The 70,562-nt window shown below is 47.4% G+C and overlaps 2 protein-coding genes and 1 non-coding gene across 5 annotated transcripts; 2 read left to right on the top strand and 1 right to left on the bottom strand.

Moving 5' to 3' along the window:
- The first annotated feature begins 6,083 nt into the window (after nucleotides 1-6,083).
- Nucleotides 6,084-6,190, top strand: LOC123454876. Its single transcript, XR_006633532.1, has one exon. It is a non-coding gene; the product is annotated as a U6 spliceosomal RNA (small nuclear RNA).
- Nucleotides 6,191-29,466: 23,276 nt separating this feature from the next.
- On the top strand, nucleotides 29,467-42,278 carry Spaca6 (sperm acrosome associated 6). 2 transcript variants are annotated; one of them, XM_012951957.2, is made up of 9 exons: nucleotides 29,467-29,671; nucleotides 30,214-30,297; nucleotides 39,319-39,387; nucleotides 39,947-39,970; nucleotides 40,812-40,889; nucleotides 40,977-41,083; nucleotides 41,441-41,597; nucleotides 41,665-41,875; nucleotides 42,188-42,278. In XM_012951957.2, exons 1-9 carry the CDS (start codon nucleotides 29,467-29,469, stop codon nucleotides 42,219-42,221), a joined length of 969 nt encoding a protein of 322 aa, XP_012807411.2. In that variant the 3' UTR covers nucleotides 42,222-42,278. The 2 variants fall into 2 exon arrangements, 1 of the variants encoding a protein (XP_012807411.2); XR_006633527.1 differs by lacking the exons at nucleotides 29,467-29,671; nucleotides 30,214-30,297; nucleotides 39,319-39,387; ... (1 more) ...; nucleotides 41,665-41,875; nucleotides 42,188-42,278 and having other exon boundaries at nucleotides 40,521-41,081; nucleotides 41,441-41,573.
- A 7,232-nt stretch (nucleotides 42,279-49,510) lies between these two features.
- Nucleotides 49,511-62,187, bottom strand: Has1 (hyaluronan synthase 1). Of its 2 annotated transcripts, XM_045134184.1 has the most exons (6): nucleotides 62,173-62,187; nucleotides 61,584-61,654; nucleotides 57,150-57,857; nucleotides 54,643-54,868; nucleotides 53,985-54,117; nucleotides 49,511-50,489 (listed from the first exon to the last, which is right to left on the bottom strand). In XM_045134184.1, the coding sequence occupies exons 2-6, from the start codon at nucleotides 61,590-61,592 to the stop codon at nucleotides 49,814-49,816; spliced, it is 1,752 nt and encodes a 583-aa protein (XP_044990119.1). In that variant the 5' UTR covers nucleotides 61,593-61,654; nucleotides 62,173-62,187; the 3' UTR covers nucleotides 49,511-49,813. The 2 variants fall into 2 exon arrangements, with proteins under 2 accessions (XP_044990119.1, XP_012807418.2); XM_012951964.2 differs by lacking the exon at nucleotides 62,173-62,187 and having other exon boundaries at nucleotides 57,150-57,860; nucleotides 61,584-61,773.
- Nucleotides 62,188-70,562: the final 8,375 nt, after the last annotated feature.

The following is a 70,562-nucleotide window of genomic DNA, read 5'->3' as shown; positions in this document are numbered from 1 at the left end:
TGGCCTTTCACACTCACACCTAGTTTCCTCTCTCTGTTTCATCACAAAGGTAATTGGAAACAGTCTCTGAAAGCAGCATGACACTGGGATGTGACAGTATCATTGAACTGTGCTGAATCATATGTGCTTGTACTTTCAGTGAGAATGGCCAGTGGGTATACATGCACCGTGATGCCACAGCAAGTGAGGATGTAAAGGAACTCAAAGAAATCTGCTCGATGAAGGAGGCAGGGCAGCTGAACCCCACAAAGAGCTCGTTAGGCTGAGGCTGTAGGTTCTCCACTGGAGGTGCTCAGCTCACTCTGGCCTGAAGCCTGACTGCAGTGCAGGATGTGGAGACTTCGACTAGACCATGAAGTGTCACAGAAAGCATGAGGAGAGTACTGAACACGCCAGAGATCTTCACCATGGCTGCGATCTCAGCCCCGGGGCCCACAGAAAGCACAAATCCCATCTTAACTTTTTAAGTCTGATGAATTGAAACTTTTATCATTGTGCCATATTCCCTTTTATATCTGGTAAAGTCTTTTACTTTAGAATCTATGTAGCTAAGATTTCTTTGGATTAGTAATTTCTTATAATGTATATCTGCTTCACATCTGACACTTATGATTCTTTTTTTGTGGCTCAGTTGGCATTTATTAAAAGAGATGGCTTAGTGTTAAGGCACCTGCCTGCAAAGCAAAAGGACCTCAGTTAAAAAAAAAGGGGGGGGGGGGCCTGGAGAGATGACTTAGTGGTTAAGTGCTTGCCTGTGAAGCCAAGGACTCCGGTTCAAGGCTTGATTCCCCAGGACCCACGTTAGCCAGATGCACAAGGTGGCACATACATCTGGAGTTTGTTTGCAGTTGGTGGAGGCCCTGGCACACCCATTCTCTGTCTCTCTCTCTCTCTGCCTCTTTCTCTGTCTGTTGCTGTCAAATAATTAAAAATAAAAATAAACTAAAAAAAATTTTAAAAAGGACCTCAGTTGAATTCTCCAGGACCCACGTAAGCCAGATGCTCAAAGTGGCACATACATCTGGAATTTGTTTGCAGTTGGTGGAGGCCCTGGCACACCCATTCTCCCTCTCTCCTTTTCTCTTTCTCAAATATCTAGATCCCTATCTATCTATCTATCTATCTATCTATCTATCTATGCATATATATTATATATATAGGGAGAAAGAGTGGGGAGGAGGTATTAGTAACATAGATTTAATCATGGGGGTTAAGAGATAGTTACTTTAGAGAAAGACTAAGACACACTGAGAGTGTAGGGCATGGACTTCTCCAGTGAGAATCATGCCTAAGAGTCCTGGTATACATACAATTTTGGTGGCTCTTGTGTTACATCTGCAAGAGCTGTGTGATGGTTTACTTCTATATCAACTTGACTGGTTCAAGAATCAAGCAGGAGAGAAGCCTTTTGGGTGGATCTGTGAGGGCATTTCCAGGAAGGAGTGCTGAGAGCCAGGGTTAGACTCTTGCCCAGAGTGGGCAGCCTTTCCAGTGGCAGTGCTTTCTGGCTGCCCACTTCCGCCTCTTGGTAGTTAAGTGCGTCTACCCTGTTTTTTCCATTTTCCCTGCCATGTGGAACCTGGCTTCTTCTGCCTTCCAGCGTGGGCTGAATAGGAATGGCTTCGCAGGAATGACATGGGGCCTTCAGGGCCATATGGCACTGCCGAGGATCCAGTGTTGTGGGTTGAGTAGCTGCCAGGTTCTCAGCCTCTCCAACCTGCAGACAGCATTGTTGGGCGACTCAACTCATAGTGTGTAAGCCAGCCTAATAAATCCCTTTGAAATTAAAAATCAATGTATCGGTTCAGTTACTCTAGTGACTTATTCCCACTTCCATCTATAGGGTCCTTTCTTCTGAGCAGATCTCTTAGCCAATCAGAAAGCCATTGGTTACCCACCAAGGCTGGGTGCCACCATTGCAAGGCTGGGTCCATCTTGTCAGCCTGGTTGATTGTGAAAAACAGTGTTCCCTGCTTGCTTACAATGTAACTGGCCACTTTCCCCCAACAGCTCATGTAGCGGTTTCCAGCACTATAAGGGCTAACTGTCTGGAAACTGGCTTCCTTCCGGATTCCAGCAGAATCTCTCACCGCTCTGTGCCAGCAGCATGGGGTGTCCTCAGCAATAGGGCTTTGCCTTTCTCTCAGACAGCTAAAGGGCTTTGACAGAAACCTGTCTTATTTTGGGGACCTCAAAGTTTCTCTTATCAGTAGCTTAATGTGGGTAGCAATCAATTTCTGGTACTGGGAGTTATAGGTGACAGCCAAATGCTTTAAGGTTAGGCTTCATCCCTCACTTTCCAAGGTCCTTCTTACAAGAGAATACCCCCCCCCCATAATACTGTTGGGGGTTATGCTGTCCAGGAGAAAAGTTTCTATGGTACCAATTCATTTTGGGTTTAATTTTGTGTGTATCTCCTCCCACCCTCCCATTCCCCGTCCCCACAAACCTGTTCATCCTAATGTCTGTCTCTGGAATTGCCTACTTCTGATTCTTTATGATTTAGATGTGTATTATAAAAATCTTACAGTTGGGGCTGGAGAGATGGCTTAGCGGTTAAGCGCTTGCCTGTGAAGCCTAAGGACCCCGGTTCGAGGCTCGGTTCCCCAGGTCCCACGTTAGCCAGATGCACAAGGGGGCGCACGCGTCTGGAGTTCGTTTGCAGAGGCTGGAAGCCCTGGCGCGCCCATTCTCTCTCTCTCCCTCTATCTGTCTTTCTCTCTGTGTCTGTCGCTCTCAAATAAATAAATAAATAAATAAATAAATAAATAAATAAATAAATAAATAAATAAATATCTTACAGTTGGGGCCTGAGGATTTGGCTCAGCAAGTAAGAGTCCTTGCCACAAACATGAAGCCCAATGAAGGCCCGAGACGACCTGAGTTCCATTCCTCAGGACCACAGCTCCATATTCAGAGAGAGACTCTGTATCAGGGAAATACCAGGATGAGTGGTAGGGAAGAATACTCAGTGTTGTCTGGCCTCGATGCACACAAAGGCATGCATCTACACATAGATCATCACACATGTGCAATCACTGTACCCCTCTGCACACCACACCACATACACACATAACTAACAATTTTATTCAGTCTGGTATACGGATTATTTTTATCTCTTCTTTTTTGAAAATTTTTCAAGGTAAGGTCTCACTGTAGCTCAGGCTGACCTGGAATTCACTGTGTAGTCTCAGGCTGGCCTCTAACTTATTGTGATCCTCCTACTTCTGCCTCGAGAGTGCTGGAATTAAAGGCATGTGCCATCACGCCAGCAGACAGACACACAGAATGGGTTTGCAAAGGCCTCTAGCCATTGCAAATGAACTCCAGATGTATGAGCCACTCTGTGCATCTGGCTTTACATGGGTACTGGGGAATTGAACCCTGGTTGTTAAGCACTGCTGGCAAGTACCTTAATTGCTGAGCCATCTCTCCAGCCCTCTTTTTTTTTTTTTTTTTTTTTTTGAAATAGGGTCTCACTAAGTTGCCCAGGTATGTCTTGAAATTTCCACCTCAGCTTCTGGAGTGGCTGGGATCATAGGCCTGTGCTCAGTTGGTAAACTGACTTTAAAAAAAATTATTTAAGAGAAACAGACTATGGGTGCTCCACATTCTTCTGCCACTGACAATGAACTCCAAATGAGTGTACCACTTTGTGCATCTGGCTTTACCTGGTTACTGGGGAATTGAGCCTGGGCCATCAGGCTTTGCAAGCAAGCACCTTTAATCACTGAGCCATCTCTCCAGCTCTGGAAAACTGACTTAAAAATATCTATCTATTTAGTTAGTTAGTTAGTTAGTTAGAGAAGGTACACCACGTCTTCCAGACACTACAAGCAAACCAACTTGTGCATCTGGCTTTTCATGAGTACTGGGGAATCAAACCTGAGTCCTTTGGTTTTGCTGGTGAGTGCCTTACTTGCTAAGCCATCTCTTCAGCCCAAGGAAAATTGAAGCCTTTCAACTACATTAAATGTAATTACTAACATATTGGGGTTTAAATAAATCATGTGTATGTGCTTTCTTTGTGTTCTCTCTGTTTTATGATTTTTAAAAACTTTTTTCTGGCTCATGCTTGGACTGTTGGGGTAAATTTTTCCCTTCCTGATTCATTTATCTTCTATCCCTTTGGAATTTTTACACTTCAAAGTTTATTCATTTTCCTAAATGTCATAATCTGCACATTTAACCTAAGCCTTAGGCTTCCTCAAGGTAAGATAGTAGAACACTTTAGCTTCATTTATTTGCCCTACAATATTGTTTCTTTTATTTTATTCCTGCCTTGCTTTTAAGCCTCCTAGTCATTTTTATTATTTTACAGTCAAATTATTACAAATGGCAGAATATGATGGAGGGCATGTGGAGGGCAGAGTGCTGGAAGATTAAGTGGCACTTAGTCACCTTGGTGACAAAGGCCACGATGAAGCCTGTGTGGTAAGCACGCTGCCTCTGTCTGACTTCAAGACCAAACAAAAAGGAAAAGATAAGCCCAGGCTCTGCATTCCCAACTCCAGCCACATGTTGGAAATACCAGAAAGTATTGATGGCTACCTGAAAAGATCCTTCATCCTTGTCACCGGGCCAGCTCAATGCACAACCCTCTTAGGTCCTGTATGTCAAGCAGGGAAGGAAGTGAAATTGTGGCTTAATGAGGCAGAAACAGACAGCAGGATGCCCTCACAGCAGGCTCCGGTGTGGTGCTATGTGGCAGGGAACAGTTGATGGGACTGGATGTTGTTTGAAACCATTGCCCAATATATGGCACTATTTTCCCCAGGGCTAGAGGGTTCAGTGTAAAGACCCAGAATTCAGGGAGTGATACTTGAGTTGCTTAACCCACCTGCTAGGTCAAATGGTAGGAAGCCATTGGTTTGGACTGAGCTTTTGCACCTGGCCCAGCAGACCAAACCAATATGGAGAGAGAGAGAAAGAGAAGAGGAGAGAAGAGGAGAGGAAGAGGGAGGGAGAGGAGGGGGAAGGGAGAGGAGAGAGAAGCCATGTTTCCAAACAGGACTGCTAGCTTACTATAATAACGAAGTCTCTTCTGCTTTAGCCTTGACAATGAAAGTAGGTTTTGTTGCTGTCTGGTTGGTTGGTTTGAGGGTCTTCTTTTAGGCGGAGCATTATTTAGCTAAGTTTTGTTTAGTTGTGAGTCCGTTTCTGAGACGGTCTCATGTTAGCCCACGCTGGCCTCCAACTCACTATGTAGCTGAGGATGACCTTGAACTGTTGATCCTCCTGCCTCCACCTCTAGAGTCCTGGGGTGAAAGTGTGCATAGCAAATCTGCTTTTTTTTTTTCCTTTTTTTGAGGTAGGGTCTCACTGTAGCTCAGACTTAACTGGAATTCACTATTCACTATGTAGTCTCAGGGTGGCCTTGAACTCAAAGCAATCCTCCTACCTCTGCCTCCTGAGTGCTGGGATTAAAGGCATGAACCACCACACCTGGCTTGCAAATCTGCTTTTTTATGAAAGAGAGAGAAAACGAGAATTGGCGCATTAAGACCTCCAGCCGCTTCAGTTGAACTCCAGATGCATGTCCCACCTTGTGCACATGTGCAACCTTGCAGTTGCATCACCTTATGCATCTGGCTTACATGGGATCTGGAGAGTTGAACACGCGTGCTTAGGTTTCGTGGGCAAGCACCTTAACTGCTAAACCATCTCTCCAGCTGCAAATCCAACTTCTGCCTCCTGCTTCTGCTTTCTCAGTTGTTTTCTGCCTTAGCCATCCTCTTCTGCATGCTCACTGGAGCACTCTTAAGGGACAATGTGTTTCCTGATTCTAGCTCTGCAAATAAGGCTAACTGAGATCTTTATATCTGTGGTCCATTTATTTTTGGACATGCCTAATCACATACCTATGTCACTTTTGCTTCCAAAACTTCCAAGCTTGGGTGATGGGTTTGGTAGTCCTGTTGCTGGAAGGGGAAAATTTTCTATCATAGGACATGATCCTGGTTCTATTGAAGGGGGAGCAGAGATGCCTTCTGGCCATTCTCAGCAAGTCATGATGCTAACCCTACAGGCACAAAAAGGGGTTCCATTACTAAAATGATCCAATTATCAAGAATTGGGTTCCCGTGCTCGCTTCGGCAGCACATATACTAAAATTGGAACTATACAGAGAAGATTAGCATGGCCCCTGCGCAAGGATGACACGCAGATTTGTGAAGCGTTCCATATTTAAAAAAAAAAAAAAAAGAATTGGGTTTCTACTATGTAATGGGACTAGAGAGGATCAGAAGTGGAACCCAGAATATTTGCTAGGGAATCCATCCATTCCACATGTCTACAATAATGTCAGTGGGATACACAGCAAGGAAACACAAATGATTGGGACCATTTGGATCACCATGCCAGCCAAAAGAGACCCCAGCCAAGCAGAGTGCCAGAATATAAGGGGTGCATAAAGTGATTATCAACTTCGACTCACACACAGGTATGGAAGCCTGAGCTGTACCTGATACATTGCAGATGAGCCATGTGCTTGTTTTCACCTTCATTTTACCCTGGTGTGTGGAAAGCATTGCTGGTGGGTGTAATGGCCTTGTAGGGTTCAGCTGGAGGATGGCAGGAACAGAATTATTCTGCAATGACTATAGAGCCACCAGGCTTCTCTGTGCTAGGAACGTGAGCTTGCTCATCTAGGCATAGGACAATAATGGATGCTAAGTGTCAGGAGGAATGGACATGCCCTCCAGATCCATCATTCACTCTGCTCATCTGTGTGCACTGGAAGGCTGTCCTCCCAGGACGCCATCGTCGGCTGCCTCTTGCCCTTTGGGATTATCTCTAGGAGACGCTGGGAGGATGCTGAAAGGTGGAAGGAAGACGTTTTAGGGATCTATTCCATCCATCTGTTCCCTCTCCACAATTCTGGCAGTAGCTGCATTCCTCCATGATCACAAATCTTATGGAGTGGCTCATCTTCCAAGGCGATAGTTTTCACTGAATTCAGGTGGTAATAACTTCCCACCTTTCTTGTCTGTGTTTCCATCCCTTTTTAAAAGAATTCTGTCTTTTGCATGTGTGTGGATTCACATGTGTATGCATGGATGTGGAAGCCAGAGATCGATGTCAAGCGTCTTCCTCAGTTGCTTTCCACCTTATTTTTGTCTTGTTTATATATTATTTTATTTAAGAGAGAGAGACAGAATGGGTGTGCCAGGGCCTTTCAGCTGCTGTTAATGAACTTGAGGTGCATGTGCCCCCTGGTGGCGCATGTGTGACACTGCATGCTTGCTTCACTTTGTGTCTGGCTTTGTGTCAAGAGATCCAGACATGTGTTCTTAACTGCTAAGCCATCTCTACAGCCCCACTTTAAGTTTTAAGATAGGGATTCTCTCTGAACTGATATGGCTAGACCAGTCCACAAGCCCTAGGGATCCCACCATCTCTTCCTCCCCAACACTGGATTATAGGCATAGGAGATCATGCCCAGCTTTTTTTATAGGTTCTGGGGATACAAACTAACAAGCCTCATGCTATGCGTCAAGCATTTTCCCAACTGAGCCATCTCCCCAGGCCATTGTGTGAAGCTCTTATTCCTGACTACACCTCTGTATTGCGTCCCTTCTTGGGTCTGTGAGTATGCCACTGGTTTCCTATTGAGTTCCTGTGTGTTAAACTTATCACTTTCTTTCTTTGTGTATTCCAGACCTTCTACCTGGAATCATTTTCTTTTTACTAATTTTTAAAATTTTATTTTTATTTATGTATTTGAGAGAGAAAGAGAGAGAGAGAGAGAAGCAGATAGAGAGAAAGAAAAAGAATGGGCATGCCAGGGCCTTCATCTGCTGTGAATAAACCACAGACACATGTGCCATCTTGTGCATCTGGATTACATGGGTCCTTAGGAATTGAACCTAGGTCCTTTAGTTTTGCAGGCAAGTGCCTTGGCTGCTAAGCCATCTCTTCAGCCCATGGGATCATTTTCCTTCTGCAACAGAAGCGCCTTCGTCCTTCAGAGGTTCCATGCTGCCACAGTTCTAATTTGGTATCCTTCCCTCATCCCAGGAGAACTGTTGAAAATGGTAGTTCTTTTTATCTTTGTGTGTGTGTGTGTGTGTGTGTGTGTGTGTGTGTGCAGGTATGTATGTATGTGGACACTTGAGGAGGACAGACATCAATGTCCACTATCTACCTCTATCATTTTCTGCCTTTTAAATTTATTATCATTTATTTATGATGTGTGAGTGTGCGTGCCTGTGTATAAATCAGAGGACAACTTTGAGGTCCATCCTTGCCATTCCATTTCATTTGAGGTGGTTTTATTTTTAATCTTGCTCCGCTCTTTTTTTTCTTTTTACTAGTTATGTACATACTCAGTGTGTAAACAGCACATGTTGGTACCATCCTTACGCTCCTCCCTGTCTCCCCCCTCCTCACTGGGGATGCCAGTTATCCCCCTGGGGATTGTGGGTCATGCACTGTGGTGGAAGCCATTAGTTATGAGGAAGAGACAATGTCTCTGTGCATACTATCCCAACTTGTGACTCTAACAATCTTTCCGCCCCCTCTTCTGCAAATTTCCCTGAGCCCAAGTAACGAGGTCACTCTTCAATATCAAGCTCCCATCTTTCTTGGGCTACAAGAGGGCCTATACCTATTAAATTCTCTCTAAACTAGTAATGGCTACCCCAGTTATCTGATGCTGACTTCACTCTCTGTTGGAGAATCTGCTTCTCTGTTTTCAGATGGATGCAGGACCTGAGGAGAGGATCAGCCCATTGCACCTCACCAGGTCCCCAGCTGAAAACATAGAGTAATTGGGGAAATGAGCAAGAGTGCTGCTGTGTTGCTGCTTTTTAAAAATTATTTATTTGTTTATTTGAGATATGGAGAGATCGACCGAAAGGGGCAGACAGAAAATGCGAGAGATAATACGCATCTAGCTTAACACGGGCGCTGGGGAACGGAACCCATTGCTGTACCCCGTTGTTCTTTTTGTTATACTCACCAGGGTTTCCTGTCATGGCCTCCAATCTCACCATCTGAGTGCTAGGTTTTTAAAAGTATTTTTATTTATCTATTAGAGAGAGAGGCACACAGATAAACAGAGAGAAAGAAGCACACAGAGAGATAGATAGAGCATGGGTGCATCAGGACCTTCAGCCACTACTGCAAACAATACTCCAGACATATGGGCCATTTTTTACATCTGGCTTTACATGTGTCCTGGGGAATTGAACCTGGGCCATTAGGGTTTGCAATCAAATGTCTTTAATCACTAAGCCATCTTCCCAGGCCAGAATTCTGGATTTTTATGTGATGTCTGAGATTGGAACTCAGTACTCAAGCTTGAGTGGCAAATGCTCCCTATCTCCACAGCCCCTCTCCTCTTATTTTTAATGAAACAGTCTGTCACTCAACCAAGAATGTATTGATTTATCTAGACTAGCTAGCTAGCAAGTCCCAGAGCTCTTTGTGTCTTCACCCCTTGCCAGCACTGGGATTAAGCACTACCACTGCCAGCTTTTATGTGGGTGAGGAATGAACTCAGGTCTTCATGCTTGCACAGCAAGCACTTTACCCACTGAGCAATCACCCTGGACCCAAGCTCATTTTAAAAATAATTAGAACAAGCCGGGCGTGGTGGCGCACGCCTTTAATCCCAGCACTCGGGAGGCAGAGGTAGGAGGATTGCCATGAGTTCAAGGTCACCCTGAGATGACAGAGTTAATTCCAGGTCAGCCTGGACCAGAGTGAGACCCTACCTCGAAAAACCAAAAAAAAATAAAAATAAAAAAAAAAATAATTAGAACAAGCAAGAATATAAAGAATGCTTTGTGTGTTCTGCTTGCTTCTCTGAGTTCTTACTTTGTCCTTCACACTTGAGAAGTGTCTCATTATATTGTCATGTCTTTAAAGAATCCTTACGAAGCAAAGGTTCTTTGAGTTGGGCCGAGGATGTAGTTCAGTTGGTAGGGCACTTTCCTATCAGGCACATAGCCCTGGGTTTCATGCATAGCATGGCATAAACTATGAATAATGGCACACATCTTGTTATGTTAGCACTGGGGTGATGGAAACAAGAGGATGAGAGGTTTAAAGTCACCCTTGGCTACATAATGAGCTCAAGGCCAGCCTGAGCTACATGAGTCTGTCTCCAAACTAGTTTTTCCAGCTTTTAAAAAGACTACTGTTAGCATTTTATCCATCACTTTCAGTTGTATTCAGCAGAAGGGCTGATCATATGACTTTACCCACCATCATTAAAAGGAAGAAAGGCTGGGCATGGTGGTACATGCCTTTAATACCAGCACTTGGGAGGCAGAGGTAGGAGGATCACTGTGAGTTCAAGGCCACCCTGAGACTACATAGTGAATTCCAGGGCAGCCTGAGCTAGAGTGAGACCCTACTTCCAAAGACCAAAAAAAAAGTGGGGGGTACAGGGGATAAAGACCTGCTCTCTTATCTTGTTCTGATTTCTTTTTTAATTAAAAAATATTTTTACTAGGATTGAGAGATGGCTTAGTGATTAAGGCATTTGCTGCGAAGCCTAAGGACCCAAGTCCAATTCCTTAGAACTCACGTAAGCCAGATGCACATGGTAGTGCATGTGTCTGGAGTTTGTTTACAGTGGCTAGATGCTCTGATATACCCATTCTCTCTCTCTCTCTCTCATGAACAAATAAATAAATAAATAATTAAAAAAGAACAATAAAAGTACTTTCTTTAAAAATATTTTTAGCTGGGCATGGTGGCGCATGCCTTTAATCCCAGCACTTGGGAGGCAGAGGTAGGAGGATTGCTGTGAGTTCGAGGCCACCCTGAGACTACAGAGTGAATTCCAGGTCAGCCTGGGATACAGTGAGACCCTACCTCAGAAACCCCCCCCCCAAAAAAATTATTTACTTATTTGTAAACAGAGAGAGATAGAAGAGAGACAGAGAGATAGAGAGAATGAGTGTACCAGGGCCTCCAGCCGCTGCAAACAAACTCCAGATGTATGTACCACTGTGCATTTGGGTTTATGTGGGTGCTGGGGAATTTAACTTGAGTCATTAGGCTTTGCAGACAAACACTTTTGCTGCTAAGCCATCTCTCCAGCTCTAAGATTTCTTTCTTTTTTTTTGGTGATGGGGGGAGCTGAGTCTCGTGTAGCTTAGGCTAATTTCAAACTTGCTATAGGGCTGGATAAATGGTACAGCAATTAAAGGTGCTTGCTTGCAAAGTGTGACTGCCTGGGTTTGATCTCCACCATACCCATGTGAAGTCAGATACACAAAGTGATACGTGCATCTTGATTTTATTTACAGTGGTAGGAAGCCCTGGTGCACACATTCTCTTTTTCTGTCTGCCTCCTCTCATCTAACTGACTAAATAAATTTAAAAAAGAAGAAAAAAGCTTTCTATATAGCCAAGAATGGTTTTGAACTTCTAATCCTCATGCTTCCACCTCCCCAGGACTGGCAGGACAGGCCTGCATTTCCACACCTGTTCTACGTGACCCTGGGAACTGAGCATGGGTCCTAGTGCATGCAAGGAAATACCCATGGAGCAGCCGTCTTAGCCCTTAGCCTTTTCTCATGCACTTGCTATTTCATGTCATCACTTTGGCAGAATCCATTCTTACATCCTGGATGAGAAACAGGATGATAGGCCAAGATAAATGACTTTCAAGACATCAAAACTCATTCTGTTGTTACATAACAAGGCCTGCCACAAATTAAGCAGTTGTAAGAACACACATGTATGATCCTATATACCCACATGTCTGGAATCTCAGCATCTTGGTTTGACCATCTGGCTCACAGTTTCTCACTGGCATCCTTTACTGTCTCTAGCCTCATCTGAAGATTGCTGGGGAATGCCCAATTTTCAAGTTCATTTGTGGCTTGTGGCAACATTTAGTTCCTCATAGGGTGTTATAAGGAGAGCCCTGGTTACTGGCTGGCTGTTGGCTAAGAGCTTCCCTGGGTTTCTTGCTACATGGGCATTTCCAAAGTGATAGCTCACAATATAGCCACTTACTTCATGAATTACTAATATACTGAGAAGCCAAGAAGGTAACAGAGAGTTTGCTAGCAAGATGGAAGTCAGTGTCTTGTGATCTATCTTAGAAATGATGTCCTGTCATTTTTGCTGTGTTCCATGATTTATAAGAGGCCCATAGGTCCAGCTTACACTCAATGGGAGAAACACAAGGACATGAACAGGAAGCGGAGATCAGGAGGTAGAGACGACCTGGAACCATTCTCATCATCATCATTAATATATTGAGATATGGTCTTGCTTTATAGCTCAGGCTAGCCTGGAGCTCATAGCAATCCTCTTACTTAGGAGCCACTTAAATGTTTTATTTTTAACTAATTTTTAAAAATATTTTTATTTATTTATTTGAGAGGGAGAAAGAAGCGGGTGGGGGTGGGGGAAAGAACGGGCACACCAGGGCCTCCAGCCGCCATAAACAAACTCCAGATGCATGCTCCCTCTTGTGCATCTGGCTTATGTGGGTCCTGGAGAGTCGAACTGGGATCCTCTGGCTTTGCAGGCAAATGCCTTAACACCAAGCCATCTCTCCAGCCCATTTTAAACTAATTTTTGACAATTTTTACACATGTACATAATGTATTTTGATCACGTTTATCTCCTATTACCTCCTCTTGTCCCTTTGTATTCCTGTGGAACTTCTTCTTCCCAAAGAATCCCAGTTTTAGTTTGATGTCTTTTTTGTGTGTGGCCAACTGAATTTAACTAGGGATGTTCACGTGAGCATGAGCCGGGGATAGTCACAGGAGCACGGACTACTTACCACTCACTTACTCTCAGCGCTTGGCCCAGTTAGGAGTCTTTGCAGTGGGAACCGCTTTAGAAGGCTACACGTCTCAATTTCCATCTCTACCTCAGGATCTTAGGTGAAGCAGAATTGTAGAATGTTTCTATGTCATATATCACGTGTGAAATAACTTCCACTTCTAAAGAGCAGTGGCCTGGCCAATTCTTCAGTAGTTTCATCAAATATACTACTTTCCCCACAGGCCACTCTTAATGTCAGTAAGTTCCTCATGGGCCCTGTCCCCTTAAGAGTATAGAATCACTCAAGCAGCTCCTTGAACACAGAAGAGCTGCTTCACCACCTTGCTTCAAAAGTCTCTTGTATGTCATAAATCTGATTTTTGCTGAAGAATGATGAAAGTATGGTCACACCATCTTTCTGCCCATGGTGAAAGAATTACTTTTAATATGTCTATAATTTCTAGTTTAATCAGAGTCTTTGTGATTTTTGGTCCATTATCTAAGATAATGACCAATTCATTCATACATACACACACACACACACACACACACACACACACACACACACACACACATATATATATATATGTAATTTAAAATCCCTGCTTTTAAAACTTTTTATTGACAACTTCTATAAATATAAACAATATACCATAATTATAAGGCCCCCAACATTCTCCCTTTTCCCTTCCCTAATTCCCCTACCACTAAATCCCTTCTTCCTAACTAGACTCTATTCTATTTTGTTTTTGGTATCTTTTGTTGTTTTTTAAAGGTAGGCCCTCACTCTAGCCTAGGCTGATCTGGAATTTACTATGTAGTCCCAGGTTGGACTTGAACTCACAGTGATCCTCCTACCTCTACCTCCCGATTGCTGGATTGCTGGGATTACAGGCATGCACCACCACTCCTGGCTACTCTCTTCTACTTTGATGTTACCATTTCTTTAAACATTGTTATTGACAGCTTCCATAAGATAATGTAGTCATTTTTTCCTCCTATTATGCAGGTCTTGCATAGGTGGCTTCAGCCACTGTAAGGTCATGAATAGCAAGGCCATATTGTCTGGAAGACAGTATTGTAAGCACTCCTTCCTTTCCTTCAAAATTTCACTGATTTATCTATCTATTTATTTATTTATTTTGAGATAGGATTTCATGTATCTCAGACTGGCCTCAAACTCTGTGTATAGCCAAGGATGACCTTTAACTTTTGATCCTCCTGCCTCCACCTACTGAATATTAGGATTATAGGTGTGTACCACCACAGCCTGTTTAAGTGGTACCGGGATTAGAAACCAGAACAACATGAATATTGGTTAGGCAAACACTCTACAATTTCAGCTATATCTTTAGCCACACCATATTACTGTTAAAATGCAAATCAAAGTAATATCTCAATAGCCAAGTAGTTATAAGCTAAGTATAAGAGACATATGATTGTTTCTTCATGCCCAAATGTTTCATATGTAAGATGCAGAATATGATAGTTGCATACCACATAATTACATACAAGAATTATGTGCACAGTTTAATATAACATTTGTAATATTTTCATTTGTTTTAAGAGTGAGAGAGAAAGTGCGAGAGTGAGTATAGGCATGCCAGGACCTGCCACTACAAATGGACTCCAGGCACATGGGCCACTTTGTGCATCTGACTTTACGTGGATATTGGAGAATTGAAACTAGGCCATCAGGCCTTGCAAGCAAGCTCCTTTACCCAGTGAAGAATTTCTCCAGCCTCACTTTTTTTTTTTTTTTTCTATTTGGTTTTCTGAGGTAGGGTCTCACTCTAGCCCAGGCTGACCAGGAATTCACTCTGTAGTCTCAGGGTGGCCTCAAACTCACAAGAGATCCTTCTACCTCTGCCTCCTGAGTGCTGGGATTAAAGGTGTGCGCCACCACGCCCGGCCCAGCCTCACATTTTTTTGAGACAAGATTTCACTATCCAGTCCAGTCTCTCCTCAAACTCATAATCCTGTTTCAGCCTCCTAAGTGCTGGGTTATAGGCATATACCACAATTTTCCCCCTGAAAAACCTTCTAAGAATCATAACTTGGGCAATTTTTGAAAAATTTTCACCTTCCTGTTCTAAAAATGGTTGATACTATTATATAATCAATTGGACAGTATTGTTTTAAGGCATCATCTTCAACAAGCTAAAACTATAAGGAATATATTACTTACATTTTCCTTTTTAAAATATTTTTATTTATTTTCAAGCAGAGAGAGGAGAGAGACAGAGAATGGGTACACCAGGGCCTCCAGCTGCTGCATATGAACTCAACACATGCACCATTTTGTTAATCTTGCTTTAAAATTTTTATTATAACTCTGTTATTTTGAAATTTGATTATTAAGAAACAAAATGTGGCCTGGTATGGTGGCACAGGCCTTTAATCCCAGCACTTGGGAGGCAAAGGTAGGAGAATCACTGTGAGTTTGAGGCTACCCTGAGACTACATACTGAATTCCAGGTCAGCCTGAGCTAGAATGAGACCCTACCTTGAAAAACCAAAAATAAAGAAAGAAAGAAAAGAAACAAAATGTGTTTGGGTTACCCATTTCCAACACTTTCCTATTTTTTTCTTGATCTTGGTATTGATTATTTTGCCAGGATCCAATATGATTTATCAAAAAAAGTTGTCATGCATGATTTTAGAGGGTTTATTTCCACTTCAAGAAAGTTGTCAATTTTCTTTAAAATTAATAATTAAAAAGTGAAGAATTTTCAAATAGCAGCTTTTCTTAAAAGGTATGCAGTATTAGCCAGGCATGATGGCTTATACCTTTTTTTAAAAAAAAATTCTGGGCATAGTAGTAATTTACTTTTTATTTTTTTAATCTTTTAAAAATTATTTTATTTATTTTAGAGAGATCTATAGAGAGACAGACAGAGAGAGTGAGGGAGAGAGAGAATGGGTGTGCCAGGGCCTTCAACCACTGTAAATGAACTCCAGATGCATGTGCCACCTTGTACATCTGGTGTATGTGGGTCCTAAGGAATTGAACCTGGGTCCTTCACAGGCAAGCACCTTAACCACCAAACCATCTCTCAAACCTGTAGTTTACTTTTTAAAATATTTTTGGCTTAGCATGGTGGCACATGCTTTTAATCCCAGCACTCGGGAGGCAGAAGTAGGATTGTTATGAATTCAAGACTACCCCGAGACAACATAGTGAATTCCAGGTCAGCCTAGGCTAGAGCGAGACCCTACCTTGAAAACCCAATAAATATTTGTCGGGGAGGGGGGCATAGGGAATAACCACAGCAGGGCCTCTTGCCACTGCCAACGAATTCCAGATGCATGTGCCATGTTGTGCATCTGGCTTTATGTGGGCATTGGGAAGCCCAGGCCTGCAGGCTTTGGAAGCAAGTGCCTTTAACTATGGAGCACTCTCTCCAGCTTCAGGTGCACACCTTTAATCCCAGCACTGGGAGGCTGAGGTAGGAAGATCATCATGAGTTTGAGGCCAACCTGGGCTCCAGATTGATTTCTAGGTCAGCCTGGACTAGAGTAAGACCCTGCTGCAAAAGAAAAAATGTCTCCATGGAAGAAAATAACTAAAACATTAGATTATTTTCTTTAATAACCTGAAAAGTAGAATATCAAGTAATTCTTAAAGAAGTTTGCCACATGTTACCATTCATATTTTTGTAACCACTTGTTGGTCCCACAAGGACAAAATCTTAAAGGCTTGACTCTGTCATGGCTTGCATCTGAAATGCACCCCACAGGCTTGTTTCAAAGCTTGTTCCCCAGATGGTGGTGCTGTGTTGGCTGGTCTGGTGGTTTGAACTCCATAGCCTCAGGTGTTTGGGAGTAAGCCTTCTACTTGGTGCCCAGCGGGTGAAGCCTTGTTAGTGGAGGTCTGCTGCCAGGAGCCCACCTTGGAGTTGTTTAGTACAGCCTGCTGGGTTTTTGGAGCTGGCTGGCTCAGACTGTTCCATGTTGCCGACAAATGAAGATGTGAGCTGGTTACCGTGCTTTCTCTACCAGGCTGAAACTTCCCCTTGAAATCTAAACCTGAAATAAGCCCTTTCTTCTTTTTTTTTTTTTTTTGTTTTTTTTTTTTGGTTTTCGAGGTAGGGTCTCACTGTAGCCCAGGCTGACCTGGAATTCACTCTGTCATCTCAGGGTGGCCTTGAACTCACGGTGATCCTCCTACCTCTGCCTCCCGAGTGCTGGGATTAAAGGCGTGCGCCACCACGCCCGGCGAGCCCTTTCTTCTCATAAGCTGCTTCTGGTCAGGTGTTTTGTCTCAGTAACTAGAAAGGAACTACTACAATAGGCTACCAAATTTTCAAGAGGCGCAGCCTGGCTGGCAGTAGCTCACTAGGGGCTGGTCTTTGGAGGTTAATCATGATTCTGGGCCTGGCCTGCTTTTTCTGCTTCCTGGTCCACATTGGGAAAAAAAGGTGTTGTCATACTTTCCTCCCACTTAAGACAGACTGAAATCTCTCTGAGACTATCAGCCAAAACAACCTTTAGTTGCTTCTGTTAGGTGTTTGTCACAGCAGCACAAAAGTAATACAATATGTAATTAAACCAACACTGAGCTAATCTTTGTGTGTTGCTGTAAGAGAACACTGTAGACTGGCAGTTTATGAGGAGGGGGAGAGAGAGAGAAAGAGAGAGAATGAGCAGATACTTCAATTAGTAAAGTGCTTGACTTGTAAGCATGAGTTTGAACCCCAGAACCCAATTTAAAAAAGGGGGGGGGTGGGCTGGAGAGATGGCTTAGTGGTTAAGGCATTTGCTTACAAAGCCAAAGGATCCCAGTTAGGTAAAATTCTCCAGGACCCATGTAAACCAGATGCACAAGGTAGCGCATGCATCTGGAGTTCATTTGTAGTGTCTGGAGGCCCTGGCATACCCATTCTCTCCCTCTCCCCCTCTCCCTCTTTCTCTCTCTCTCTCTGCCTCTTTCTCTCTAGAAAACATATTTTTAAAAAAGCCCATCCAACTACAGGCCAACATATAGTATACAGACCCAATCCCCTTGCCCTGATTCACACAGCTTCATGGAACCGTCCAGCTCTGGAGTTCCTAAGGGATTGGCTAAGGCTTTTGCTGTGACCGAGCAGTAACTCAACCTACTCACTTCACTCTCCTATACCTCTGGATCTGAGAGCTTCCCACCTCATCTGCTGAATGTTGATCTCAGCTTCAGAGCCATCTATAGCCTGAAGGGTTTCATAATCATCACTGATGATGATTCCAGCTTCTACTCCTGCAACTGTATAAACACACACACACACACACACACACACACACACACACACACACACACTTCAACTGAATGATAATATTTTGATCTTGAACATACATAGATAAGATTTTTTTTATCCATGTTAGAGACTTAGAATGCTTAAGTTTGTGTACTGGGGAGATGGCTCAGCAGGTAATGGTGATTGCTTGCAAACCTGCTGGTCCAAGTCTGACTTCTCAACACCCACATAAAAGCCAGACACACAGTGGCACATGCATGTGTGCTCTCAGCGTGCCTGTGGCAAAGGGGGGGGGGGGAGAGCCAGAGAATTAGGAAGTTTGTGAGCCAGCCAGACTGGCACACATGCAGCCACAAAACAAGAGAGATCTTGTCTCAAAAAGAAGGCAGAAGCCTGGCATGGTGACACACGCCTTTAATCCCAGCACTTGGGAGGCAGAGGCAGGAGGATCTTTGTGAGTTCAAGGCTAGCCTAAGAGTATATAGTGAATTCCAGGTCACCCTGGACTAGAGTGAGACCCTACCTCAAAAAAAACAAAACAAAACAAAAAACTAATAATACCAGGTATGGTGCTTCACACTTTTATTCCCAGAACTTGGTAGACTGAGGTAGGAGAACCACTGTAAGTTCAAGGTCAGCCTTGAGGCCTGAGACTACATGGTGAATCAGGTCAGCCTAGGCTAGAGCAAGATCCTACCTAGAAAAACCAAAATTAAATAAATAAGTGTTGTTACTTGCAGGAAAATGGCTGGATTTTGAGATCATCATGTTAAGAAAAATAAGCCAGAGTTGGATAGACAAAGGTTCATGTTTTCTCTCATATGCAGAATATAGATTAAAAATATAGGACCTGAAAATAGAAGGTTTTCTATCTATTTGCAGAAGGAAGAAGACTAAAGGGAAAGGAAACAACAAGGCAATGTGGGGAGGGGAGTTCAATGTGGAATGTTTTCTCAGACATGAGGAATACACACACACACACACACACACACACAAGTGTATGCATATATATTTACATACATGTGACATGAAAGCAGATGGAGGATTATTTAGTATTTGGGGGAAGGAAGCAGCAGTGGGAGGGGGAGGAAGGACAAAAGAGGGTAATGGGCAGCTGAATATAAATAAGGTACCTAGTATACATATATGGAAATGTCCTAATGAAAAGCATCATTTTGAACAATGAGTATATGCTAATTAGAAAATGAACAAATAGGGCTGGAGAGATGGCTCATTGATTAAGGCACTTGCCTGCAAAGCCTAAGGACCTGGGTTCAATTCCCCAATACCCAAGTAAAGCCAGATGCACAAGGTGGCAAATGCGTCTGGAGTTTGTTTGCAGTGGCAAGAGGCCCTGCCATGCCCACTGCTTCTTTGTCTCACAAATAGTAAAATATATTTTTTTGTTTATTTTTATTTATTTATTTGAGAGCAACAGACAGACAGAGAAAGAGGCAGGTGGAGAGAGAGAGAGAGAGAGGGAGAGAGAGAGAGAAAAAACGGGCACACAAGGGCCTCCAGCTATTGCAAATGAACTCCAGAGGCGTGCGCCCCCTTGTGCATCTGGCTAAAGTGGGTCCTAGGGAATCCAGCCTCGAACCGGGGTTCTTAGGCTTCACAGGCAAGCGCTTAACCGCTAAGCCATCTTTCCAGCTCAAATAAGTAAAATTTTTTAAATGAAAATAAATAAATAAAATGAATAGATATTGACAGTAAATGGGAACATCATGACTTGTTCATGTTACCAATGTTACTGTAATGATTACATAAAATGGCAAGACAACTGATCTTGTGTTTACTGAGTCATGTGGAAGTTCAAGAATTCCAGACATGACCTTCCACTTGGTTTTCAAATGCTTCAGTCTTTTCAAAAGACTGCGGTGAAGCCAAGGTTACATAGGAAAAAATGTTGAACAAATACTGACTGAAATAAAAATTTATTTATTTTATTTTTTTGAGGTAGGGTCTCTCGTTAACCTCACTTGTCCTGGAATTCACTATGTAGTCTCAGGCTGGCCTTGAATTCACAGCAATCCTCCTACCTCTGCCTTCAAAGTGCTATTTATTTATTTACTTATTTATTTTTGAGATAGGCAGGGTCTCACTGCATAGCCAAGGTTGATCTTGAATGCATGAACTTCTTTTCTCATTTCCTAAGCACTGGGACTGCAAGCCTGTACCTTGACACCAAGTCTTGAAACTGCATTTTAATGCAATCCAAACTGATGTGTGTCTGTGTTACTTACACATAAAATAAACGCTTGACAAGACTATAGATTAATGTGGATACTACACTGATTTCCCAGGACTAATGAAACAAAAAGTGCCACAAATCCAGTGGCTTAAAATGATAGACATTTATTTTCGCACTGTGAAGTAGTCTAGAAGTTGGAAATCAAGGTCCAGAAAAGAGCTAACAGTGGGATTGAGGCTTGTCACCCTCCATCCCAGGGATAACAAAAACAGCTGTCCCTGGTTTCCTTCCTAAAGTCTACCAGGGGTTTATGGCCATTTTGGATGACTTAACAGTGGACGGGAATGTCTATTGGATTTGGGCTATCTCTACCTGTTTTTTTTTTTTTTTTTTTGGCTTGTTTTGGGGTAAGGTCTCACTCTAGCCCAGGCCGACCTGGCACTCACTCTGTAGTCCCAGGCTGGCCTTGAACTTACAGCGATCCTCCTACCTCTGCCTCCCAAGTGCTCGGATTAAAGGCGTGCAGGTACCACCACACTGGGAAAGTGCAAGAGTTCTTAGTCATCATGTAAAGAGAGGGGACCTGGGGTTTTCTGTGTTGGGAGTGGAACTCAGGGCCTCAGGCCTGCTCATGTTCCAGCTCTGACCTGAAGTTTGCATAGTGAGTTACCCAGGCTCTTGAAGTGAGCCAGAGTCTTGATTCTAGGCCCTAGGTACCATCTGTACTTTCGTATTCTGTTAGTTTGGGGATTATCCCACCTGTGCAGATTACCTGGTGCTGTAGGATTATCCTGGATTTGGGATCAATCCTTCACTCAGGAGGATTTTCTGCCTCTTTGATGTTCCTCATGACTTGATCCCTCTTGCCACATGGAATTAAAATGGGAGTCCTTGGTGCAGACCTAGTTTGGAGCAAGTGTTTCACTGCATTCTTGTCTGAGAAAATTGGGGATGATCTTGTGAGAGGCATGTGGGTTCTGTTTTCTACTGGAGTGCAGTCCTAGTGATAACAGGGAAGGTGGCCTGTTAGCCTCAGGAATTATGAGAATAGTGGTTTTGGTGTCTAACAAGTATGGGAATTATGGATGTAGCATAGCAGAGGTGACAAGTATGGACGTACCTGTATGCTGATGTCTGGTGGGCATGGTGACTCTGTGTTTCAAGGAACTGATGGGAATGGTGTGTCCTGAGCTGATAGGATTGATGGATACTAAGTCCCCTAGGGCTAGAGGGAATCATGGATCTTAAGCCCCAGGTTGTAAATCCTGAGTTCTCCAGGATATGATGGGGTTGGTGGGTCCTGAGTTCCTGGGATTGATGGGAATGGTAGATATTTAGCTCTAGAGGTTAAGAGGTATCCTCTATGTCTCCAAGAGTGTTGGGAATGGTAGGTCTTGTGTTTTGGGGGTTTGTGGTAATTTCAAGAATGGAGTCTTAGGTTCTGTAGGAAATAGGAGACTGTATGGTGGAGAAGGATGTAAGTAGCAGTTTTCACAGCTTCCTGATGGGAACAGAGGCCTCATAGTTCAAGAAGAATTAGTGGATGTTCTATTATCTCACAGGCTTAAGCGACTGCCAGGCTAATCTATAAGCTGATGTGATATTCACCCATCCCTCCACTCATTCTTACCAAACATTTTCTTGAGTCTTGCTCTGAGCCAGCTACACCTATTTTGTGTGACACTGAAGATCCGGAGGTGACTCAGACCTAGACTGTGACCTCAACAAGTTCTCAGAGTCAAATCCAGAAATGACAACACAACAGGATCTGAGTCAGGACAAGAGGTCAGCCTGGCTATGTAATTACTGTGCTGTCTACAGCCCTTATGAACGTAGAATGACAGTGACCCCAGATATCAAGTCTGACAAAGCACCCTGTTACTCACTTGTGAATTAATGTACATGGCAAGTTTAATGTGTCAAAGAAGGCCTAGAATCAAGGCTCTGGCTCACCTTATGAGCCTGGGCAACTTGCTATTTAAACTTCAGGTTAGAGCTGAAATGTGAGCATGCATGAGGCCCTGAGTTCCATTCCAGTGAACCTCCCTTCTCTTTACACGGAGATTAATAACTTTTTTTGCAATAGGATGGATGTATAATAAATAATGTGTAGGGAATACAAAGTCCAGGCACTGCCCCAAGTAGTCTTTCAATAAGGAGCGTCTGTTGTCATTATCACTGTTTCCATTATGATAGAATTCCCACTATCTGTGTGGGAATATGAAATGTTCCATGACATCCAATAAATACCTGAAACGCCAGATCGTACCTAACCTTCTACAGAACAAGTCTTTTTCTTCTTCTCTATGTATGCATAGTTAGTATGAAGTTTAATTTACAGTTTCTACGTTTAAGAAAACCACTGATCAAGCTGAAGCAGAAGGGTTGTGATAAGCTAAAGGCCAGCCTGGGCAACTTAGTGAGACTCTGTCCTAGAAGAAAAAGTAATAACAGGGCTTGGAATGCAGCTCAGTGGTAGTGTTTGCCTCGATGAGGCCCTAGGTTCAATTGTCAGTACTGGAAAACAGAAGTTTTAAATAGGCATACACATTGGTTTATGTTATAAACTCTAGTTTCTGCTGCTAGAGAGACAACTCAGCCATTACTGTGCTTGCTTGCAAAGCCTAAGGACTGGAGTTTGATTCCCCAGTACCTAAGTAAAGCCAGATGCACAGAATGACTCATGCATCTGGAGTTCATTTGCAGTGGCTGGAAGCCCTGACACACCCATTCTCTCTGTCTCTTTATCTCTCTCTGCTTACAAATAAATAAATAAATATTTTTAAAAGAAAAACTCTAAGGTGGAGGAAAGAATGTAAGAGACAAAGGAAGGGTACCATTCCTTACATACAACTGTTCAGACAGAAATTGGCCTGTATATCCAAGTCCTCAGAGTGCCTAGTAATACCTACACAAGACTCTCATAATAGGAGAAAAAGATGATGACATCAAATTAAAAGAGACACTAATGAAGAGAGGGAGGGGATGTGAGGGAGAGCAGAGTTATGAAGGGGAAAGCGGGAGAGGGGAGGGAAATATCATGATTTGTTGTTTGTAAGTATAGAAGTTGTCAATTAAAAAAATATATCTGGGCTGGAGAGATGGCTTAGCGGTTAAGCACTTGCCTGTGAAGCCTAAGGACCCCGGTTCGAGGCTTGATTCCCCAGGTCCCACGTTAGCCAGATGCACAAGGGGGCGCACGCGTCTGGAGTTCGCTTGCAGTGGCCGGAAGCCCTGGCGCACCCATTCTCTCTCTCTCTCCCTCTATCTGTCTTTCGCTCTGTGTCTGTCACTCTCAAATAAATAAATAAAAAATGGACAAAAAATATTAAAAAAAATATATCTAATATACTTTGAGGACTGGAGAGTTTGCTTAGTGGTTAAGGTGCATGCCTGTGAAGCCTGAGGCCCCAGGTTCGATTCTTCAGGTCCCACATAAGCCAGATGCACATGATAGCGCATGTGTCTGGAGTTTGTTTGCAGTGGCTAGAGGGTCCGATTTGCTCTCTCTTTCTCTCCCTCTCTCTGTCTCAAGTAAATAAATAAAAATAAATATTTTTAAAAAGAAAAGTAAAACTCTAGTCTCAGGTGAAAAGTATGGCTCAGCAGGTAAGAGCCCTTGCTGAGTAGCTAAATCGACCAGAGAGGGCATGAAAAAGACTGAGTCCCATCCCTGCATCCAAGTAAAAAGCTGGGCATGGCCATACACATGTAACCTGCTTTTTTTTTTGGGGGGGGGATATAGAATTCCTCTGAAGAGATACAGGAGGATTAGTAAGCATAAACTTTCCAGAGAGACAGGAACTGGGTGGCTGGAGGGCAAGATTGAGGGAGTCCCAGGAACACATACCACTGAATTTCCTGCCTCAACGTCCATTCTTCCTTTCTCTCTCTCTTCCTTCTCTCTTCTCCCTGGGGAACAACTGTCCCCTCAGTTCCTGAGGTCAGACCCCAACTTCCTCATGTCTCCCCTCCCCTTCTGCCCTGACAGTCCAATTGCCCCCAGACATTCTCTAGCCCACTCCTTCCTCCTTGATTCTAGTCGCTACAAGAGGATGTCTTTCCCAGCCTCCAGGAATCTCTCCCTTTCCAGTTCTCCCAAGGACCTAGAAAGGTGTGACAGATCTAACCCTATCCTTCCAGAGAGGCTCCTAGGTCGCTCTCAGACTGCTAACTTCCCAGCTTGGCCTTGAACACTCAGAGCACAGCCCCGCCCACTCACCCCAGCCACTTCTCTTCTTGGCTACACGCCCCTAGGCTCTTAATCAGACTGCTTTGTTATCCTGAATCACCTTAGTTTCCTGCCTGTGGGCCTTGGCCTGAGCCGAGCCCAGGGTCTGCACCGCCCTGATGGCTGTCCTCAACAGCTATTCAGGTCTAACTTCTGATTCTAGGAGGTCGCACCGCAACAGCAACCACGCCTTCTCTGGCGGTACTTTGCTGGCTTGCTGCAGTCTGGGATTCCATCTGCCCCGGGCTCTCCTAGCCTCTGGTCTCGCCTCCTGTCACACCCCAGCGCCCTGGATCTGGACAGTGTGATTCTGGGTCTGTCTCCTCCAGCAGACCGTGAGCTCGGTCTGCAAGGGCAGATGCGGGTCTGATTCACCTTTGGAGTCGCCAGAGCAGGGGGCATGGGAGGGAGGACCAAGGCGCAGGGAGGGGAGGGAGGGAGGGAGGGAAGGACGGAGGGAGGGAGGGTGGGAGAGCAGGAGAAGTGGGGGGGGGGTGCTGGAACGCAGTCCCTGCTTGAGAAGGGTGGGGAGGGAAGGAGGGAGAGAGAGAGAGAGAGAGAGAGAGAGAGAGGGACTGAGCCAGGGAGAAAAAGCAAGAATAAAAATAAAAATGAAAGACCTGTAGGCAGAGCAAAAAGCCTGAAGGCATGGCTGGGGCAGGGAAAGGCGGAAAGGAAGGGCAGATAGAGGGACAGGCGAGAACAGAAAGAATGACATGGGTGGGGGGGGGGGGGATGAGGGCTGGGAAGAAGAGGGAGGTGGCCGAGAGCTGGGAAGGGAGGAGTGGTGGAGGGAACCAAGGAGAAGAAAGCTGTACAGGCCAGGGGGGAGGAGGAGGAGGAGGAGGAGGAGGAGGAGGAGGGAGCCGGCCGCCGCTGCCTCCCGGCCTCTCTTTTGTCCCTTCCCTTCTCCCTGCGTCATGCTCCCCTAGCCCGGCCTCCCCTCCCCGCTCCCTCCTCCGCCCCGCTCCTCCTCCCCGGGGCTGGATGGAATTTTTTCCCCTGGACCGGGGCCAGCTCCGGGGCAGTGGGGGGAAGCCAGGCCGGACTGGGCTGGGCGGTGGGGAGGGCCGGGCGGGGGGCCCCCTGGGGAGGGGGCTGGTCCGAAGCCGCGCAGGCTGGCCGCGGGGTCCGGGGCGGGGGAGCGCCGGCGCGCAGAGACGGGAGGAGACCCCGGCTGGAGGGAGCCGGCCACCGGGGGCGGAGGATGGCGGGGCGGCGGGAGGAAGGGGAGAGACCGCGGGGCGGCGGAGGCGGGAGAGGATGGAGACCCGGGGCTGGGGCTGGCCGAGGACAGCAGGTCCCCCCCCGACGCTGGAGCCGCGGAGCCGTGAGTCTGCGGAACCGGAGGGGGAATGGGGGCCTGGGCTGGACTCCAGGGTCCCCGAGGGAGGAGGCACCTAGCCCAGGGCCTAGGATTCAGGGTTCTTGGGTGTGTGTGTGTGTGTTGGGGGGTGGATAGAGCTGGGAGCCCAGATTCCTGAACCTTTGCGGGACGGGCTGGAAGGTCTGGACTGTGGGGGTCCTGAGGTTGTAGAGGTGGGAGGATTTCAGCGGGAAGATGCAGGATCCGAGAGTGGAGGGAACCGGCGAGGAGATGCCCCGGACCTCTGGGGCGGTGTAGGGAGACACTGCTGTTGGAGGAGCCTCCGGTGGCCGAAGGGTTAACGTCTGGCTGGAGGGAGGGGGAGGGGCAGGGATGGGGCTGCGGGGCTTTGAGGGGTCAAGGGTGAGCTGTACTAGTGGGAGGGGGCTGAGGAGGAGGAGGAGGTTGTCTGGGCTGCCAGACGGGCCCGGGTCAGCGCCGGGGGCAGGGGATGTCTGGCGGAGGAGAGGCCCCGCGTGCAGGCTCCCGTGGGGACCCGGGATTCCAAGCCTCGGCCCCGGCCCCCTCCTCACTGAGTCTAGAGTCCACCCCAGCTACTTGCCCAGATTCCGGAATCTGACGTCCTAGTCACGCCTGCCCAGGACCCAGGAGTCTGAGTCTCCAGCCTCTTCTTAAGACTCTCGGGAGGCCACACTCCAACCCCCGCCCTTGAAACTGCAGTGTCTCCTCCCTGGTAGCGTGGACACCCTCAACCCCTCCTCTTAGGGAAACCCGATAGTTCAGGCCCCCAATATCTTTCTACTTGATGCTTGGTCTGGGTGGTGAGGGCCTCCTTTCCTGGAACCCAGGAGTACCCCACCAGCTCTGGAGCCCAGCTGGAGCCCAGCCCTCCAGGGGTTAAGGGGGCGGGGCCAGATGGTTGCTATGGTGCCAGACTGTTTGGGTCTGCTCTCTGACCCTTGGGGGCTCCCCAGGGTCTGCAAAGAGGGGGGTGGGGACACAGACCTGGGGGAAGTCCAATGCCTGTTCCTTTCCTAAAGCCGGCCTGTGGACCCAAGGGAGTTGCACCTATGCCTGGGCAGTGACCTTGAGCGAGTCCTCACCCTTCCCTCTGAGCCGCAGTTTCCCCAAGGAGAACCTGGTTGGGGTTGGGGGGAGATGCTCTGGTCCCTAGAATCTAAGATCCTCGCGTCCCCGCTCCTCTTACCGCCCCCCCTCCTCAGGCCCCAGGCAGCCCCAGGGCATGCTGGGAACCCAGGCCTGGGCTCCGGGCCAGGTTGATGGGGGGGGGCACACCACCTCCTCCCTTCCCCTTCCTCCCCACCTTGGCCTGACTCGCCCTGCAGGGTCTGGGAGGTTGGGAAGAACTGGAGAGCGAGGACTGCAAACCCGTCTCTGGCCCCCGGCCTCCTCCTTTCCTTCTCCGCCCCCTTCCCGCCTCTCCTCCCCCTCCTCAGCAGGTCGCTACCCCAGCCCTGGGCCCCTTCTCGAACCACCCCCACCCCACCCCCAGCTCCAGACCTGGCTCTGAGCAGCCAGGGAGGGAGGGAGAGAGGGAAGGAGAAAGAGACGATGGGGGGAGGGGAGTGAAAAAGAGAGACTTGGGAGGGAGGGAAGGAAAAAGAGGAAAAGAAAGGGAGATAGGGACCCTAGTAGAAAAGGTGATTGGGAGATGGAAGGCGGGAGGGGACAAGACTGGAAAAAAGGGGGGGAGAGGGAGACAGAAATTGAGGGGGAGACAGAGTGAGAGAGACAAAGCCGGGGATGGGAGGAAAGCTGAAGATGAAAGACAGAATAAGGTAAAGAAACAGAGGGAGAGACCTTCGGAGCTGGAAGAAAGGAGGACAGGAAGAGGGAGGTGGACCAGGCCAACAGCAGACAGACAAGGGACTGAGAACCAGATGTGCTGATGCGAGAGGCCAGGCAGCCAGGTATGCTACAAACAGTTGGAGAGAGAATTAGATCAGGGCAGGGTTAGAAGAATAATGAGTGAAGGGAAAGAAGATGGCTATGGACATCCCGAAGTCCCAGAAGCTACTTCCCAGTGGACCATCTCTGAGCGCAGGTCAGGGCCACTCCCACCTGCAGTGGGCTGCTGACTTGGTCAGAGTCCCTCTGGGATGCTTTGCCTTTCTGTCTGTAAAATGGGGGGACAGGAAGCATCCGTGGGAGGTGTCTGGGAGATTGGGGCTCAGGGTGTTGTCATTGCTCCAGGATTACAGCTGTCGTTCTAAATGTTGGGAGGCAGAAAAAGGGAGGAGAATAATTGCCCAGGGAGGATTTGAAGATTTCTTACGCTCAGGTGCCCTTCTTTCCAAGCCTGGAGTCTGCAGTCTGTCCAGAAATAAGGGATGGGGAGACCAGATATGCCAGAACAGGTGAGGGTCCCTCCACCTGCACTCAGTAAGCCAGATCTCCCCCAGGGCTTCTAGGAAGGAAAGAACATTTCTGGACCCCTGGGTCTGGAAAAGGAGTTCTGACTGGGACCTGAATTGGGTTTGAGATAGGGGGGTGGGGCCTGGATTCCCTGGTCTAAGGAGGAGGACTGGAGTCTGGGCTCCTGGGTTTGAGGGAAGAAGGCTGGATCTTGGATTCCTGGGTCTTAGGGAACAGGGCCAGGGCCTGGGAGAGGAAAATGGGGGTCTGGACTCTTGGGTCTGAGAAAGGATGACTAGGTCATGAGTGAACCACTGGGTTTGAAGGAGGAAGTCTGGAGCCTATATTTAGGGAAGATGGGCCGGGTCCGAACCCCTGGAATGAGGGAGTAGGGTTGGGCCTGGATTCCTGGGTTTCTTGGGGAGGAGGGGGCCGGGGGCCAGACTCCTGGGTCCTGGCACCCACCCGTAGAACCGACCTTGCGGGGCCTTCGCCACACACAAGCTCGTGTCTGTGGGTCCGTGTCGGGGGCTCACCATCACGGCGGCTGGGACCTCCCCGGCCCTCCCCACCCTCCCTGGTCCTCCTGGCTCCCCCCCTCGAAACCCCCAGCCCCTGTTTGTCCATCTGTCAATCTGCCCACCTGCCGCGCCCCCCGGGCTGAGGTAGGAGGTTGTATAGTTGAGGAGGACACCCAAGGAGATCACTATACGGCCTCCTAGCTTTCCCCAGGCTGCGCCCTGCACGGGACCGGGCTGCCGGGACCCAGGCCCACACCACCGTCCCGGCAGCCCTGGGAGGAGCGGGGCTGTCTTCTCCGTCCAGATCCTTGTGTCCCTAGCCTTCTCTTCCAGTTTATCTGTCATCGGGATGTCTTTTTGCTCTCTCTGCCTCTTGGTTTCTAGAAGTTTCTGCTTCTTCAGCTCTATACAGCCATGTCTAGCTTTGTGGGTCAGCCTCCTGATGTTTCTCTAGGTCCCTGTTTCTTCTTCGCTAGCTTCCGGTCTTCTGGAGCTCGGAGTGTGTTTGTATATTATGTCTCATTCTCTCTCTCCGCCCCTACCTCTGGGGAAGAGGGCCTATCTGGGCCACCATAGCTGCATTGCCGGCCTCTGGGTCCCTGAGACCCTTTAACCTGTGAGGATGTCAGGGTCACAGGTGAGGTTCTTGGGAGCCTGGCGTCTGGCCCAGCCACAAATAACCCCTGACACCAACACCCTTCCTCTGGATGGAGTCTGACACTTATCACCAGCTGAATTGAAGCTCGACCTCTGCTCCCAGGTCACAGCTCCTCCCCCCTCCTGCAGTGACTTCACAAAGGTCACCAGGGTTTCTCCTTAGGTCTTGGAGACCCTCCATGATGGCCCTGACAAGCTCTGTGCTGTCATTCCTGCTGGCCCTGCTGGTCTTCAGGGTGTCCACATGGGCGTGTCTCTTCTGCTTCACCACCCATGCGGAGCGCTTCCACATCTGCCAGATGTTTGTTGGCATGGATGGCCCTGACCTGGGCCAGTGTGAGGATGCTTTCATAGCTGCCTTTGAGAATCTCTCCGATGTGGAAATCAGTGAGGAGGCCTACATGGATCAGGTCCCTAGGGAGGGTTGCTGTTACTCAGGGAGGAGAGAGAGAGACACACGGACAGAGACAGGCAGAGGAGAAAAGCTAAATGAGGGTCGTGGCAAAGACAGGTGGAAAAAATGCCAGGGGAGGTGCTTAGAGGGGGAGGCAAAAGATTAGAGAGAGAGAGAAAGAGAGTGACAGATCCAGAGGAGTGTGGGACACAGGATGAGGAAGAGAAAAAGATCAGGGAGGGGAATAGAGTCTCAGAAAGAGGCAAAGATATCTGGAGCAAAGAGACCATAAAGACCCAGAAATATAGAGGGGGACAGGATAAGAGGGCCAGAGAATTAGAGACAAACAGAGAAAGAGGGCAACAGACTCATAGATACACAGGGACAGACACCCATTGACTGAGTGACCATCAGAGACCAGGAGAGGGAGACAGAGACACTGAGGAGGGGATTGGAGATGTCTGACCAAAGTCAGACATGCTGGACTAGGTTAGGGTGGTGCTGCCTTCCCAGTTTGCCCCTTATCCATGTTCAGACTATGAGGAGAGGAGCCACCTACACGACTCATTTGCACAGATGATTCACTCCCTCCAGCAGGTGGCTGCTGCCCAGGGTGAGTGTCTCCTTGACTTTGGGCCAGGGGGCTCCCCCAGGTCTGTATGAAGGGATGAGAAGGGGTCCTGTTTCGGACAGTGATCTTGATTGGGTGATAATGGGACCCTGGATGAGTTAGGTTATGTGTTGGAAACAAGGAACTTAAGTGAGCTATAGCTTTCTCTAGGAGTTGGAAGCACTGGTGGGGTCAGGACATGAGACCGGGCTATGGTTCCCACTTGGCTCTGAAGTCAGGATGCATGTCACTGCCCCTCACCTGGCCTCAACTTACTTTGCTATAAAGTGGGACAATCTCCCCGCCTGCCAGCGTGGGACAATCTCCTTGCCTCTCGGGGACATCGGAGGTCATTGGGTGGGAACAGTCCCTTATGAGACAGGTTAGTGGAGGACATCTTACCCCTAGGAACAGATACGCACACATAATTTCTCACGGTAACTGAAGGCAACCCACAAAGACGATGCGGGAGGTCAGGTAGGAATATTGGAGCCCACTCTTCAGGTGACAGATATGTAGAGAGATGAGACCAGAGTATGCCTGTGTAGCTGTGCGGAGAACCTCAGGGCTTCAGGGACATGTATTTCAAAGAGGCTTTGTTAGCAATCCTCACACCAGGTCACCCCATCTACAGAGCACGCAATTTCTTAGGTATATCGGACAATGTTATTATGTTAGCATCAGAGGTCTGGAACCCCTTTTTAAAATATTTATTATTATTATTATTTTATTTTTGATATTTTGAGGTAAGGTCTTCCCCTTGCCAAGTCTGACCTGGAACTCACTATGTAGTCTCAGGGTGGCCTCAAACTCATGGTTCTCCTACTCTGCTTTCCTAGTGCTGGAATTAAAGGAGTGCACCACCATGCCCAGGTTATTTATTTATTTGCAAGCAGAGATACAGACAGATCGTGAGAGTGAGTGAATATGGGCCTGCTGTCCAGATGCATGTGCCACTTTGTGCATCTAGCTTACATGGGTACTGGGGAATCAAACTCAGGTTGTGTGGCTTTGTAGGCAAGTGTGTTAACTTCTGCACCATCTCTCCAGCCCTGGAGCCCTTTTTATGAAGATAAACCATCCACCTCTAGAGTCTGGGAGCTTATGACTTCTTTTCCACATCTGTAGTGGTTCCTTTTTATTGTTCCCATAGAAGATACCCAAAGAGAGGAAAGATCCCATGTATCCAGGAGGTGTTGCAGGCCAGCATGCAAGAGACTTTCTTGAGGGTCTGCACTCCTAAAGGGGAGACCTTAGGAACCTGTGAGCCAGAAGAGTGCAGGATTCTGGGAAACACCTCTGCTCCCACTTTGAAAAGACCAACAAGCTCAGATTTGGGCATGGGAGACCTTTCTATATAGTCTGAACATGGATAAGGGGCAACAGAGGTTCCTATATGGGGCAAAGGCATTGAGAAGAGAGAGTGGAGGATAGGGTTGGAGAGGCCTGAGTCTGTGAAGAAGAAGAGGGTATAGGGAACAGAGGGCCAAGCCAGGGTCTCTGATGGGCTACGCAGGGAAGCAAGGTGACAGGAATGTGCCTGGGTTCTGGCTTTTTGCCTGCATAGTCCCAGGTCATCTTTGGATGAAGATCATGGGGCCAATATGTGGAGTGGAACAGATGATGTGCTGGATGAGGATACAGTGACTGTTGGCAGGTGACATCCATGAGGCACTTAGATACCTGGATGCTTGGGTTCAGTGGAAAAGTCAAGGACACTTAAGACTCCTTCCTGAGGGAGTTGGGAAGCCACTAAGGGTTACCAGCAGGGGAAGAGGAGAGTCTCTTCTTGGTGTAGAAAGATACTTTGGGGACTCATGGAGAAAGAGTCTGGGAGAAGTTTGTGCAACGCATTCATCAAAGGCTTATCAAATGCGCCGTGAGCAGGAGGAGGGACACGGTGGGAAGGAAAACTGCCAATGACCGGACCTCCAGTTCTTGAGCTGCTTATGTTAGTGAAGCATATCGTTAATAAACTATCTTAGGCGGCTGGGGATGTGCCTTAGCAATAAGTTTCTGCCTAGACTTCCCCAGCGAAGGGCTAGAGTTGTGACTCAGAGGCAGAACTGCTGTCTAGAATCCACAGTGATGGGCTGGGGGTGTGGCTTAGAGGTACAGCTCTTACCTTGAACCCATCAGTGAAAAGCTTGGGGCCTAGCTTAGTTGTAGAATACATTTGCTTAACATGTCCTAGGCCCTCGGTTCCATCCCCAGCACCACACGTGTGCACAATCCCATGTGTATGTGCATGCATGTACACTTGTGAAACGTTTCGTATTTCAGGTGGCATAATCAGCACTGAAGGAAAATGGTGAAGACAGGATGTGGTGATAACAAATAATTTGTCAGAGAGATGCAACGACCCGAATTGGGGTGATGGTGCACACATAATAATCTGGGAAAGTGTCTCAGGTGGGCAAAGGACCAGTGTAAAGACCCTGAGACTGGTAAGGCTGGAGTGGTCTGAGAATCATTGTTGGCCCTTGAAATGACTTTAAGCCACTGAATTTTTTTTTTTTTTTCTTTTTTTGAGATAGGGTCTTGCTCCAGCCAGGGTGAGCTGGAATTCACTATGCACTCTCAGGGTGGCCTTGAACTCACAGCAGTCCTCCTAACCTCTGCCCCCTAAGTGCTGAGATTAAAGGCATGCGCCACCACGCCCATCCTGAAATGACTTTTAATTTCTTTGCTTTTGTGATGGGGAGCTTTTGGAGGCTTTTACACTGAAATGGAATGTAATTTGGGATTTATTTTGTGTGATTCTGTGTGCACGCTACATGTTCCTGTGTGCGCCTGCGTATGTGGAGGCCAGTTTGCAACCTCAGGTGTCAATCTCAGGAATGCTGTCCACCGTTTAAACAACTTCATTTATTTACTTATTTATTAGAGAGAGAGAGGGAGGGAGAGAGAGTGGGTGCTCTAGGGCCTCTAGCCACTGAAAACAAACTCCAGATGCATGCACCACCTTATACCTCTGGTTTTATGTGTGTCCTGGGGAATTGAACCTGGATCCTTAGGTTTTGCAGGCAAGTGCATTAACTGCTAAGCTATTTCTCCCGTCCCCTACTCCAAAATCCAAGGATAGTTAGTTCTTTTTTTAATGAAATACATTGTGAACATTTTATTCTTATTTATTTATTTGACAGAGAAAGAGGGAGAAAGAGAGAGAGAGAGAGAGAATGGGCATACCAGGGTTCTAGCCACTGCAAACTCCAGACATGTGTGCCCCCTTGTGCATCTGGCTTATGTAGGTCCTAGGGAATTGAACCTGGGTCCTTTGGCTTTGCAGACAAACACCTTAACTGCTAAGCCATCCTTCCACCACCACCCCCCCTTTTTCTTTTTTACAAAAAATCTTTTATTTTTATTTATTTGAGAGAGAGAGAGAGAATTGGAGCGCCAAGGCTTCCACCCACTGCAGACAGATGAACTCCAGATGCATACACCACCTTGTGCTTACATGGATACTGGAGAATCGAACCAATGTCCTTTGGCTTTGCAGGCAAGCACCTTAACCACTAAGCCATCTGTCCAGCACCCCCCATTTCTTTTTTACTTTTTATTGAAAACTTTCATAAGTACAGATACTATACCATGATCATTACTGCCCATCTTTTTTTTTTTTTGAGACAGGGCCTCTCATTGGTCTGGAGATCACCTGTTAGGCTAGACTGGGTGGCCCAGTAGCACCAGGGATTCACCTGTGTCTGCCTCCTTAGCTCTGGGATTGCAAACATGCACCACCATACATGGCATTTTTATGTGGTGCTGGGAATCGAACTCAGGTCCTCATTCTTGCATGGGAAAGCACTGTACTGAATGAGTTATCTTCCCACCATCCATGATTGAGGATTTAACAGAATCTGGTAGCATATGGGGCCAGGGCAGAAGTGGCGATACCAGTGAGAAGTCTGTGGGTGATGACACTAGCTGTGGTGGTCCAGGCAGACCACAATAAGGACTGACCCCAGGGTGTGGGCCGTGAGGATGGAAGGGGAAGGAAAGTTCAGGGTATGGCTGTGGCCGGCCTGCATGGTCTTGGGAGGGGCTGTGCCTGGCCAACAGTTATTTATGGTTATTCCCCTGCAGTACAAACCCTGTGAGTTGGAAGTTATATAGCCCCACTTTCCAGATGGGGAAGTTGGGGCAAGAAGTGCATCTCCATTAGATGTTTGGAGAGAGACTGGACCAGTGATGGGGAGAAGGGTGTGGCCTGTGCAGTGATGACTTCCAGGTTGGAGAGATGTGTGCTTCTTGACACATATATACAAATAATTCTTTTTTTGTTGTTTGTTTGTTTGTTTTTTTTGTGAGGTAGTCTCACTCTGGTCCAGGCTGATCTGGAATTAACTATGTAGTCTCAGGGTGTCCTCGAACTCACTGTGATCCTCCCATCTCTGCCTCCTGAGTGCTGGGATTAAAGGCGTGTCCCACCACACCTGGCTTTTTTTTTTTTTTAATTTATTTATTTATTTATTTGAGAGCGACAGACACAGAGAGAAAGACAGATAGAAGGAGAGAGAGAGAATGGGTGCGCCAGGGCTTCCAGCCTCTGCAAACGAACTCCAGACGCGTGCGCCCCCTTGTGCATCTGGCTAATGTGGGACCTGGGGAATCGAGCCTTGAACCAGGGTCCTTAGGCTTCACAGGCAAGCGCTTAACCGCTAAGCCATCTCTCCAGCCCCCCCTTTTTTTTTTAAATCTAGAAATCTAAAATATTTTATGCAAGTTCTTTGGACAAGGGATATTCAAATCGCATAGAAAAACACATGACAGCGGGTGTGGCGGTGCATACCTGTGCTCCCAAAATTTAGGAGAAATGGAGGCAGGAGGCTCAGGAGTCAAAGGTTATCCTCTGCTACATAGAGCATTCAAGGAAAGCCTGGGCTGTATACAGCCCAGACTCAAAAATAAAATAACACAAAGTGAAGTTTAAAAAAACTAAGGGCTGTGGAGATGGCTTAGTCAGTGAAGTGCTTGATTTGTAAGCAAGAGGACCTGAGTTGAATCCTCAAAACCCACGTGAAAATGTAATGTAAAAATGGTGGTGCGTGCTTTGAATCACAGTGCTGAGCAGGTGGAGACAGGCGGATCCCTGGAGCTCACTGGCCAGCCAGTCAAGCTTCATTAGGCAAGTTTCAGGCTAATGAGAGATGTGTCTCAAGAAAGGTGGGCAGTGTTCCTGAGGAACAACACCTGAGGTCATACTCTGGCCTACACATGGGTGCCCCCCACAATGTACACACACACAAATAAATACTGTAAGTATATAAATATGGTCAAGTAGGGTAGCACACACCAGTAATCCCAGAATTTGAGAGGGAGAGGCAGGAGCATGAGGAGAGTTCAAGGATAGCTGTGGCTACATAGTTTGAAGCATGAGATCCTGTCAAAAACAGAAACAAAAACCCAGGAAAGATGCATGAATGGTTAGGTGTGTGATGGTTCACATGTAGTGTGACCTTGTACCCCTTCTCTAACCTCTTTTTTTTTTTTTTTTTTTGAGGTAGTGTCAGGGTGGCCTCGAACTCATGGCGATCCTCCTACCTCTGCCTCCCGAGTGCTGGGGTTAAAGGCGTGAACCGCCACACCTAGCTTTTTTTTTTTTTTTTTTTGGAGGAAAAGTCTCATTGTGTATCCCATCCTGGCCTAGAATTTGAATCAATCCTCCTGCTTTACTCTCCCCAAGTGCTGGGATTATAGGATTGACTTGTTTGTTTGTCTGTCTTGAGATAGGGTTTCACTACATAGCCTAGCCGCTGACCTCCTCCTGTTTTACTTTCCAATGTGCCAGGATTATCGGTGTGAGTCACTGCCAGGGTTTCTATATATTTTAATATGACAATATAATATGAATATGTATTCATTTATGTTAAAGAAAGGCTTTTCACTTCAAGATGTAGCTCTGGCTAACCTTGAACTTGTGATCCTCCCAGCCTCCCAAGTAGCCCCGTGCCACCTCACCAGCTTCCCTAGTCTCTTCATGCTTGTTTCCTGCCTCAGGTTTGGAGCTGGCAATAATAGCTGTCCCTTCTATCTGTGCATTGCAGTGCATCATAACTAAGGTCTTCCTGGCATTGTCCCATGAGGGTGATAGTTTGGGGTGATGCTTCTATTTTGTGTGGTGGCACTGAATCCACATAGACACTGCCATCCTTGCTGTTTTATAGTAGGTAAAGTGACAGACAATCAGGAAGTTAAGGAAGCCAAGCTCACAGGAGAGAGTGCTTGTGGTCCTTATAGACCTCCACGGGAGACAGGTGTACTCACAATCAGAGCTTAACTCTGGATTCACAGCTCCCAACAACATGCCCTTCATCGGGGAGACTGCACCATCCTCCTGCACCTTATTTATCTGAAATAACCCGCACCCTGTCTGGGACATTTCTCTCCCTCTCTGATCCCATGTCTTCTAGACCGATCAACCGTTTCATCCCACCTGCTGTCATGACCCATTTGATAACTTCAACTACCCATGCATGCCCTCCCACGTCTCCCTCATTCAGCCTCTCCCCTGGGCCACACCAACCAACCATACTGCCATTTTCAGGTCATATTTCTGCTCTTGGGGCCAAAGATAGATCTCTAAGTCCCAGGACTCTTCATTTTGTGCCCACTTCTTGGCCTCAGTGCTCCCTTCTTGTATGGCCTTACGTCACAGCCATCCTCTTTTCCCATGATGGCTTAACCAAACTAGTTTATGGCTCCCACATGAAATAAGTCTTGAATCATGCACTTAGGTTTGGGCTCTAATTGGCAGCTCTGATTTCTTGAGGGGCCTTCACGTCTTCCCACTTTCTGCTCTACTGTTCTAGAGTTGAGCTCTTATCTTTATGGTCCTCTATTGGCTGATAGAGCTCTAGCCATAAAAATCAAGTTTCAGGGAGCAGAATGGAGGAAATAAAGCAATCCATAAGGTGCCAACACCCCCTTATAAGACCGCTTCTTTGGATTCATTCTTAGTTGATTTTCATGTACATCTTAGTGGCTCCAACTTGGCCATATGAGCACAACTCATTGCAAGGAAGGGTCAGGGATGAAACTGTTTAGAGGACACAGGGAGAGAAGTTGCTTTCTCAGATGAAAGAGTATTACTAAGAGAAAATTTAGATACTTAGAAGTAAACAGACAAGCTCTGCATGTTGATCTAAGGCTGGTAGAAGAAAGCAGCATGAACTAAATGGCTTAAACAATGGAAATTAACCATTAAAATCCTAGAGTGTAGCAATTCAAGATCTAGGTGTCCAAATGGGCAGAGTCAGTTTCTTTTGTAACCTCTGCACTGGACCATCTTCAAAATGGTCATCTTGCAGAGACGTGTCTTCCCTCAGTGTATGTCCTTGTCCCATTTTCCTTTTTTTTTTGTAGGACACCACTCATACTGGATGTATTAGTTACCTTTTTGTTGCTGTAACAAAATACACAACAAAAGCAATAAATTGGCTCACAGCTTGAGGGTACAGACCATCATGAAGGGAAAGCCTGATGGCGGGAGTATGAGAGATGAATGCTGGTGCTCAGTCACTTTCTCCTTTGTATGCAGTTTGGGACTCCCAGCCTGTGGGAACGGTGTTTCCCACATTCTGTGAATTGAACATCCTCAGTTAAACCTTTCTGGAAGTGCCCTCACTGGTGCACCCAGAGATGTGTCTCCTAGGTGATTCTAAATTCTGCCATGTTGACCATCAAGATTAACCATCATCCTGGACTAGGGTCCACCCTGATGACCTCATTTAAACAACCCCTCTCTCTAAACAGTCATTTATTAGGCACTGGGGATTAGAATTTCAACAGGAACTGCAGGAACACATTTTAGCCCATCACACTGCCACAGTTCTGATTTCCAAAACCACCTCCATCCACCATGAGATCAGTCTAGGCCTCTGTGGTCTCTGAAGAGCTCCTCATTTTTACAGCCTTGAGGTCATTACAGTGGTCAGAGCCCAAAGGCCAAGAATTAAGAACATAAGAGTTGAAGAAGTAGAAGTGTATAGTGGGGGGGGGCTGGGGACAAGATGTGGGTGTGCCCCATTTAAAGGGAGTGGTGGCCACTAAGCTCTGCTAATTGCTGCCTTATGGACATGTGGCCTTTACAGCTGTTCCAATTTTTTTTAAACATGCCAAGCATTTTAAGTGACTTTTCCAAATTTTATGTTTGGCAACAAGTTAATTAAAAAAAAAAAAAAAACTTTTCTGGCTAAATACAACAAACACATCCAAGGGATGGATGTGGGCCCTAGGCCAGTGCTTGTGGCCTATGGTTTCAGTTGGATTCTGGAATTCATTCTACACATATTTAGCTCCTTTTAAGATTCAATGCCTTTGCTTGAGTTTTGAGCATATACTAATAAAGGAAGGCATACATACTTAAAGGATGGAATTATGTCACTGACATATCTAAAATCTGGTTTTCATACATCTGACTTTTATGTCCAATTTACATGTATACACATCTAGTTTACATAGTGCATACATATACAATCACAAACTGGTGGAATCTATGCACAAAATTGAATAGGGCACTAATGCGATAAAAATGGGAAAGTTGGTGAGCTGATTTATTTGCGGCCAGTGGAAAACCTTCAAGCAGGTGACGCTGAGATGTTGATGTGCAGGGTGGAGTAGGGAGAAGATGTGCTAGAAACAGAAGCCGGCATGGCCAAGATCCATGAGATTAAGTTAGGGAATGTGGCTCTTTTCACATAAAGGGAATTGAAAGTGGGGGGAAGAAAGCAACAGAGAAAAGAGGAAACTAGGCCAACTCTGATTGGCTTGGTAGGCCTCAGACAGAAATTTTATTGCTACCCTCCCCTCCCACTTTGATGAGTGCAGGATGAGGGATTCTGCCCACTGGACAGAGTGAGGAGGTAGAAGAAGAGTCGTGGGAACTTGCTAGTCTTCACCGTGGACAGGTGTGAGAAAGACAGAACAGAGAATGTGGTCATAGGAGAAACAGGCAACAAAGGGACAACATGAGTACTCAGCCATAGAGAAGGACCATTTTTACCAAGGCCCTACTTTACCCTCCAGGGTCCTTTAAGATCGCCTTCTCTAATGCAGCAAAAGAAATGAAGAAGGCCATCTTACAGCTGAAAGAAGGTAAGCTGGTCTCATCCCCACCGTCCTCCCTGTCCTCCCCCACATGCTCAGACACACACTGTCCGTGCTTTCCTGGTCAGACCTCGGACTCCTGAGTTGCCCGGAGCATTCTGTAGCAGGTCTACATCCCTGGACAACTGGGTTTCCAACTGTTAGTACCCTTCGAGGGATAGTCCTGGCCTATCTGCCCAGGTGTTTTCCAGGATCTGCAGCTGACCTTACCAGGTGGACTCCCATGAAGTACTACTTCTAACTTACCCACAGGCCTTTCCTAACTGGGCATCCTAATTAGCCTCACTCCGGGCTCAGGAGAATCTCCTAGGAAACACGTGGTGGAATATTCCAGTGCTAGCTCCAGAGAGCTCACATGCATCCATCTCCATTGCCCTCCATTGTGTGTGGCCAGCTACAGGCCTTGATCCTGATCTCAAGAAAAACCAGTAGGTGGCGCACTAGGAGCCTGGCCCCACGTTCTCCAATAGAGTTCCTATGATAGCCTCTGGAGAGGTCTGTCCTGCCATTGACTTCCAGGATCCTAATGTCTGCTTTCTCTTCACAGTCCAGGCCTGCATCCCTCCTTGCGGTAAGGACTTGATACCTAACTCAGAATCACAGGGGAAAGAGGAGATTGGAGTGGAAGCCTGGACTTTATGTGGAGAGCATGGGTGGGCCTTAGGCACAAAAGGAAGCCATTAGGAAAGTGTGCAAGGCAGGTTTTATTCAAAAGTCTAATAGCAGCAGGCCTGGGGGTACAGGTCTGCAGTTCCAGCTACTCAGGAGGCAGAGGCAGGAGGACCATAAGGATAGCCTGGTTAACCTAGTGATAACCCTGTTCAAAAAGTCAAAAGTAGGGCTGGAGAGATGGCTTAGCGGTTAAGCGCTTGCCTGTGAAGCCTAAGGACCCCGGTTCGAGGCTCGGTTCCCCAGGTCCCACGTTAGCCAGATGCACAAGGGGGCGCACGCGTCTGGAGTTCGTTTGCAGAGGCTGGAAGCCCTGGCGCGCCCATTCTCTCTCTCTCCCTCTATCTGTCTTTCTCTCTGTGTCTGTCACTCTCAAATAAATAAACAAAAAATAAATAAATAAAAAAAATAAAAAAAAATTAAAAAAAAAAGTCAAAAGTAGACTAAAGCAACAATAGTTTCTGCCTAGAATCCACATTGGGGGCGTGGCTCAGTGGTGGCTTCCTTCTAGCATGTTCCATTAGCCACTCCCCCCCCCCATATCCACTTAAGTTATGAATATATATGTTTCTTAGAAGACTAGCTCAAGAACCCAAACTGGTAGTTCCAAGGGGTGGACAGGACCAAAATCTTTTTCAATAAAGCCTCAGGGAAGACAAGGTCTAGCCTTGTAATGAGACCCCAAAGTGGCCAAAGGACACGGGCTGGAGACTCCAGAGGAAAACCCAGGCCTCCCCCTGCAGGGCTCCAGGAGGTTGCTCGGCGTTTCCTTTGCAGCGGGTGCTACTCCGCTGTCTGTGATCTCCCTCTGGACTGCCCAGGTGAGGGGCGGGGCTTGCAGGGTAGGCGAAAGGGCGTGGCTTGTGCGGGTTCGGGACAGACACCCACCCCTTGCCATGGATCTCCAGTTCAGGATGTGGTGGTGAGCCGGGGGGACCAAGCTATGTTTTTATGCGTCGTGCGATTCCGGTTGCCCGAGGAGGAGATCACCTATTCCTGGAAGTTCGCGGGAGGTGTGAGTCGGGGTGGGGGGCTGGAGGGTGTGTGGTGGGGCTGGTTTCGGTTCTCAGAAGTAGGGTGAGCCCGGATGCCAGGCGGGCCTGGACAGGTTTCAAGCTAGAAGAGGGCCCGGGACTCGGGATGACGTCGAGGCTCGACATTATGGAGGACCAGGCTTTGGGATGAGCATTATGACTCAGGTTTTAGGGAGCGGCCTTAGGAGCGGGAGGCTAGGGGTGGGGTCGGGACTTGGGGCGGGACTAGGGCTCGGGGGCGTGGCCAGCGCCCGTGGGGCGGGTGTGCGCCCCGATCCTGCGGGGCCTGGCTCGGGCGGGCCTCGCTCCCGGGCCGCTTCAAGCCGCCCTTCCCGCAGCTGCGGACTCAGGACGTGTCCTTCTTCCGAGATGTGCCGCGGGCCCGAGGGTACCTGGCGCGGATCCGGCCGGTGCAGCCCACGCACCGCGGGACCTTCTCCTGCGCGATCCGGCACGACCAGCGCCCCCTGGCGCGGCTCTACTTCTTCCTGAACGGTGCGGGCCGGCGGGTGGGGGGCGGGCCCCGGGGCGGGCGCCACCGGCTGACGGGCGCGTCCTGCAGTGACCGGCCCGCCCCCGCGGGAGGACACCGAGCTCCAGGTCACGTTCCGGGAAGTGGTGCGCTGGGCGCCGCGCGAGGCGGAAATGATCGAGCCCTGGGACCCCAGCCTGGGCGAGCTGCTGGCCAAGCCCGGGGCGCTGACGCTGGGCAACCTGTTCCTGCTCGCCGTCATCGCGGCCCTCGCGTCTGCCGGTGCCACTGTGCTGGTGTGGTGAGTCCCAGCCCCCAGCTGCCCTACCTTAGACCCGGGTGTCTACGCCAAAGGCCTCCGGGACTCAGGCCGAAGGGTCCAAACTGCAGACCACCTCCCTCAGACCCTAGGAGTCCGGGCCCCTGCCCTCCATCAGACCCTGGGATCCACGCCCAGCCTTCCTCCCTCAGACCTAGGAGTCCAGGACCCCCGCCCCCTCTCCTCTTGCACACTCATGCCCAGGCTCTTTGTACCTTTGCGTCCCATATGTCTGCACCCCAGAACCTATCCTTCCAACACGACCCTCTTACAGCTCACCTTGCTTCCACCCAGGATGTTCTTTCGGTGGTACTTCAGCGGCAGCTAACAGAGGTATCTGTCCATTATCGCACTTCCATCTCTAAAATAAAGTATATTTCAGTAATGGATTCTCTCATTTTTTTTTTAAATGGTAATTTCTCAGCCTAAGTAGGAGGATGGGCAGTAATCTGCAAACATACTCAGATTAGTCTGATCCCCATGGTGACAGTAGAAGGAACAGTCGGCCAGGCGCAAAGGCCTTTGGGTACCAGGCCAGAGCTGCTCCTTTCCTCTGGCTGCCTCCGTGACATTTCCACCTGCAGAAGACACCTTCAGAGTCCCGGATGGTGCCCTCAAAACCTGTCCATCCTCAAGGCTTTCCTCCTGTCAGAGCACCAGCATCCAGAAGCCTGAGTCACGTTTTATTCCTCTTCCACTTCTGATTCATTACCAAATCTCACCCTTAGTAACACAGATGTCATGAAGCTACTCGCTTTGTGGTTCCAAGTCACTTAACTTGTCTGTATCACTGTGGCTGGTGGTCCTGCTTCTGTGGCCTTGCCTACTGCAGTCCTTGCTCCATTAAGCATCTGAAATAATTTTCAAACCTCACACATGCATACTCGATGGCTGAGCTATGCCCCCAGCCCCCAACTCGAGGCAGGAGTTCTACCTCTGAGCCACACCTCCAAGACCTCACTGTGGATTCTGGGCAGGATTTCTACTTTTGAGCCATACTCCCATCCCTCCAGGATGAATGCTAGCTAGACAAGATCTCCGACGCAGTGTTTTAAAGTGTGTCAGATTGTGTTACTACTTTGCCCCAGTTTCATCAGTGGCTCTCTGTTGCCATTGTAGTGAAATCCAATTCCTTATTAAAACGTTTTAAAAGACTACACAGTCTCTGTCCTTTGCTGGCCTTACTGCCTTGTCCCCTACCAAACATCAAAAGGCAAGCTTGGGTTGGAGAGATTGTTTAGCACTTAAGGTGCTTGCCTATAAAGCTTAAGGACCCAGGTTTGATTCCCCAGGACCCATGTAACCCAGATGCACAAGATGGCACATGCATCTTGAGTTTGCAGTGGCTAGAGGTCCTGGCATGCCCATTCTCTTCCTCTATCTGCCTGTTTCTCTCACTCTCTCAAATAAGTAAGTAAATAAAAGCTTGTTCTTATCCTACAGTTTCCATAGGATCATGATACATGTTTTTTGCCCTAATCTGGCATTATATTAATCCAGCCAACACTTAGGACAGCTATCTCAGGTGAACACAATATGTTTTCACTTCTCATCCCCCCCCCCATTTCCCTTGTTACTGTTCAGCCCCTCTACTTTTTCTGAACTTGAAAAGCTCTGTCCATCTCTGAGCCTTTGCACATTCTCTTCCTGAATCTTTAAGTGGCTTTTCACTTCAAGACTGCCTGCCTCTGTTGCTCACCCATCACTTTCTCTGACCCATTATGCAAGAATAACTCATAAAGCTCCCTGAATCCCACTGGCTAGAGACTTTTATGGGCGCTTTGATGTAGACAGGAGTTTTTTTGGCCTTTGTATGTGTGTGTGGTATGCATGTACACGTTTATGGAAGCCAGGGGTCCGTGTTGGAGGCTCTTTCACTGAATTTAGAGCTCACTGATTAGATGAGCTAGCCATAGTGCCCCAGGGATTCTGTTTCTACCTCCTCAGAGCAGATTATAGGTTGTAGACAGCTCCATATGTTGCTGGGATGAACTTCCAAGCCAGACACAGTTTATGGGAGGAAGAGATTTAGATCCAGGGAAGGTTCTATAGTGATGGTCCCCTTTCACAGATCCAAGCAGAGAGAGACACAATTAGCCACCAGCAGGTAACTGCAGCAAGCAGCAGGGACCCAGGCAGAACTCACTGCATTCCGAGTAGAAGGCATAGCCGCTCCCAGTGACAGCCCCTCCCCCACGCAGCAGGAGTCTGCCTTCTGGGTGGCGAGGCAGAAGCTGCACATTCAATTTTAGTAACACCGAGTCTATTGGGGGACATGGATCTAAATTATCACATAGGCCTACACCACAGTACTGGTCATTTTTCCTTGATGCTGGGGATCTGAAATCTGGTCCTTGTGCTTGTGTAGTAGGCACTTTGAGTCAGTTCTTTTTCATGCTTTTGGAGACAGGGTTTCTTGTGCCCAGGCTGGCCTCAAGTTGCCTTTATCTCCCAAGTGTTGGCATGTGTCACCATTACCTGTTTTTTTAATTTTTTTTAAATTATTTATTTATTTATTTATTTGAGAGCGACAGACACAGAGAGAAAGACAGACAGAGGGAGAGAGAGAGAATGGGCGCGCCAGGGCTTCCAGCCTCTGCAAACGAACTCCAGACGCGTGCGCCCCCTTGTGCATCTGGCTAACGTGGGACCTGGGGAACCGAGCCTCGAACCGGGGTCCTTAGGCTTCACAGGCAAGCGCTTCACCGCTAAGCCATCTCTCCAGCCCACTATTACCTGTTTTTATGTTGTGCTGGGCACTAAACCCAGGACCTCCTGCATGCCAGGCAAACACTCTACCAACTGAACTACTTCCTCAACTCTAAGCACAATGAACTTTTAATTCACCCTCTACCTCCTTTCCCATCCCCAAGTATGGCAAATGTAGCTATTTGAAGCCTCTAATCATAGCTTATCTTGCTGGTGACTAGCTCCCTTCCAGTACCCACCATGGCTACCATCAGTGGAGTAAGAAGCCCTCTTATCACTCAGAAAAGTCCAAAGGATTTAGGTAAGAGCTCTGTGGAAGATGCTGTTACCCATCCTTATCAATGAGGAAATTACAAAGGATTTAGGTAGGAGCTCTGTGAAAGATGCTCTTACTTTGTCACTCAGGAAATTACAAGGGCTTTTGGACTTCTGTGTCAGAAACTGAGGGCAGACAGTAGTTATCTATCTATCATCTGTCTATCATCTATCTGTCTGTCTAATACCATAAACAATAAATAAATAAGATATATATCAAGTATGTGTCTATATGTGACAGAATAAACAGATGGAATATGTGTGAGGAAAGATAGTGTATTCATTACTTTTGTTGTTGCTGTGACAGACTATTTGACCGGAGGCAACCTGAGGGAAGGGTTTATGTTGGCTTACAGGTTGAAGTTGTAGTCCATCATAGTGAGGAGGGCGTGGTACCTGGAGCATGACAGCTGGCCACATCCCATCTGCAGTCAGGAAGGAGAGTGAGGCATAATGGTGGTCAGCTCACTTTCTCCTATTTATTCATTTTAAGACTGTAGCCCATTGGATGGTGACACCTACACTCAGAATGGGTCTTTCCTCTTGTTAACTGAGTCTAGAATCTCCCACACAGACATGCCCAGAGAATTGTCTTCTAGGTGGTTCTAGATCCTATCAAAGTGACAACCATCACGGATAGCAATTGGATATTTGGAAATGATCTGTCTGGGAAGGTAACATTTGAGTAAAGTGTAGGTGGTGAGGGTGAAAGCTAGACAAACATTTATGCTGAGGCAGAAACAGCAGGACAAGTGGCTTTGAGGTGGCAGTGCCAGGCACATGGGAGGAATAACTGAAGCAGGAAATGAGCGCAGTGTGAAGTCAGAGAGTCCACGGGGTGGGGGGAGGGAAAAGGTTGTGCAAAGCATTCCCCAGTGCAGAGTCTGCAGTGTCTGGGTTTTCTTTTGTGTGGAGAGTCACAACGAGCCAAGGAAGGTCTTGATCATGATTTGATGTACATGGTGGCCACTGTGTTAATTACTATTCTGTGTGTGTTCATGTTTGCACAAGTGTGTTGGTGCACATGTATGTGTGTGTGCATGTGCAGGCAAGAGGACAACCTTCAATGTTGCGCCCCTCCCGCCAGCAGGAAGAACGACAACAACAGGATTCTTCTCAAGCACACTTTATTGGGAGCTCCAAGCTGAAAGAGAGAAGGACCCCGACCCTATGGAGCGCCAAGCTTATATACTTGTGGTCATGTGGATGTGAAGCGTTGTCTGATTGGCTTGAGTCTTATCAGACGACTTTGCATCACCCAATCGGGATAGGTGAACAGCCATGTTAGGATAACGTCATATGCTCATGTGCAGACGATTAGGATGCAAAAGCAGTAAACAAGCTGACGCAGCAAAGCCTGACGAAGCCAGTGCGGCTCCCAACACTTCAGTATCATTCCTCCGGAACACCATCCACCTGTCCCTGCCTCCCCAGTGCTGGGGTTATAAGTGCATGGTTCTGCTGCAGTAATATATGTAAAAGCTGTGGCCTGGTGACAAGATGGTGACAAGGAAAGTGAGGAGGAGCAACACTGCCCAGTCTAGAAGGTGAAGAATTCTGGGGTCTAAGGTACAGATAACGTCAAGGTACCTGCAGCATTCTCTAGAAGAACCCTCAGTCATAATGGATGTGACCTAGAGCTGTGCTATTGAGAGCCAAAGCATCTGCCACCATGAATCACTTGAAAGGGGCCCAGTGCAGCTGAGGGACTGAGTGCACAGCTGTAGGTGGCTTTAGTCAAAATAGTCCCTTACTTGGGGCTGGAGAGGATGGCTTAGTAGGTAAAGCGCTTGCAGTGTAAACAAGGAACTGAGTTTGGATCTCCAGCACCTGAGTTAAAACTTGGCATGGCAGTGTATGTGAAATCACAGTCCTAGGGAGGCGTCACCTAGCCCTTGCTGACCAGCTAGTCTGGTTGTGTTGGTGAGCTTTTAAGTCCAGCAAGAGACCCTGCCTCAAAGAACAAGGTGGAGAGCAGGTGAAGAAGACATCTAAAATCGACCTCTCGCTTCTGCACATGTGAGTACGCAGGCATACGACGTGCATCCACACACATTCAGATACACACACACACACACACACACACACACACACAATTTGCAAGAAAAACCCAATTAAATAGTCTCCTCCATAGTAACACAGGTCACATAGGCTTGTGTGTTCAGGAGTTTATCTTTTATTTTGTTTCATGGAGTCTTACTGTGGAGCCCAGGCTAGCCCAGAACCCATCTTTTCCTACTTCAGCCTCCAAGTGCTAGGATTTCAGGCATGTACCTCCATGCTAACTTTGTTTTATTAAGTTATTTTATTTTAGAGACAGTGTCTCATTATGTAGCTCAGGCTGGCCTGAAACTCATGATCTCTCTGCCTCAGCCTCATAGGTATTCCTGAACTTAGCCAGAGCAAATTTATGGAGTGAGGGTGAAGTGATTATCATGGGTTTGTGACAATGGGAGTCCGTTATTTATTAGGGAAATGGAAAGGAAAATCAGAAGGAGAAACCACTGCTGCTGGGATGGCTTGTAATTAAAATGTTAGGAAATAACAGATGTGGCAAGGGAGTGGAAAGACTGGAACCCGTGTAACATGGCTGGTGAGGATGTAAAGTGGCATTGCCTGTGGACAAAAGTCTGGCAGTTCCTCAAAATCTAGAGATGTACTGCATGACCCAAGAATTCTTTATTTTTCTTTCTTTTAATTATTTTTGATACTTTCATACATGTATACAATGCATTTTGATCCTGTCCCCCCATTACTGTCTCTTACCCTCTTCTACCACGGAAACCCTTCTGCCCATTTAAACACCATCCTACTTCCTCTCCTTGCATATTCTTTTTTTTCTTTTTTTTATTCACTGAGTTAGTGTCACTTACATGACCACGGGTGGAAGGCTATTTACTGGAGCATGGGCAATCCACCAGTGTCTACATCACAGATGGACATGACCTCCCTTCTTCCAGTAGTCGGCAGCTGCCACTAGCTAATCTGGGAGATGTGGGGACTCATGACCCCTCCCCCATCTATGATGGAGTATTGACAGGCTCAGTCTTGCACAGGAAACCACCTCTCCTTTGAGTCCATGAGTGCAATGGCCATTTCATGTACAGAAAGCAGCATTCTTCAATCCCACTTCCCATTCTCCTGCTCTTACATTCCTTCCACCCTCACTTTCTCAGGTTTGCTGAGCCTTGGGGAGCGTGGTTTAAATGTCATGTTTAGGGCTGAGCTACTGTATTCCTAGGCACATACCCAAGAGAATTAAAAGCCAATGTCCACAAAAACTTGTACATGAATGTTCCTAAGAATCCCAAGCTGGGTAGGGGGAGGAGCTGGGAGATGGAAGGGAGAAGGGATGATTTTTTATTTTTTAAAGTTATTGATTTTTTATAAAAAGGTTGCACACATAGATGCCCTGCCCCACCCCAATTCTGATGGAGGTCTTTGGTGGGGTTATTGGTATTCATGATGGGGACCAAGGGGCTTCATTCTCTGTAGTGATGGGGAAACATGGTGTCTCAGGCTATTCCTAACCACTTTGGCAGGCAAGCCATTTAACAGTTAATCTCTCCAGCCCCTTTCTCCACCTTTTTATGGAGCTCTTCCCTTTGGGTTCCCCTCCCCTATTAAGGGGTGATTTTACCTTCTTAGAGCACAGGAAAGAGCATCGTGGGTAGTTGAATCTGTGAGTGGGGCCTGGGAGATAGTTCAGTGGTAAAAGTGCTTGCTCTGCAAGCCTGATTTGCTGAAGTTGGAGCTCCAGAATTGATGTAGTAGCAAGCACCTGTAATCCTAACCTTTTTACTGCTAGGTGGGGAGTAAAGACAGGAGAACCCTGGAAGGTCATGGGTCAGCTAACCTGACCTGTGCAGTAGTGAACAAGAACAGACTCTGCCTCATACAAAGTGGAAGGCAAGGACCCATGCCTGAAGTGCGCCTCTGACCTCCACATACACGTGTCTGCATTCATAACATACACACAGACACACATCATATACAAAGATAAGTTTAAAAAAAGCATCTGTGGTTTGACTAATTTAAACCCCACCCATGAATTAATACCTGGGTTGTCCTTCCTTCCCTCCTGTCTTCTTTCCCTTCTCTCCTCTACCCCTCCCCCCCAAAAAAAGGGTCTCAACCCAGGCTGGAGTCAAAGTCACTATGTAGCTGAGGATGATCTTGAAGTCCAGATTCTACTTCCATCTCATGAGTGTTGGGATTGAAAGCATGCCCCACTGTGCCTAGAAAATACTTTTATTTTCTGAAGAGGGTCCTAGGTTCCCAGAAAGGAGGGTGTCCTGTCAAGATTCAAACATCCAGCATCGTAGACTGAGCCTACGCTCCTCAGTTCTCAAATAAACAGTGCTAGAGACATGGCTCAGTGCTTTAGGCGCTTGCTTGCAAAGCCTAATGGCCTGGGTTCTATTCCCCAGTATCCACGTAAAGCCAAATGCACAGGATGGTGCATGTGTCTGAAGTACCTTTCCAGTGGCAGGAAGCATGGTGGGCCCATTCTTTCCCTCTCTCTCCTAGTAAATAAATAATACTTAAAAATATATAACAAAAAAAAAATCTTAAAAAGTGGAAGCGCTTGGAAAGAAAATAAATAAAATTCTTTATTATATCCCAATCACAGTACATCGGAGATGAAATCAGAGCAGGGAGAAAGTGGGGCCCTTTACCCCCTGATCCTACAAACCCCACAACCCTGATCAATAAATACCCCTCCCCAGAGACCCAGAAGTCCAAGTCCCAAAGCAGTGCAGACCGAAGAGTCTCGGGTCGACTCCCTCATTTCATAGAGGAGGTAAACTGAGGCCCAGGGAGCGCAAGGCTCTCGGGGGAGCCCCTTCCAGAGATCTCTCGCGAATCCTCGCGGGCATCTCTTCAAGGCCAGCTTCAAACCTGGACCCGGTAGCCCCCGCTCCTCCGCCTGCAGAGCCTCCGCACGCCCACCCAGTACAGGGTGAGCATGAGCGCCCAGTAGGCGGCGTAGGCCGCGGCGCCCAGGGCGAGGTGGTGGGCCTCGGCCGCCCGGGAAGGGCCGCTCCAGTCGGCCGTGGCTTCCTGGGCCACGCTGCGGACCAGGCCCCCGAGCAGCAGCACGGCCCAGAGCGCCAGCGGCAGCACGGGCACGTAGTTGGCGGCCAGCTTCCGGCGCCCCGACGTGCCCCAGCCGCTCCGGTTCATGGTGACGAGCGCCAGGAACTTGGCGGGCAGCAGGCCGCCCATGTAGAGCGGCGCGTAGAGCGAGAGCAGCACCATGCGCGCGCGCCCGCGCAGCCACGCCGCGAAGGCCGCCTTGGCCAGCGCCACGCCCTGCACGCACAGCAGCACCCAGAGCAGCGCCCACGGGCGCCCCGCGTAGAACAGCCGCAGCACCGTGGCCGCCACGAAGAACGGGAAGAGCCCCGACACCACCGCCTCGTAGGTCATCCAGGCGTGGTGCCGGTGCCACCACAGCGCGTTGTACAGCCACTCGCGGAAGTAGGACTTGGACCAGCGCGTCTGCTGGCTCAGCCAGCGCAGGAAGCTCGACGGCGTCTCCGAGTAGCAGCGGGAGCGCGACGTGTACCTGCCCGGGGCCGGCGGGAAAGAGAGACACCCCCCACCCGGCGTCAGCTTGCCGCCCGGGCCCGGCTCCACTTCCCCAGCAGCCGCGCAAAACAAGGGAGCCCGAGGGACCCTGCGCCTGCGATCCCAGGACAGTGCGAGGTGACGCCAGGCTTCAGCTAGCATGACGCTTGTTTGCAGTGTCCAGAGACACTAGTCCATCACAGACACCTCGAAGTTATAATCTGACACACACACACACACACACACACACACACACACATCAATTTCAAAAAGAATATTTAGGAAAGGCAAGCATCACTGTGGCTCAGACTCAGGTAGGATTCTGAAGCCAGAAATGATTGATTTTTTATAAAAAGGTTGCACACATAGATGCCCTGCCCCACCCCAATTCTGATGAAGGTCTTTGGTGGGGTTATTGGTATTCATGATGGGGACCAAGGGGCTTCAGTCTCTGTAGTGATGGGGAAACATGGTGATAATACTCCCTTGCCACTGGGCACACTTCTTAACCTATCTGGCCCTCAATCTTCTCTGGTGCAAAGTAGGGTCGATGCATGGCCACTGCACTCAAGAACTCACAGTAGGTGTGGTTTGCCTGTCAACATTCCTGTCATGAAGCCCCACCACCTCTCTCTGAGGAGCTATTGGCAGTTCACTGTTGCTAGGGGAGGAAGAGGCATTTTCTTCAGTGGTACAGCCACTGGTAAGTAGTGGTATGAAGGAGGAGTTTAGCAAGAGTGAGATGCGTGTAAGAGAGGATAATGATACAACATATACAGGAATGAAATTGTTAAAGAACAGTGAACAAGCACAAACAATAAAATGTAGTATAATCATTAGGAAGTGATAAAACAGGGTCAACAAACATTCAGTTCTCGGGCTGGGGAGATGGCTCAGCAGCTAAGAGAGCTTGCTGGGCAAGTATGAAGGACTGGATTTGGTCCCTAGCATCCACATAAAAAGCTTGGCATGGTCATGCGTGCCTGTAACTCCAGCACTAGGGGTTTGCAGATGGGAGGATTGCTGGGCTCTCTGGTCACCAGTCTAAATCTAAAAGGGGAGGCTCCTTTGGCTTCCACATCATCTGCACAGGGAGGGAGGGAGGGGTGCATATATCTGCACACACATGTGTGTATACTACACAGCATACATATACCAGAAAACCAGAAAAAATTCAGATGTCATATGAATATGGTGAGAATAGAATGACACATGCTTGGGACTGCTCTGCATGACTTGCTCAATAAGTGTTGGCTACTGTTATTTTTACTGTGACTAGGATGATTACTATTGGTATTAATAATACTGTTCCTGACACTATTACTCACACCATCACTAACCTATTACTAATATTATTGTGCTTACTTCACTGGCATATCCTAGAATGACGAAGGCGTAGCTGCTTCCCTAACACGAGGAAGGAGTAACACAAGATAGGAGAAGTTGCTACCAGTGTTGAACTCTGTTAGAAATTCTCAGAGGAACAGTGGGACCCTTTCCTGTGACTGAGGCAGACAGTGTTAATCAGTCTCTCAATGGTTTCCAACCACACCCATGCAGGCTAGATAGAAACTCAGTTATAGAAAGTCATTATGGGATGACCACCAGCAGTTAGTTCGTTAGAAGTCAAATTATTCTCCCCAAGGACATCACTTGACAGTGTCTCTCTACCCCGTGTCACTTGTCACCCTCAATGGCCTGCCTATTTTTTCCTGCTGTCTGTACTTGAAAAGCTGCGAGAGGTCTGTCCACGGCTCTCTCACCTTAGTATGAGTCCTACAAGTCTTTCATGAAGGGGGTCCCTGTTAACTCTTGGTCCCCCTCTTCTGCTCTGTCCTAACAAGGGCTCATTGCTACAGCCACACTTTTGTCTTAAGACAAGCATTTCATTGATTACTTCATTTTCTCCTTTGGAACTTCCCCCTTCCTGACTTTATTTCCATGGCATTATTCTGTGGCTACTTCCTAATGGAAATATTCCTTCCTGGGAAGATAAGGGAGGCTCATAACACTCAGAAAGCTTAAAAAGTTACAAGCCTGATGTGGTAGTCCATGCCTTTAATCCCAGCATTCGGGAGACTGTGAGTTTGAGGCCAGCCTGGGACCACAAAGTGAATTCCAGGTCAGTCTGGGTAGAGGGGGGAGACCCTACCTTAAGAAAAAATAAATCGAAAAACAAAGTTACAAGAGCAGGGCATGGTGGGGCATTCCTTTAATCCCAGCATGTGAGAGTATTGCTAGTTCAAGGCCAGCCTGAGAATACATAGTGAATTCCAAGTCAGCCTGGGCTAGAGTGAAACCCTACCCCAACCTAACCCAAAAGCTACAAGACCTTTTGAGACTCCAGTGTTGAAGATACAGAATCTGAGTAAGCACTGCTGGGGAGAGGAGACACTTCAGTGGAGCTACCTCCAAGTTGTGTAGGGAGGTCCGAGCATTCTGCTTTGGTGAGTTGCAACCCCTGCTAGAGTGGGTTTTTCAGTAATGGAGCTGCCTTCACATCATCCATGCTCCTGTAAGTAACTCCAATAAACCTGCTGGTTCACTAAGCTAGACTTGGTTGGAATTCGGATATCACTGGTGCTCAATCTGGGGTGACAGGCACCTCTCCCCAGGAAAAGTCAGACAAGATTACTATATGCTGTTACCATACTGACTTATATATCATCTATTCATGTTATGGATGAATTTGTATTACTTTTGCCTACCACTGTGTTCCTGTATCTTTAAACCAACAATAACCTAGATTACATTAGCCCACGTGGAAGACTTCTCTGAAGGACATACTGGAGATTAGGCACCCACCTCCCTCACTTGCTTCTTTCTTGCTGCCTCTTTCCCTAGTTATAGCCCACCCCATCCACTTATTTTGCCCATCCTGCTTCGCTTCACTCCTCATCCTGAGGGATCCATGCTGCTAAAGCTGACTCAACTCTTCCCATCTTGTTTCTTCCAGGTAGCATTCTTCATCCCATCCTGTCTTACTCAACAGAGTCCAGTAGGTGGCAGAAAACTCCTCTGCCCTTCATGGTATAGTCCATTCTCCATTTTGGTAGACACTGTCCATTACTTCAATGTAGGTGTCATCATAATCCTTTATGGTATTGCCAATATTCTACTAATATCTCATTTCTTAGGTGGCCATTGGCTGAATACACATGACACCACATTTCATTATGATATCTTCCATTCTGCACTAATATCTAACTCCTTTGAGAACACTGGCTAATTTCACATTACTTTTGTCCCTAATGTCACCTTCCATTCTCTATTTATAAAAGCATCTCATTTTTGGAGCCTATGGGCTCAGTGCAAATGGTATCTTCCAATTATGGTATCATCTTCACCACACCAATGTATCCCTTGATCCACTGTCTTTCAGGTTACTTTGGATTTGGATTTGGAGAATACCCAACACACACACACACACACACATACACACCCCAACACCCACTGGCCTCACACACTCAGCTACCTGGTCCTCTCAGCTTACTTGGTAGCATAGCCCATGCTGAGCATGCGGTTGGTGAGGTGCCGGTCATCCCCGAAAGTGCAGTGGGTGCCCAGGAACTTCTGGTTGTACCAGGCTTCCAGGAACTGCTGCAGGAGATTGTTCCTATACAGGCCTAGGTGGAGGTGGGGAGGACCCAGGCATCAACCTCTGCTGTCGCCAACGCCATCCTCAAACCACCTCCGCTTTCCACCCACCCTAGTCTCAGCCTCACCCCTCACCAGATCCAACCCCAATTCTTTGCTCAACTCAGGCCCTTTGTGACTTACCTGTCACAAGACCATGTACTGTAAACTCACCCATTCTCATCCTCAATGTCATAGTAGAATTCTTAGCCACCTAAACCCATCTCCTGCTTCCAGCCCACCCTAACCTTGTCTGGGACTGTATCCCCTCCTCTTCTTTCTCCCAACCCTTCTCCATCCACAGCCCCTTTTCCATCCTTGTCTTTTTACTAGCCTCACTCCTTCCCAACAAACTTAGCCCCAGAGCTCACACCATCTCCATTGATAACTCCCAATCTTATTCCATCCACAATTTCCTACCCTAGCTTCATCTTTGTCCTCAACTTTAATTCCTCTGTCTCCTTACTTTCCTCTTCTCACTTCCATGGCCCACACCAAGCCCTGACCCTGCTCACCCAGGGGGCCGCTGATGCAGGACACACAATGAAAGTAGCTCTGACAAGCTCTCTCCACGTTGAATGCCACCCAGTAACGCAGGCTGCTTAGGAAGCTGACCCAGGAATCCAGAGGGTTAAGGATCCGCACATCCCCACCGACAGCTCCAACCCGGGGGTCCTCATCCAGCACCCGCACCAGCTCCAGCAGTGCCATGGGATCCAGCCTCGTGTCTGAGTCACAGACCTGTGAGGTAGAAGAGGCCAGGATCAGACCAAAACCCTATCTATACAGGGCTGACACTTGAAGGGAGGGCATTGAGGGGTAGATGGGGAGGACATCTGGAGAACTCTGCAAACAATCTCAACATCGTTTTGTATTGCTTAAACTGCATTTTAAGATGAAATCTTAGATCCGTGTCCTGTATAATATTTTCCTGTTGTGTAGCTGAGACTGTAACTTGCTTCTAACCAATGGAATATGTCAAAAATGATGGGATATAACTCCTATCATTATGCTACTTTATGTGCATGTGGTTAAACAACCTTGCAGTGCAATGAAGACACCAAATCTGTTGGTTATTAGTTAATCATGGGCAGACCTTTCAGTTGGGTCTGACCTATTCATGTAAGGCCTCAGGCCTCTTGGGTCTAGAAGTCAGAGGCTTTCCTTTGCTGGCCTTGAATGAGTAAACTACTATGAGTTTTACTGAATATAAGAAAATTAATTTTGCCAACAAACAGGAGCTGGGAAGCCCGCGAGCTTGGGATAAAACCCAGTATCAGTTTGCATCTCAATGGCAGCCTGGAGTGAGAGTTCCTGAACAGAGGATCCAGACAATTTGTTCTCAGACCACTGACAAATAGAAATCAAGAGATGACAATTTATAATAATAAGTAAGTGATACTTGTTTTGCTTTCAAGCTGTCACATTTAAAGTAACCTTAAACAGCAATAGAAATATGATGTCCAAATCAGTGAATGGCTACACCAAAGAGATGAATTCATGACCAAGTAAATCAATTATTGATTAGACAGGTGGATGGATGAATGAACAAACAAAATCTTAACACTGAAGGAAGAAAGGCAGAAAGGGAAGGAGCGAGGCGTGGCAAATGTAACAGATAAATCAGTGAATAAATGAACTCTGTATAGGTGCATGCCTGAATGAACGAGAGAAGGAAAGAATTTCTACATTGGATGAAGCAAGGAAGGAAGCAATTAACGTTATTTTGTGTGAATGAATAAGTGAATGGGTGAACAGCTAAGTGAATTCATCTCTTTATTAAATAAATGGGTACCTGATTGACTGACTGAGTGAATGAGTCTCTACACTGAATGACTGGTAGATGAGTAGATCAGTGAATCAATCAATGAAATAGAGAGCTTTTGTCTGTGATAGCTGTGTGAAGGAAAAGAGGGAAGACATCAACGACTCCTACATTGTTGTGGTTTGAACCAAAAAGGTTTCCCGTTGGCTCATGTGTTTGAACACTTGGTTCCCAGCTGATGGTACTGTTTTGGAAGGCTGTGGAACATTTAGGAAGTGGGGTCCCTCAGGAGGAAGTGTGTCACTAGAGGTGTGAAGGCACCTTCCACTCACCTGGACCTACTTCCTGTTCTCTACTCTGTGACTATGGGGACAGTGAGACCAGCCATCGCATGCTTCTGCTGTCACATCTTCCTTGATAATAGGCTACACCCTCCAAATAATAAGCTCGTCTTTCCTTAAGTGGCTTTGTTAGTATTTTGTTACGATATGAGACAGGTAACTAATATCAATTGACAGAATGAATGATCTCCATGTTGGGCTGAGATCGATGCATGTGTAAATGAATGAAAGAATTTCCGTACTGCATGAATGAAACAAGGATGGCACGTTTACACTGAATGGACAGATAGATGAATAAATGTCTGTATTAAAAGGATGGCCTGATGAATGCAGTAGAGTTTCTGTCTGAATGGGCTGTGAATGAAGAAAGGAAAGACTGACTCCCCATTGAGTAGATAAATGATTAGATGTATGACTTTGTGAAGGAATATCTCTCCGTTGGATGGATGCATGGGAAAAGGGAGAGACTCATCCAAATCTTGTTTTGTTTGTTTGGGATGAGGGGGAGGGGTCACAGGTAGCCCAGGCTGGCCTCAAACCCATTAAGTAGCCAAGGCTGGCTTTGAACTGCTTCTCCTTCTTTTTATTTATTTATTTATTTATTTGAGAGCGACAGACACAGAGAGAAAGACAGATAGAGGAAGAGAGAGAGAATGCGCGTGCCAGGGCCTCCAGCCTCTGTAAACGAACTCCAGATGCGTACGCCCCCTTGTGCATCTGGCTAACATGGGACCTGGGGAACCGAGCCTCGAACCAGGGTCCTTAGGCTTCACAGGCAAGCGCTTAACCGCTAAGCCATCTCTCCAGCCCTGCTTCTCCTTCTTGCTGCTACCTGGGATGACTGCTGTGTGCCATCATGTCCTGCTCATTGGCTTTTTTGCACGGACCCCGTGGGAGTGTGCTGGGGGGCACTCACCTGCACGTAGTCCACGGAGTCGCCCAGCGCCTTGAAGGCCGTGTACATCACCTCGCGCTTGCCGCCCCAGCGCTGCGCCACGCACACGCACCGGCGCGTCCTCACCAGCGCCTCCACCGCCAGCCTGCCGGGGTCCTCGGCCTCCACCTCCCGGTAGGCTCCGGTCCCCAAGGGATCGCCCGAGGCCGCAGGCTCCCAGGGTTGATGGTAGTTGCCTTCCCACACGTAGGTGGCCGGGTCCTCGTCGGCGAAGACCTCGCGGAACATGTCCACCATGTACAGGTCCTCGGCGCGGTTGCCGTCCACCACCATGAGCACGCGCAGCCGGGCGCGCGGGTAGAGCAGCGCGCGAGCCGACGTCAGGCACTGGCGCAGGTAGGCCGGGTCCTCCTGGTACGCGGAGATGGTCAGCGCCACGCTGCGCGCCGTGGCCGCGTCCGGGGGTCCCCGGGCCGCCGCCCTGCGCGCCGCCGCCGCCACGCGCCGGTGCTCCAGGTAAGCGAACAGGCTCTGCGCCACCAGGTGCGCGGACAGGAATGCCCCGTACAGGCCGAAGGCCAGGAGGCCGTAGCTATCCGACGCCAGGGGCACCCCGGCCGCGTAGGCCCACATCATGAGCCCCAGGATGAGCAGGGCGAAGGCGATGGTCAGCACCCTCCGGGCCAGGCCCGAGCAGCGGCGGGCGGCTGGGGTGGGCTTAGGCACGTCCTGCTGGGGGCCAAGGACAGGGAAACTGGGTGAGTCCTGAGCGCCTCGGAGTTCTGTTCCTTACAGAAAATAATGGTGGCGCTTAACCTTTAGCTTCGTGACTGATTTTTGTCATCTTTCCTTTTTATTTTTATTTTTAAGAAATATTTTATTTATTTATTTTTAAGCTGAGGCAGAGAGAGGGAGGAGAGAGACAGCAAGAGAGAATGGGTATACCAGGACATCTAACCACTGCAAATGAACTCCAGACACATGCACCACTTTGTGCATCTGGCTTTACGTGGGTACTGGGGAATTGAACCCAGGTGGTCAGGCCTTGCAGACAAGCACCTCAGCCACCTAACCATCTCTCCAGGGTCCCCCACCCCAGTTTTGAAGTAGGGTTTCATTCTAGCCCAGGCTGACCTGGAATTCACTGTGTAGTCTTAGGGTGGTCTCGAACTCCACAGTGACCCTCCTACCTCTGCTTCCCCGGTGCTGGGATTAAAGGCGTGTGCCACCTATTCCCTTTTTAAAGATAGGCTCTCAATGTGTAACACAGGCTGGCCTGGATCTCATTATATAACGGAGGCTGGCCTGGTGCTGTCTGTCCTCCTGCCTTAACCTCCTGAGTTCTGGGACTGCAGATGTGAGCCACCACTCCTGCCTATGATTTTATTCCTTCCAATACAAATTATTTTTCCACGTTATTTATATTTGTAGAGAGAGAGAGAGAGAGAATATGAAAGGCGGGAAGAAAAGAAAATGGGCCAAAGGGTCTTTAGGTGCTGCAAGCAAACTCCAGATGCACGTGCCACTTTGTATGCCCGGCTTTACATGGGAATGGAACCCTGGCCAACAGGCTTCAGAAGCAAGCCCCTTCAAAGGGAGTCCCTTAAAACCCTAAGGACTACACAGTGCCCTGTCCCAGGCTGAGCAGCCATAGGTGGGGAAATCTGTGTGACTTCCAGAGGCCTGGCCTGGGTGCTTTTCCCACTGCCCAGTTCCCTGCAAGGCCTAATGCCTGACACTCATTGGAGGCAGGGCAGGATATCTACATCTTCTTATGGATAAAATGGTGGAACAGCACCTTCCACATGCCAGACACGAGGCACCGTTGCTGTAACCTTCCTGTTTCAGGTGACTAAACAGGCTCAGAGAGATGAATTCTCTTGCCCATACTCATTCAGGTAATAAGTAGACGACTTGGGCTTCAAACACAGGCAATATGGCTGTAGTGCCGCCTCTAAGGCTAAGATAGCCTCCTTCCCAGATGGTGGAGGGCAAGCCTGATGGCAAAGGCCTGTCGTTCTGGCTGCTTGGAAAACAGGCAAGAGGACCACGAGTTCAAGGCCAGACTGGACAACTTAGACCTTGTCTCAAAATAACAGTAAAAAGTCCGCCGGGATGTAGTCCAGCAGCAGAGCATTTTCCTAGTATGTATGAGGCCCTGGATTCAATCCCCAGCACTGCAAAATTAATTAAGTAATCAACTGATTAACCAAAATGAAGACTACAGTCACTAGAAAGCTCTTAAATGTGTTTGGCACAAGTTTGGCCCACAAAACATTTCTTTTCAATCATACATTTTACAAAAAAAATATAACCTAAGATGAAGTATTTGTTATGAAAATGTAGCACCCTGTGGGGTGTGTCATGAATACAGACAAAATTTTGAAGCCTGAGTCCAATGGAAAAGAAGTAAAATATCTCATCAATATTTGCTTGTTGACTGCTTATTGAGAAGACCAGGTCTTTAGAGGTCAGCATATGAAGGCTTGCACAGGAATAGTGATGGACTTTTTTTTTTTATCCTTTTTGTTGATACCGGATCTCACTCTAGTCCAGGCTGGCTTTCAATAGTGATCCTCCTATCTAAACCTCCTCCATGCTGGGATTAAAGGTTTGCGTCACCACAACCAGCTAGAGAACAGCATTTTAAATTTGCAAATGGTTGAAAAGAAGCCAAAAAGGAAAAAAAATTTTTTTTTGGTGCATGAAAGTTACATGAAGTTCAAATACCAGTATCCTTAAATTAACGGTTATTGGCTTGCAAATTTACTCCTCTACACATTGTCTGTGGCTGATTCTATGTCACTATATAAAGGTTGAGTTGCTTCAACAGAGACCATAAGGTCCCCCAAGTCTTTGAATATTTACTATGTGGCATTATACAGAAAGTTTTATAGATGCCTCACACATTAGGTTAAAGAAAATATGTGATTGAAACTAGTTTCAGGGCCTGGGGAGATGGCTATCACTTAAAGGTGCTTGCTTGCAGAGCCTGTAGACTCAAGTTAAATTCCCCAATGCCCACATAAATCCAGATGGGTAAAGTGGCACATGAGTACTTGGAGTTTGTTTGCAGTGGCAAGAGGCCCTGGTGTGTCCATACTATCTGCCTCCATGTCTGTCTGTCTCTTTCAGATAAATAAATAAGTAAATGTAAAACAAAACAAATTTCACCTATTTCTTTTTTTGTCTTTTTTTTTTTTTTTTTTTTTTTAGAAAGGTTCTCATGTTTTTTAGGCTGGCCTCAAACTCACTATACAGCAAAGGATCACCTTGAATTTCTGATCCTCCTGCCTTTACCTTCTGAGTGCTGGCATTGCAGGCATGCGCCGCTATGCCCAGTTTATGCAATGCTGCGTATTGAACCCACGGCTTTGTGCATGCCTGACAAATAAGCAACATCCCCAGCCTCCTTGCATTTTTTCAAGAAGATTTTAAATCATCCATCATTGCTCACTTTATGCTTTTGAATGACGGAGGTGATAGAAGGCTTTTATAGAACTTTTTTTTTTCTTTTTTTTTTTAAGGAACAGGGTCTTCTTATGTTACCCAGACTGGCCTCACATGTGTCAGCTCAATCATTCTCTTGCCTCAGCCTCCCAAGCACACGGGACTACAAGTACATGGTGCCTGGCTTGAGGTAGATTTTTTAGTAGGATCAGAGACAGGTGGGGATATAGAAGGTTGTGTTAGCAATACAGACGCCTCCATTGACACATGTAATCACATGATGAGCCACACAAAATGAAGGCAGTCATGTTCCACAAGATGTCTCAGGCTGAGCACAAGGATCCTGTGACACTACAATGACAGTCACACAGGAGAACCTTGGACACATGTCCTTCACCAGCGGGAAGGGACAACATCCAGAAGAGATGTCCACGTGGCAAGGAGCACTCAGAGACCCACTGGAGTTTGTGGTGAAAGGACAAAGAACATTTCAGGAGAAATAGTAAACAGTTAAAATGGGACTGAGCCATATGAAATTGCTGTTTCTACAGATGAAGAACAGCCCATTATCAGTGATTTCACTGGGTTCAACTGAAAAATATTGTACTAATAAAACTGAAGCCCAAACACATGTGTGATACGCAGGCAAACGCACAGCTCGCTCTTTCTTAGCCTCTCGAGCTTGTTTGCTATCTTGTTCTCTTTACCAGCATGCATAGATTTATAGCAAACCAGACATGTATAGGTATGTGGACATATTGCACGTTACACATACACATAGGTATACACTTGTACACGGCAATGAACAGAGCTGAAAACCCACACACTCAACTTCACATGCTCACTGAAGTGTACGCATATGGTCACTATCACACGCAGATACAAAAAAAAATCACATCACACACACATGGGTGTGATCACATTCACATGGTTCTCCAGCACACATTTGGTAGTAATTTTCCCACACAGCGGTGGGCACATGCGCACACACACTCATATACACACCTGTGCCATGTCTGCGGATCTGGCTTGACCCTCTCTTCCCCGGCTCCGTTCTTCTTCTTCTGCATAGCTAGCTGGAGGGGGGCATTTGAAGACCAGCACAAGCGGGGGTGGAGGAGGGGGGCTGACGTCATGCTAAGCCAGCCCAGGGGCTCTGAGGTCAGGCAGTCAGACAACTCCACCCGCTTCCCGCCAATGCCCCCCTCCATCCCTCCACAGACCAACCAGCCTGCCTTCCAAGACCCTCACCCTGGCCCTCCTAACCCCCTTCTCTCTCAGCCCCTCCACTCTGTTTTCTCTTTCTCCCCTTCTTTGCATTCCTTGCCTCCATCTCCGTATTTCTTTCATCTTTCTCCCCAGTTCTGTTTTTCTCCCGTTTCCTCCCATCTGTTTCTCCTTTTCTGTATTTCTCACCTCTTTCTTTCTGTCTCCATTTCTCGTATTCCTCTACCCCATGTTTCCTTCCCTGCTCACCCGAGCTCTCCCCCCCTCCCCCTCCCTCCTTCCTCATTCATACAGCAGGATCTTCCCACAGCCCACCCTTCCTGGCCGCAGACTTTCTCCAGTTGGGTCCCTAAGGGACATGTCTCACCAACTAGAAGATGAATAAAACAGGGACACGTGCGTGCCTGTGGGTGTGACTGTGTTGCTGGCTTGTAAGGCACGGCTGCCTGGAACTAGAACCGGCAGCGAATGTCTATCTTCTCAGTGCCTGGATGACGTGGGTCTGTGTGTATGCTTGCGTGTTCCTGTCTGCGTGTGTCTGCACATGTGTGTGCCAGGGTCTGGGGTGGAGGGCTGGGATACCAGAATCTGTCTCCTGGGTACCTGGGGTGAACTCAGAGCTGTTTGTCACCGCTTCCAGGGAATGGCCTGGGCTCAGTGTTCAGAGGAAGGGAAGGGGAGACAAGGGACATGTGCATATGGGACCCCAGCCCCTAAGGGCCACAAAAGCATTAATCAGTGTCACTGTTTTATACATTTTGGTGAATATTTAAAAAGCACAACTCTATGACCACCTTTCTCAATGGTCAGTGTTCCTCTTACTGATTTGATAGCATCTCAACTTCCCAGTGGCTGGCTGTCTCTCTGCTTCTCCCCATGTTTCAGAGTCTGATTCTCAATCTCTGTCTCTTTCTTCTATGTCTATGTTTCTCTCTTTTTTAGTTTTCAGCATAGTGTCTCTCTCTAGCCAAGGCTGACCTGGAATTCACTTGGTAGTCTCAGGTTGGCTTTGAACTCACAGAGCTCCTCCTACCTCTGCCTCCCAAGTGCTTGGATTAATAGGCGTGCGCCACCATGCCCAGCTTGTTTTTTTTTTTTTTTTCAAAGTAGGGTCTCACTCTAGCCCAGGCTGACCTATGTAGTCCCAGGGTGGCCTCCACTCACAGTGATCCTTCTACATCTCCCTCCAGAGTGCTGGGATTAAAGGTGTGCATCACCATGCTTCTACTCCTGTTTTCCCTCCTCCTTGTTTTGATCTGCTTCTCAATTCCTGATCCTTGGTCTCTTTGACTTTCTTATTCTGTGACGTTGACTTTCAGTCTTTCCTTCATCTTTTGTGTGTTGGTCTGTCTCTCTATCTCTATTAATGTGCCTATATCTCTGTCATCATCCATTATCTACCCATCGATGTATCTATCAATCATCTATGTGTGTGTCACATCTGTCATCTATCTACCTACCTATCCTCCTCGTCATCTACCATCTGTCGTCTGTCAAACATCAGTCTTTCCATGTACCTGTCATTTGCCTGTTTGCCTCCTCTTTCAGTCTTTCTGTATTCCCATGTCTTTTTCTGAGTCTCTGTCTTTCTCTGTTCCTCCCTTTCTCCTGCCTCCCTGTCTCCCCACTGCGACATGTCTTCCAGGTGGTCCAGGACTGTATCGTTACAGAGCTAAGTTCTCACACCTTGGGGTTTCCCTGCCAGGCAGGGTGTGGGGGACAGCTCAATTCTGGGCCTTTCCCTAAACCTGGACACTGGGGAGAAGGTCTTGGCAGTGAGAGTTTGGACACTGCTCCCTTGCCAGGGTGGGTCAGACTGTGTCTGTGCGGTTGCCTGGAGCCTGGGATCCTAGTGTCTGGCTGTGTCAGGATGATAGATCTTCGGATGGAGGCAAGCCCACAGCGGAGGGAAGGGGGGAGTCCTTGTGGGTGGGAGGAGACAGCCTAGGCTCCACCCAGGACCTGGGCACTTGACTGCCCAGCCCCAACTCCACCCAGAGAGTGGAGCTGCTGTATAAAAACAGATGTTTCTAAAACCAGAGTGTGCATGAGAGAGACAGACCAGGACTTTAAACCCCAGGGATTTCCTCTACCAGGACACAAAGGGCCAGGCTCCAGCCCTCCTCCTTCAAAGACAGGGATCAGACCCTAGCCCTCTTCTCCCAGACACAGGGGCCCAGACTGCAATCCTCTTCCCTCAGATTCCAGTCCTTTTCCCTCAGGCTTAGGGTCTCAGACCCCCAGCCCTCCTCCCTCAGACCCAGGAGTCCAGACCTCCATCCTCCTCCCCCAGACCCAGGTGTCTGGGCCCCAGCCCTCCTCCCCCAGGCTTAGTAGTGTAGACTCTAGCCATGGTCCCTTAGACACCGAGGTCCAGGCCCAGTTCTCCTCCCTTCGGCCCAGGTGTCCATACATCTATCCACCTCCTTCAGATCCAGGTGTTAGTGCTCAACCCTGTTCCCCTCAGACTCAGGAGTCCAAAACCCAGCCCTCTTTCCTCAGACCCAGTAGTTCAGATTCCAACCCTCCTTCCTCAGACTCAGGTCCCAGACCCAGGATCCCCCTCGCTTAGACCCAGGTGTACATTCTCCAACCACCACTGGAAACCATGAAGACAAGTTGATGAGGACAGCTGAAGCTGGGTACTGCCTCAGGAGGCTGGGCCCTCCGGCCCCCTCACCAAAAGCCATCTCTTCCAGAACCCTCCCCTAGTGGCTGATATCTGGTCCTTTCCTGGGTCCACAGTGTCCTCAGATATCAATTATCATCAGATAGCCTCAGAATTTGGCTTGTGGAACACCAAGAGGGTAGGAGGGAAGGGTTCAGGAGATAAACCAAACATGGAGAAGATGCAGAGGAAAAACATGTATTCTTTGTAGGGATTTCTCTTGAGCGGCTGCCGGGTGGGGCTCTGGGCTGAGTGATGCCAGGCACACTGGATGACTCAGCAGGGGGCCCTACCCTTGACGAGATTGCCAGTCTGGTGGAGGAGACAGCTGTGTAAACAGAGGGCCACACATCGACAGAGGAATAGCCCAATCCAACTAGAGAGTCAGGGAGGCTTCTTGGAGGAGGTGTTCCTGGTCGATAAGGAGTCAGCAATGGTAAGTGTGGGAGTGGAAGGTATAGCAGGTAAATGAAGCCCAAGGCTAGAAATGGTGCTGCCAGTCCACAAAGAACAGGTGGATTGGTGTTGTGGAGCCATAAAGGGTGACACAAGGTGAGAGATTGGGTTAGTAATGGTGTCCACTCATGCAGGGATTTCACAAATATTTTTGAAACGCATTATGCATCATCTTCATTATTATTAGCATTATTATTTTGGTTTTTTGAGGCAGGGTCTCACTCTAGCTCAGGCTGACCTGGAATTCACTTTGTATTCTAAGGGTGGCCTCAAACTCATGGTAATCCTCCTACCTCTGCCTCCCCAGTGCTGGGAAAGGTGTGCACCACCACGCATGGCTATGTTTATGTATTATTTATGAGAAAGAGAGGCAGATAGAAAGCACGTGCCATGGCCTCCAGTCACTGCAAATGAACTCCAGATGCATGTTCTACTTTGTGTATCTGGTTTTATGTGGGTACCCTGGGCTGGCAGACTTTGCAAGCATGTGCCTTTAACTACTAAGCTATTTTCCCAGTCCTGATTTCCTTTCTGAAGTTTCAGTTTCCTGCAGTCAACCATAGTCTAAAAGTGTTAAATAGAAAATCTCAGAAATAAACAATTCTTAAAAATAATTTTTGTTCCATACAGTTATTTTTTCATGTTTAACATTTTTATTGAGAAGTTTAATACCTGAACATACTGCAGCCTGATGATATTTCCTAGTGGCCTCTTGATCCCCCCTCACCTTCTTTCCACTCTTTTCCATTTTTCTCTTTCCAAGTCCTCCTCCTGTTTTGATGTCTCTTTCCTTTTGTCCTCTCCTGTCTCGTCAAAATGTCGATGGACTCAGAACGGGGCAGGTCTTGTTGGGGTGACATCATCTGCTGTAAGGTCATGAATGCACCAGTCAGTCCATGTTCGAATGACATTGCCCTGAAGTAGTCCTTCCACCTCTTTTCCCTGAGCCTTGCAGGGAGTGATAGAGATGTCTCATTGAGTGTTGAGCTCCCAATAGCCTTTTTATTTTCAGCCTTGATGAGTTTTGAGTCCAATTTATTATTATTTATGTATTTATTTATTTATTTTATTTATTGTTTCAAGGCAGAGTCTCACTCTAGCCCAGGCTGGCCTGGAATTCATTCTGTAGTCTCAGGGTATCCTTGAACTCACAGTGTCCTCCTACCTCTGCCTCCCAAGTGCTGGGACTAAAGGTGTGAGTCACCACGCTCGGCTTGAGCCCAATTCTTAAATTTTAAATTGTGTGATTTTCTTAGTACAATAAGATCTAGTGCCATTTTGTTTAGAAAATTGTAAAACCTTCCGTTATCCACATTATATGACACCCACCCATTAGTTACTTAGTCATCTAGATTATTGATTGTCTGTTGTGGTATCTTATAGTTGTTTTTATTGTTTGTTTGTTTGTTTTTGTTTTTGTTTTTCAAGGTAGGGTTTCACTCTAGTCTAGGCTGACCTGGAATTTGCTACTTATACTCAGGGTGGCCTCGAACTCATGGTGATGTGGCCTCGAACTCATTGCGATCCTCTTACCTCTGCCTCCAGAGTGCTGGGATTAAAGGTGTGCGCCACCACACCCGGCTTGTAGTTGTATTTTATTTTACTTAAATATCACCTGCAACCACTTTACCTTTGTCTAAGATCACATGACAGAAACCTTTTCATAAGGGAAAAAGTGAAAGCTTTTGAATAACATGTAAATTGGAGATTACATGTGGTTTTAGCAATCCAGTGGAGGTCCTGTGAAGCATGGCCATGGAAAAAGGGATCCTTGCTACTTCCTCAGGAATCTTGTCAGCTGCATCTGGAAAGTAACTGAATAAATATATGTTTGGTTATATACTAGAATCCAACTAAATAATTTCCTTAGTAGTAGTGCTGACTTGGAAAGGGACTTCTTTGAGAGAAGGTCCAGGTATTGAGAGACAGAGGAGAAAGAGAAAGGGAAGGAGATGGTTTTTGAAATGTCTCCCACAGGCTCATGTAGTGGAATACTTAATCTCCCTCCTCTCTTGTCCTTTTTTATTTTTATTTTTTTAAATTTTTTAAAGGAGAGAGAGAAAGACAGAGAAAGATAGATAGATAGAGACAGAGAGTATGAGAGTGCCAGGACCTCTAGCCATTGCAAGCAAACTCCAGATGCATGTGCCACCTTGTGCATCTGGTTTTATGTGGGTACTGTGGAGTCAAACCTGGGTCCTTAGGCCTTGCAGGCAAGTGCCTTAACCACTATGCAATCTCTCCAGCCCTCTTATTTCTCCATCTTTTTTCCTGTTTCTGTTTTTATCTCTCATCAATTCCTCTCTTCTTTTCTCTCCCTCCTCCCACCCTCTTGTCCTGTGTAGCGAAAACTGGTCTTGAACATTCTGCAGCTCAGACTGTTCTACAACTGGTGAACCTCCCATGTCCATCTCCACAGTGGTGGGGCCGTAGTGGCCGTGTTACTATGCCTGGCCTCCCTGACTTTTGCGTGTCCATGCGTTTGTGGATCTACCTGTCTCTTTGTCCTTCCTTCATCTCTCTTTCTCTGTCTCTCTCTCCTTCACTCTTTTCCCACTGTTTTGTTTCTAAGTCTCAGTCTTCCTTCCTCCTACTGCTCCATCTCTTCCAGCATGCTCTGGGCTCTCCCCCAACAGAGAGCGCCAAGTGTTCCCACCCTGGGATTTCCCTGTGAAAGAAGAAAGGAGGAGGGAGGGTAAGAGGAAGGGAAGGAGATAGGATAGGCAAGGGACAAGGGGAGGGGGAGGTGCATAGGCGCTAAGTAGGGCCTGGCAGTTGAGAACACCCCACCCCACCACTTTGTAGCCACCATTCAGAGTAGCAGGGACTGTGAGAGTGGGATGAGGAACTCCCGGGGAAGTGGGAAGGCCTTTCCAGGATGGGCAAAGATCCCTGGTAGGCAAACAGGCCACTCCCAGATTTCCAGGAACTCAGTAAGGAACTTGGGCCAGTGTGCTCACAGTGGACTCCATTTAGACAAGGACATTCTTTCCACACACTGCATTCTGGGAAATACCTAAGCTCCCAAGATGCTTAGAAAAGCCCACAAAGGAGAAAGTCTGGTAATGATGGGTAGGTACTCCTGGACAGAAACTGTAGCAGGAAGGGGAGTTGTGAAGGGAGGGCCCTGTCTCCAGCTGAAGACACCTTCCAGCCGCTCTACCACTTCTGCCCTCCTCACGGGAGGAAAAGGGAAAGAGAAGGGACAACTACTTTGGCATAGTTGTCTATCTTCTCACAGAAAAGCAAGAGAGGAGTCTTGATTCCCACTGAGGGAAACTGAGGCATGAAAAGAGCAGTCTCCTGGCCAGAAATCAAGTGTTGTGGCTAGAGTGATGGCTTAGCAGTTAACAACGTGCTTGCCTGTGAAGCCTAAGGACCCAGGTTGGTTCCCCAGTACCCACTAAAGCCAGATACACAGGTGATGCATGCATCTGGAGTTGTTTGCAGTGGCTAGAGGCCCTGGTGTGCCCATTCTCTCTCTCTCTTTTTCTCTCTCTCTCTCAAATAAATAAATAAACAGATAAATAAGTAAACAGATAAATAAATAAACAGATAAATAAAATTAGAAACAAAGGAAAGTGTTATGGATTAGATTTTCTTTCTTTCCTTTTTTCTCAAGGTAGGGTCTTGCTCTAGCCCAAGCAGCCATGGAGTTCACTATGTAGACTAAGGGTGGTCTCAAACTCACTGCAATCCTCCTACCTCTGCCTCCCAGAGTGCTGGGATTAAAGGCATGTGCCACCACGCCCTGCTGCCCTGCTTGGATTAGGTTTTCATAAACTAAGCAGGAACTGAGGGAGGAGGGCTGGGGCCTGCACTCTTGTATTTGAGGGAAGAGGGTCAGGGTCTGAGGGAGGAAATTAGTACTGGATTCCTGTTTGTTAAAGAACAAATCTGGACTCCTGGACTGAGGTTTCCCTCTCTGAAGTGTGTGTGTGTGTGTGTGTGTGTGTGTGTGTGTGTGTGTGCGCATGTGTGTGTGCGTGATGTGGTTGGTGTGTATACACCCTTGCAGTACACCATGCACTCACATCAGGTGTCCTGCTCCATCACTCCTATGCTTATTTTTTTCTGAGCCAGCACATCTTAACTACATGGAGCCTGCTGTTTTTTATTTTTTATTTTTATTTATTTATTTATTTTTGAGTCTGGGTGATGCCAGAGTCTCTGCTTCCCTGTGCAGGACTGGAGTTACAGGCACAGAATGGCCACTTGTAGTTATGTGGGATCTCGAGATTTGAACTCAGGTGGATTCAGGTCCCCTTAGGCCCTCAAGCCTTTTCAGGAAGCACACTTAACTACTGAACTTTTCCTCCAGCTATCCCTTTCTGAATTCTGACAGAAAAATTCCCAGATATAGCTTAATGTTGACTGCTTGGATTCTACTCTATGTCTCTCCCACCCAACACTCAAATCCTGTTGCACATGCTTCCTTTTGTGTCAAATCCAAGACAGCCAGGACAGAAGGGAGGTTGGGCATCGCTGGAGGATGCGGGTTACTGGAGGAGTCCTTTGGAAGTTAAACCTGGTCCCTAGGCCCTTCCTCTCATTCTGCTTCCTACCACTCATGAGGTGAAGAACCCCTCCTGTCACATACTCCTGCTGCCAGGGATCTGGCTAAGGGCCAAGAAACCATGGACTAAACTTTGTGAACCATGAGCCAAAATGAATCTTTTTTTTTTTTTAACATTTTTTGTTCATTATTTATTTATTTATTTGAGAGCGACAGACACAGGGAGAAAGACAGATAGAAGGAGAGAGAGAGACCGGGCGCGCCAGGGCTTCCAGCCACTGCAAACGAACTCCAGACGCGTGCGCCCCCTTGTGCATCTGGCTAACGTGGGACCTGGGGAACCGAGCCTTGAACCGGGGTCCTTAGGCTTCACAGGCAAGCACTTAGCTGCTAAGCCATCTCTCCAGCCCAAATGAATGTTCTTGATAAGTTATTTCTGTCAGGTGTTTAGTCATAGTGATGAGAAAAGCTAGCCAATATAATGCCATTCTCAGATGGACCAGTTCTGTCACCCCGGACTGGATAGTTACTTCGAAAGTGGACTGTTACAAAGGTAAGTCCACCCCTTGGGTTTATCTGTTTCATATGTACCTGTTTGCTCCTTTCCATTTCTTCCATACCACAGGTCCTCACCATCTTCAAGCACTGAGGTCTTTGATCCCAGTCTGTAGAACCATGAGCCAAATAAACATCTCTTCCTTATAAACTACATAGTCTCAGCTAGATGTTATGGATTATGACTTTAATCCCAGAATTCGAGAGGCTGAGGTAGGAGGATTACTGTCAGTTCAAGGTCAGCCTGGGGCTACAGAATGAGTTCCAGGTGAGCCTGGGCCAGAGTGAAACCCTGCCTCAAACCAAAAAAGAAAAAAATATTACGTCAGATATGCTATTATCACAATAGAAATCAGGTCAAAATCAGATCTTCCTGGACCATCTTTTATCAGGGCATCAATCCTAATCATGAGGGTTCCTACCTGCTCATATGCCACCCTGTTGGTCAGGATTCCATAGTGAATTTTAGGAAAATACAAACACTCATATTCCCTGCATGTCCTTTGAAAGGCTCATTCCCCTGAGCCTCTCTTTCTTCATCTGCAAAATGAGGTCATCTTAA

This window comes from Jaculus jaculus, chromosome 14, assembly GCF_020740685.1.
Source record: "Jaculus jaculus isolate mJacJac1 chromosome 14, mJacJac1.mat.Y.cur, whole genome shotgun sequence".
NCBI lineage: Eukaryota > Metazoa > Chordata > Mammalia > Rodentia > Dipodidae > Jaculus > Jaculus jaculus.
Note: the sequence above shows the minus strand (reverse complement) of the source record. Positions and strands in the feature narration are given on the sequence as shown.

Bases quoted from the DNA above. Each gene is read 5' to 3' on its own strand.
- Spaca6 (XM_012951957.2), top strand. From the start codon at position 29,467: ATGGCCCTGACAAGCTCTGTGCTGTCATTCCTGCTGGCCCTGCTGGTC. The intron at 29,672-30,213 runs GTGAGGAGGCCT...ATCCATGTTCAG, and splicing joins TCTCTCCGATGTGGAAATCA to ACTATGAGGAGAGGAGCCAC. The intron at 41,084-41,440 runs GTGAGTCGGGGT...CCCTTCCCGCAG, and splicing joins CCTGGAAGTTCGCGGGAGGT to CTGCGGACTCAGGACGTGTC.
- Has1 (XM_012951964.2), bottom strand. The intron at 54,869-57,149 runs GTGAGTGCCCCC...TCTACCTCACAG, and splicing joins ACTCCGTGGACTACGTGCAG to GTCTGTGACTCAGACACGAG. The intron at 50,490-53,984 runs GTAAGCTGAGAG...GGCCCCGGGCAG, and splicing joins AGCATGGGCTATGCTACCAA to GTACACGTCGCGCTCCCGCT.